A 72,089-nucleotide genomic window follows, 5' to 3' on the forward strand; every position below is an offset into this window, starting at 1 on the left:
GTTAAAGATATCTATTGTAATAATTCATACGTTTTCATAGCTTGGATAGAAAATGATGCTAGAAAGTTCTGAACAGAAGAAGAGCATAACCCATGGGAGTCAGAAAAAGTGAATTAAAGGTTTATTTAATAAGTTAAAGTTTCATTTGTCTGAAAATGTGTATCATGTCAGCCACAGAAGCAATCATTTGTAAAGAACTTGCAAGTAGCTGCATCACTAAATGTACCTGTCACTTCAGTACACAGGGTCAAGGCAGAACTCCCCCTTCACCCTCTCCTTTCCCACCCAATGCAAAGTTCCTTCATTTTTTCCTGGATCTGTTCCCAGTGTGTCTTATTGTCTGTTACTGTCAGCCAACAGATGTGTGCACTCTCAGTGCCATCCTATCTATATCTTTTCAATAAGCCAAACAAACAAAATACTGAAAGTCCTAAATCAAAGTGAAAGAAAGCAGAAGGATGATAGACTTCACCAGTTAGAAGGAAAACCAGAGCAAACTGCATGTGATGCTTCTTTGTTACCATAGCACACCCAAAATTTCACACAGCTACACTGTAAATGAGGGAAACCTACCTGAAGGAAACACCTTTTGTCCAAGCTCTTAACTCACCACCACTGGTAACAGATGCCCTCTTGACAGCAAGGTTACCCCTGAGCTGGGGTAAACCAAGCAGCTAAGCATTCAAACATCACCTCTTGTCAGACTTTCCCCCAGCAAACAAAACCCACCTGGACAAGACCATCTGATGGCACACTTAACTGATGTTATGGTGCCACTATGTCTCAAATAAGAGAAAAAAACCTCATTCTGCAACAGTTAAACTACAACCTTCTTAAAACCTGAGTACTACTTGAGCCTTTACAATCAACAGTGGTTGAGATACTTTAAACAAGCACTGACTGCTCACAGATTAATCCCTAAACACAGTAGGGATGCAAATAGCTTAGCTGGAAAATTTAAGTCATCACTGAGTTATCCAAGTACACAGAGTCTGCAATATCCTTAATTGCCTACATCCCTCTGTCATTGCTCTGTCCTTAAGAATCACACCCAAAAAAAGGAACATAATGAAAAAACCACACATCCCTGGGGCTCTCCTGCCTGTATATATCAAGTAAAACCAATCATTTAAGACTTTACTCTGCTTATACAGCTCTTCACATCACTCTGCTAAAAGCAACATGATGCCAATTACTTACAAACGACTGAAGAAAACACTATCTACTACAGTATCATGGCATATGATGGTAACTAAACCATTCACATTTCCAACCAGCATCACACAGATGATCAACTGTTGAAGTTCAACTGAGGGGTTGCTTGCTTAAGCTGCTGTAACATCTTCACTCTGGATCTTAGGACTAAATGTTAAGAACTTCCCCTGAAAAAAGTCTAGGATGTTGGTGTTTCTAATTGTTCTGGATGTTTTTGATTATCAAGCTTCAGTAAGAACTGCAGTGCACTGTGATGCTCCAAAGAAAAGGTACCATGGATTTTTTTAATGCTTCTACTCATGCTCTTTGACAGCATGTGCTACATCCCATCACTGCACCATGACCATCTCCTAAGAGCCTCTGTGGTATTCAGTATGTGACTTGGATACAAAACACTGAGGCTTGCAGAGGCAAAAGGAAGAGTAACAAACAATTTTACAGAACACTTTCCCTCTCCATATACTAGAGCAGATTGCATGCATACAGCCCAACAGTACAGAGCAGTCAAAAGGTTACGAATATCCCAAATTCCCCCTAAGAACTGATGCTGCAGCGCCAGCCATTCTTCACTGTGACTCTCACTCTGTGGAGCAGGAAGCAGTTTTCATTCCCCATCACTGCAAGTCTTGGCCAGGAGCCCCAAGTGACAGATCAGTGCGGGGCCGACCCTGCTGATGGATCTCGCTCCATGGGAAGCGCCGGAACAGCCACGTCCGGGAGGGACTCCGGGCACGGGAGCTGCGCGGTGGAGCCAGGGCGCCATCAGCCGGAGATGCACTGCCCGCACGGCCCCTTCCCCGCGCCCATCACACGGAGCACAACGTTTTGTCCCTTCAACAGCCCCACAGGCTCTACATTATTGCTCACTTCATGTAATTATGTTTGGAATTTTAAAAAGGAATTTTTCTCGGAATTGTTTTTACCGCTGTTCTTCCCATCTTTCTTGTACCAGTTTCATTAATTTTTCCTTTTCCCTAGATCTCACAGGAAGGGATTTTCAAAAGCACTCTATCTTCAAGTGAGTTCTGGAAAAATCCCTCATTCAGAAAAATCCCTAACCTGCTTTGCTAGTACAGTGAGAAAGATAAGCATAAATCCAGCTATAACTCAAATTCAGTCTTTTTACAACCTAAAAAGTATTGAAAAGTAAAGGCTGCTTTACTGCACATTACCAGTACTATTAATTTAAGGTATTTCTTAAGTTAGAGAGATATTCCTGCTGGTGAAGGTTTATCTCTGCCTCCCTTGCAGTCAAGTAGGATGTGATGATTCCATCTACTTCCTCATTCTCTGAGGCAGCCTATAAACCTGCCAGTGGAGAACAGCAGAACAGAGGTCTCCCCAAAAACAACACTGAAAAAACAGACATTTCTAGCTAGAAGCTGGGAACTCAAATTATAAACCCCCTGCAATCCTGTTGCCCTGAATGACACGAAACAGCTTTCTACTTACAACTCCTACTGCTCGATCTGCCACCCCTGTTCCTCAGCACTCCCTCTCCTCTTCCCCATTCAAGCACACACTGTGGCCATCTGTATCATGAGACAGAGAGACAGCCAGGGAAATCTCTCTTCCTGCACTAACAAAACACAGAGGAACTACTGCAGTCCACTCTCCTGGCCTCAGCTTTAGCACACCATGCATACACACCATGTTCTTTGTATTTTATGCTGGCATCAGAGAGCTCATCCTGACTGGCAGCTCAGTGCAGCGGGCACAGCTCACATAGCTACTGGCAATCAGTCACTCCCCCCCCCCGGGTATCTGAGACATTACAAATCCACTGGGATGCCTCCATACTCTAAATACAGCACATGAACTAAGCTATGTGTCTTCTACACTCACGACTTGTTACTCCCCACTACTCCCCCTAAGAAAAGTTAGGTTAGCCAGCACCTGAGTTTTGCATGTGAAGAGGGGGATACAGAGTCAGCACCATACAGAGATGGAGACAATGTGAGGGGAATTAGTTTTTATGTACAAGACAGGTTAGAAGCAGTCTGGCCTTCCAGTTGCCCAACAGGCCATAAGCAACCGAGAGCTGCTTGCAACAAAACAAACCCAAACCATGCAGCAGGCTTTTGATATCTGGCTAGGACAGATTTGAAATATCAGATCATCCTAGTTCATGTCTGTGTCTAAAGGCCTGATGAGGACACAAAGCTGTTCAAACTTTGCTTGCCTTATTTCACATGAACCCAGACTACTGCAAAGCAAGGGCACAGCACAGGTCAGTGCACCTGCAGAACTGCATCACTGCAGAACTCAGCCCAGGATCCAGCTTGCTGAGTCTTAATCACAGAGCACTGGAACTGATGATGCATAGCTTTGAGTGGCTAATGAAGTTGTAATGGGGCATTTATCAAGTGGTTTTTAAAGTAAACATCATTGATTTCCTTGCAAAATGTAGCATATAAATGATAAATTTGGGAGTGGCTCAACTACCTGGTCCCTGGGGAGCCAGGACATGCCACACACAGTAACCCTGTCAGTCACTGCAGTCTCTGTGTCCATCCAGCTGTTGCCTCCAGCTGGATTTAAGGATGATTATTAGAAGCAAAGCAAGGACTTGAGGAAGTCCATCTTTCATCTTGGATGAGTGTTCTAACAGCCAGGCATTTGAACACTTTACAGGGGTGCATCTCTCTCATGGTCAGAACACTCATACTTAGGAATTCTCCTTGAAAGTTTTAAAAAAGCAAATACATTTCAAGAAAATATTTTTCTCATTTTGAGAAACCAGCATTTTCCAACATAAAAAAAAAAGTCACTGAAAAGTGAAAATAGCTGCAACTATTATCCTAAATTTTTATCTTATTCCTCTGAGCCAGAGCCCAGGAAAGTAATTTCATCATGTTTCTCAAACATGTTAAAACAAACTTTTTCTACCCTTTCCTTGACTTGGCCACTCTGCTTTTTTGCAGTCTCCTTGGTCAGCAGCAGCTCAGCTCTTCCACAGCAAAGGAATGAAAACTGGCTGGATTTGCTGACTGTGGGAGGTAATACACCCTTCCCTGCCTTGTGAGACTGGGCTTCTCTCAGCAACTGGAGACAATTTGCAGTTCCCCAGACAGAGTAAGTCTTTGTGGCCATTAATAATCTCACTCCTTTTTCCCAAAGGAAGTGGGCTACAGAACTGTTTTTCCTTAAACCACCACAGGGTTCACAGTCTCTTTTGAACCCTTGCACAAGCAGGCCACAACAGCTCATCTATCAGCCAGTTTTTCAGTATGAATTTCCATTATTTATTTCTACTCTCACCTGAAATTATGTCAAACTGGTCTTAACTGAATTATGCCAAACAGTCACAAATGGGGCTGGTGGAAACCAGTAACAGCCATATGGAAATCACACCCAAACCAGGCCCAGATCCCAGGCTAAGGTTACAGAAGAGAAATCACTGCCAACCATTAGCTTAAAAACTAGAACTCACAAAATAACAGTTAAACCCCTTGAGAGCAAACCCAGTGAGGAAGAAGACCATCAAAAGCAGTGACAAAACAGCTGCACATGAGGGTATTTTAATAGACCACCACTATATAGTACCTCCAGATTTGTTACTGCTGCTCTAATCAAAGCACAGTTAGTAAGTGAGCACAGTTAGAAATGCAAAATCAGGAGCATGGACACAAGATGACTCTGCTGGCACTGCAGAGCTCATTGTTTTAGGTCACAATTGACATGACTACAGTGAGGCAAATTAAATGCAGCTGCAAGACCCAAAAGGACAAGATGGACAAAGTGCTGGGGAAAGGAAACAGAAGAATGAAATTCAGCACTCAAATGTTCTTCATGAAAGACTGTTTAGTGAACATTTCAACGCTCATCTTTGGTTATTGGAGGAAAACCAGAATGAACATCTAAGATTTAAATAAAAATTAATGAAAAATAAAGATATAATGTAAGCACTAATGGCTACTAAGAGATTGTCTATACCAAGCATTTGTATTCAGTGATAGCCACAGTCTCGATACTTCAACAATAAATGAAGGATCACTGAAAACTTTTAGAGTTCCAATGGTTCTCCTAGACAGATTTTAGAGTCTGCAGGCATTTATGTCAACTCAGTAAAGCAAGTACAACTGTCTTTTGCTATATCAGAAACTGAAAAGCTGCCAGCAATACTTATGCATACTACAGAAAACATTCTGCATAACTTCCATCTGGTATTCATCAATCTAAGTGGATGTAAGGATGGCATATGTTACTGTTCTCCCACAGCCTAGAGAAAGTAATCATCTTTCCCTCCTTGATGCAAACTGCACATATTTTTGCATGAAACAGATATTTTTATTTAGTAGTTTTTAACAACCTGTACACACTTGTATTTAGGAGAAGGTCTTCTGGGCATTCCTACTGGAAGTATCAGACTGGATGGTATTCTGCCTAGTTTTTCCAAAGCAGAATATTATCTACAAAGGGAAACAAAGAATCAGACTACAAAGCACCAGGTGGTTTGCAACACTGAAAGATGTGAGCCTGTTCTTCTGCCCATGGAGTAGAAGTCATCCTCTACATGAACAAAAACCAAAATTCAAACACACTTTGTCTTCCATCATTACAAATGTTAATTTGCTGCAAGTCTTAAAAACTACATGGACAAGTTAAATTTTTCCAAGATTAAGGCAATAAAATCTCAAGGAGATTCTAATTTCTCTACGTTAACCAATATTTTCTATCCTACTGGTAATACAGACCTTCTGGCCAGCTTTGTTACAGAGGAAAGTAGTTGTGTCCATGTGACATTAGCTGCAGAGATGTGTGTATTTGCCAAAATATGGACTGAAGGTTTAAGGAATGAACACAGTTGGATTTCTAAACACAAAGCAAATGGATGAGCTAGCTAGAAGTCTTTAAAAAAAAAAAAATCCCACAAGGGGTTCAAATTTCTGACTGATAAACCACTGCTACAGAGCAAGAGCATGAAGGAAAGTCCAGTGAACTCACGGCAAGACCTCTTTCACATAAATGGGCACAGATCAGATTCCAGCTCAGGGTATGAACACAGAGCCTGCTCAAGTTTCAGCAGGCACATGTGTAGCAGAGCTTGCTCTTCCAAAGAGGCACAAGCTTGGGGATTGGGGTATTTTTTTCTCATTTCTTGTCGATTTTGAAACTATTGATATTAAATAAATTAAACAAGAAACCCTAGACAATGTTAGGGGAACAGACAAAGGAATTCATCAACTATTAAAAAGCAAAACTAGAAAAAAAAATCCCAGTATTTTAGATTCTATTGAATACAGCCTTTTTTCCCCCTGTCATGACTGTTTTCTTTGAATCTAATGTCCCAATCCCGCTCTTTGCATTCCATGGTATTAAACACCCTGAAAATGAGTGAGAAACACACAAACCCAAAGAGAAGCTGGCAGCAAAATTGTACCAACTACAGGGAAATATAATAAAGCTTTCAACATCCTCAGCCAAAAACAATCCAGTAAGGATTATTTCTAGTGCTTTGCATTTCACAAGAATAATTTTTCGCCAGCATGCCCAGAAAGTGTGGTATGGAGGAGACACCAGTGTGGGAAATCTGATTCAGATGGACTTTTCTGGCCTTTCCTGCTTTCCCAGAGGTAGCAATGCATTTATCACTATAGGATACGCTTCAGACATTTAAACACAAATATTTATTTTTGAGAAATATGGACTCTGCTGAGAGACTAGACTGGCAAAGAGAAACCAATTTATCTAAAAGTAAGCTTGCAGAGCTTACATTTCCTCTGTGTGGCAGAGGAAATGCCACACAGCAGACACCTGAGCTAGCTCATTCTGTCTCCTGTTACAGTTCTTCATTCCCCATGGCACTCCTCTAGTCCTTTTCCCCAGTCCCAGTGTGAATTCATCTTTCCCAAATGCCAGCTCATAATTACATTTTAGTTAAGGTCCTACCAAGAAACAGACAATAAGTGTTATCATGGCCAATCTTTGTCCAAGTTCTAAATAATATAGGGGGGAAATGTTAAGCTATCAGAGTCTTTTCAATGAAACATACAATTTTTTAACAGAAAGTGCCCATAACAGAAGAGGAAAGTTGCAGTGACCACACTGCCTTATCTGGAGAGAAGGAGTCTGCTATAGGCAGGTGAAGTTGAAAGGTGTCCAAGGAAAGAAAAGCAGAGAAAATTACCTTGAGGCTTCCACCCTCCAATCCTAAAAAAAAAAAACAAAAACAAACAAACAAACAAAAAAAAACAACCACACACGAGTCAGATTTAAGACCATGAGAGAATTATAAAGTCTTATCCCTTGCAGCATGACATAGCTTCAGCAGTATATTCCTTCAACAGGAGCAACAGGAGGACCACTTTTGGTTCAACATGACTATTTCTTTTAGAAATTAAGTAATTTAAACTTCTCAATGAAGGACCCCCTTGTCTAGAGGGATGTCACTCTAAGGGTTAAATATGTGGAGATAAAATTTCATACCAAATTTATAGTTTCAATACAACAAGTTTCAGACTCCATGTCACTGAAAACACAGGCCAATTATAACAAGGTGACAGCAGAAGCCATTTTAGGAGCCAAACCGTGGCCATATTGGTTACCAGCACCTGTATTTCCCTGGGAGATTTTTGGGATTGTTTTGGTTTGTGATGGTGGTTATTTTTTAAAGTAGAAAAATCTTCAACCATGAAAATGATCTTCCAAAAGCAGTTATCAAACTGGTCCAGCTCACAGCAATGCCTCTGAGGGAAGAGCACAACTACCTGCAAAGATGGGGTTGTGCTGCTCGAGTACCGCAGCTCACTAGAACCTGGGTGATGCAGATCTTGGTTGACCACCTCTCCTGGGTCCCCAGAAAGCCTTCCTGTACGCTCTCCTTTTACACATTCTCAAAGACTTCCATGCATATGTGACACTGGCTGGGGATTACCTGACGGGACACGGTGTCCTTCCTGCAGACATCAGCTGGGCAGCTGCAGCTCACACAGGCTGGCTCCTCTGCTCTAGGAGCAAACCCTGCTCTAGGAGCAAAGAAAAGATGACAGGAGCATCAGCAAAGAAGAGGGAGAGGTTCTTTGTACAGGTTCCACAAGCGAGGTTTATTCCGTGCACAGGTGAAAGGTCCAGGGACAAAGAATCATTTGAGGGTAGGGTGCAGGGTTCTTATACTCAGTAGACTAGGGGTGGAGAGAAGGAAAAAACCAATCAGAAAGCACAAGATGGGAGGAGTTAACAGGGAAGTATCCAATGGGAATAACTTGGAGGAGCCAATAGGACTTTGAGCTGGGAAGAACTTTCTAGACTTAATACATAATCAAACAGGGGAAATACATATGCATAAACATATAGATAAAATTGGGTGAGGAATACATGAACCAATCAGACTCAATGATGTAAATTGTGAACACAAGGGTCTGTGGGAACTCTCCCTAATCTTGGGGAATGTGCTATACCTTGGTGCCCATCCACCAGGACGTAGGGTCATGGTGGCTACAGGCACGTGCACCTCAACACATACGAACCTGAGAGAAAGGGTCAAAAGGTAACACTCTTTCATATATACACATCTTCCACAACCAAGAACTTCTCTCACAACTCTGAGAGAAAATCTATACTGAATATGTTTATTTTTACCATATTAGTGCTTTGGAATAAAAAAAAAATGCTATTGATTTCAGTTACAACTGCCCATTCTTCTGTTTACAGCAGGATAGATTCTAGTAAAATGATTAGAAACAAGAGCAGTGTTTTATAGCAGTAGTATATTAATGATTCAGAGACTTATCCTGTCTTATCAAGCCATGAGCATCAAAAAGCCAAAAACGTAGTAATGGAAGATGTGTCCTCAAACTGCATATTTGGCAATCTCTTTAACTGTACTTTATTTTTACATCATAGCACCATACATGTTCAGCTGTGCATTCTCTAGAACCAATTAAGTCATAATAACTTGACATCTCACCATGATTCTCTTCTGTTTTGCCACCTACATTTTACATCAAGCAAATAATATAAAAGCAAATAAAAATCTGCGAAGGTCCTTTTAACAGGTCCTTTTTGACAGTCTGTCATATTGTGAAAATCAGAGTAGATCAAGAATTTCTCTTATTTTTCCAGTCTAGCCTCTCATTCAAACACATGGGTTTAAACATTTACATGCCTATTCATAATTTATTGGAGCGTTTGCCACTCATGACATAAATACAGGTCTAGCCTGCAGGAAAAACAATGACTAGTAGTTGAAAGACAGCATTCCAATTAGTCGTTAAGTACATCCATGCTCATTGCTTGGTCCTCAGGTGCCAGTAAGCTCCAATAGGGAAGTCTGACATCAAATATGTCATCCAGAAAAATATATTGCTTTCAAATAGCAATAGCAGCTAGATCAGAGACTGATTTTCTCTCCCAGTACATACCAGTAGGAAGACATATCTTTAAAGAAGTTCCCAAAAATATGAACCCCTTAAGAATGCTGGTGAGGAAAGCTGTGCTCAGAGTTCTGTTCCTGCCACTGGGACATGCTTATTCTGCTTCAGAAGACCTGTGCTGGACTGTATTTTGTGTTTCAAATTTCAGTGTTAAGCAGAGAGAAAAATGGTAGAGCCAGGAGATGGCAGGGGAAAGTTGTGCAAGGTGAGAATACCACTCTGGCCACCTTTGCAACTCAAGAGGATCCTGTAATACTCAGCTACTTCCCCATCACAGCAGGGTAGCCTAGCCAAATGCCATTCAGCATTGGCTTGGGTGCCATCTTTGACATCCCTGTCACAGACTGTTGATCCTTAGAGTGACAGACTAGAAAACATAAGTATCTCCTCAATCAGGAAGCATTGCATGTCTCCAAATTGGGCTTACTGAATAAGCCTTTTGTTCCAGGATAGTATTCATCTCCATGATCCTCCTTCCAAGACACTGTGTACCTCCAGCTCAAATCCAGACTTTGGAGGAAAATTAATGCCTAAGTTTGCTTACGCTCTGTAGACTTACAGCAACATAAAGCATTCACAGAATCCCAGAAGGTTTTGGGTTGGAAGCGACCATAAAGATGATCTACCTCCACCCCTCTGTCATGGGTTGGGACACCTTCCACTAGAACAGGTTTCTCCAAGCCTTATCCAGCCTGGCTTTGAGCACTTTCAAGTTGCATTTCAAGGGGCACTTGCTAATAAAAAAAATTCCAAACTAAATCAAAAGGGATATTAGTTACCTGAGGGCTAGGGGAGCCATGGTTTTTCTTCCCACTTCCTCCCCCTTTTTAAATAAGCTGGCATACAGCTGGCACAGCCTGTGCTACATCCCGTGCCACAGCCATGGTCGAGGGCTGTGCAGTCCTGCTGTCAGATGAGTACTGGGCCTGGTCCAGTTTCCAGTTGCATATGGTCATGATTACCAGATTGCTTTGGGAAGCACAGGGACTCCGAAAACAGCACATCTGGAAGGGGTTCCTCATATTAAAACATCTCTGTTACATTGAACGAGTTTCACATTAAGAGTTTTCAGTGTATTCTAGTAGTCTGGATGACATTTTTCTAGGATTTTAGTAAAGAATTTTTTTTACCTTCTTCTGAAGGACCAAGAATTTATGGAATTTGAGATATGGCCTAGCCAGATTTTAAGTCAAGTCCCTTCTGTCTGGACAAGAGGCTAGGAACAAGGGAATAGCAAAAAGATTTGACAAATACCAACAGCCACCTCCATTCAAATAAAAAGCATGTTATCTTCCTGAATACATTATGTTCAATCTTCATGTTAATGAGAAATGTATAAATAGAATTGGGCATTAACTGACAATTAGATTTTTTTTTTAATGGGGAGGAGACGAGGGATGTTGTTATTAAGGGAGTTAAATTCTAACATCTGTTTTTAATTCTACCAGCTTATTTGTCTGTTTATACCTACAGGCTTTCAAGACATCATTCAACACTGCTAATTAAAGCTGACAAATTTTGTTCACTGTGATGCTTCCTTGTATCCCTGTAAGCCACTTACTCATGTCAGTGCTGTCACTGCAGGTGACACTGCTGCTTGATGGAGAGATGACAAGGGGCAGAGTGCCCCGGAAGGGATGAGAACAGGTTCACCTTGTCACCTGTCAGACAGAGGAGGGAAGAAGTGATGGATGGCAATGACCATTGCTCTGGCCACAAGCCTTTGTCTCTTCTCCAGGCTTGGTCAGAATCATCCCATTTTCTACCATGTTTAACTTAAAACAACATCCATGGCAATATTCTCTAGTACATTACTAAAATGCCACAGAACTAGGACTCCCATTTAATAAGATGTAGCAGACATACACAAACACACAGTCTGTTTTCTCTTAGCAGTAAGAGCCCCATCTGCAGCAATGCCCTCAGGAAACTTGCTATTTGTGCTCCAGTCAGAGCAGCACAACACTGATTCAGGAGAGTGGCAGCAGCTCACGTGGGAGTGGGCCATGCCTAGGAAAGCATTTGCAGAAGCAGATGACTTGGCTCAGATAAATGATGCAGCTTATTCAAGAAGCCACAAGGACCAATGACAAGAAGTTTATTCATTGCTTCATGTCCTGGACTGCAGACTTCATAGATCCAAACATAGATATTATTAGCTACTAATATGCCTACGCTTTCCTTTAAAACAAACAAATAAATCCCATGCCACGCAGAGAACACTGGGGAAAGGTGAAGCAAGCAGGCCAGGGACAGCCCATTTTAAAATTCTGGCCTCTGAACTCTGCATCATATGCACATTTCAGTGCCCTGCACACACTGTCACCAATGGAACAGGCTCATGGCTGACTGCTGGGATCCACACTGGGCTGTGCAGGCTGGAAATGTGCCAGAAGGAGCCAACCCAGAGAGGGAACGAGTCAAACAGAAATTTTTCTTATCTTTCCCCACACAGGAGTTTCACAACCAGAATAGACCTTTTTTTTCTTTTTTTCTTTTTTTCCCCCCTTTTTCCTGTTTTTTTCATTTTGGAATGACCAACATGCCTTTCAAGTGTATTTTTGAAGCTGTTAAGAGTCTAGAAGAGGCTTTCTATTACCCAGGCACACAGTGCTCTGTACCTGGGAGCCTGGCTCCCTGGCTGAGGTGTCTAGACATCTCTGCAGTAGAAATAACAGCACAGCACAGCACTGTATTGAATCCACTAGTTTTAGCATCAGAAGTCATTTCATGCCCCAGGTTGCCATAATCAAACACATCTGTTGTATGAAAATTATCCACTGCCAACTTGAGAGCAAAGCAAAATATATCCAAATAATCTGTGTTCTCAAGATCAACTTTACCTCTTAAAAGACTACATTAAACAACACCTCAACATCATCACCACTGCTTTAGTCACTCCAAAACTCACATGACATGCAAACACATCTAAAAATCCACTTTGAGGAGAGATGGACTTAAACTGGTAATGGTAGCTTTGACAGCAATATTCCAACAACTACTACAGTGCATGCTAGGAATATATAAATTATGTATTCCAAATGCTTTCACAGAAATAGATTAAAGCACTTCTCTCAATCCTCTAAGAAGCAAAAACATTCAGAGAGAAAACAACTGTTATTTTAAGGCAGTTTTTAGCTTCATTTGTCTAAAGCTACACTTTCATAGTTCAATACACAAAAACATTATGGCATATATGCAAATCTGATATTTTCATGCAGGAAAGGTGAAATCCCTATATATGAAAGGTTGAAGTCTGATCTTTAAAAGAAGCCTGCAGCTGGTTTCTGTCATCTTTCTTTCTCTCCTTGTTTCAATAAGCAGACCCTCAGCTTAAGGAAAATGATAATTTTATCCACAGGAGAAAAAGAACAACAGACCTCCCCAGACTGAGCCAAGAATTCACCTTTTCTCTGGGGGAAAAAAGACTCTGGCACTTCTCAAAGGAAAAAAAGGAGAAGGGCAGAAATAAAAATCAGACTCTTCAGGTTTTCAGCTACAAATTTTTGCAAGTAAATAATAAAAAAAAAAAAAAGAGGTAATCATATAAAAGTATTTCCCACTAATTCAAACACATTTCATTTCCTGCTTTCTTTCCTCATCTAGTCTAGTATTTTCCATAGTTACTGAATTGAAGTGGAAAATATTTTTACAGCTGCCACTCTTGCTCTGGACAATAGAAGTAAATATTCTTTTTTCTCATTCTTCCTCCTCACACTTGTAAGATGATTGCTGTATGGTTTTCTCCAGCCTCAAGTCTAAGAGATACCTTTTACCTATTAATGCTACATCACTTGAGTCCAGTAGGCTAAACGCACATGAGTCATTTTTAAAAAAAATAAAGATATATATTTTACTCTACTGGTTTGGGATGCTGAGAGCCTCTGAATCATTCTTTGAAAGGTAAAGCTTATGCTGTCACAGGGTGTCACACACTTCATTTGAAGGGTTGTTGATCACTTGAACACTTCTCTTGCTGTGGCTCTGTTTTGTCACATTCCCTTCTCCCAGCCCATGCAGATGCAGGGCTCTAACAAAATAACCCCTTCAGGCAATGCTAGCCAGCAGAGCACCAGCAGCAAGCAGCATCATGGACAAGTCTATCCTCTAGCTAAAATTAAGCTCTCCAGACACCATGGAAACTCAATTATTAAGCTTGAACTGCAACAAACCCAAATGAACAGGGCACAGAGGACAAAGCCCATCACCCAAACCCTCAGGAGAACTGAGAGCTCACACCTGTAAGGGTACACAGGACATTCATACACAAACCTCAGAGCAGGTAGCTTGCTATAAGTGTATCCACTAGAAAGAGTTAAAGGTTGCAGAAAAAGTTTCTTAAAGAGATGTTCTTAAACATTTCAAATGCATCAAAATTAACAGAAGCTAAAATTTTATCAATAAACCCTCACAAACAAAACAGTCTAGAGGAGGAAAGAGCAAACCATCACAGTACTTCTTTATTTTAGCAATGCTTTGGGGATGTGAGGACACTGCATTTTCTTTTAAAATGTTGAGTTGCCTAATTGAAATGCAGCTCATGTTGCACCCAGGCTTACTTCTGGATCACTAAGAAATTGGTCCGATTTGAAAATGTCAGGATCTGGTTAGCAATTCAAATGACCATGGTGGTAATTACAGCTTTTCATGTTCCAGCATGTTGCACTGCATCAAAAGTGACACAAATGCCTAGTTTTATAATATCACAGCATGGAAATAAATGTCCAAAATGATATGAAAATGTACTAGTAAGAGATTAATAACTGTTATTCTACAAAGAAAGATGGCTCTTTTCTACCAGTATATTTTTTAAAAATGTTCTCTGATAGCATCTCTCCTTGAAGAAAACTGCATTATATTATCACTCATAAGCTATAATCGTTTCTGTCAGCACCAGTCAGAATTTTTGACGGAAAAGAGGAGGAGAAACTGAATGGGTTGTGGGGAAAATAGTGCAATCTTATAAATAAGTCCAGAGAGATACTACTTAAAGGTTCCCCTCCAGCATTTTCTTCTCTCTCCCACCAAGCAGACTAGAACATTTCAAGTGTTTTATTTTGATCGTAAAGTGGAGGAACTCTGTGGATTGGGAGCAATGCATCATGAGTGATGTGTGCAGCTCTACAATCTGTGGTATCAATGTGACATTTTGAAATATGGGCCTAAAGCAATATGCATAAGGGAAACTTTTCCTCTTTTTCAGGGAAGAAAGAGGAAGAAAGGTCTTTTGAAGTCTAGTATGCATCCAGAAGTCTGCTTATGAAATAAAATAAATAAAGCAAGCAATGTCTTTAATAGTTCTCTTGTGCAGCAGCCAGCTGAGTCACTGAGCTGTCTTCTAGCTGTGGAATGGTTAAACAGAGATCAACACTTGCTACTGCTGCACACCTATTTTGTTATCTGATGGATCACACAACACACTCTCTAGCCACATACATGACTGAGAGTACAACGAGCACATCTGTGCAATGTCATCTCAGGCTGACCTGAGCCTCAAGAAGATCTGTGCTTTCTCTGCAGTCTTGTATTTTCTTTTCACCTGACTAAGACATTGTCCTGTGTTTATCCATGAAGTTAAGATGGGGAGATGTGTTGGACAACACCCTCCCTCCTGTCCCTAACAGTGCTGCTGTTTCATGTGGTTTGCTGTTTGTTCTGAGCAGCATCTACACCATTCCCTGTAATTCAGCATAGAACAGGGAGTGATGCTAGCCCTGCAGGTCCCTCAGTACATCACCCCACTGTACCCTGGTCCTGATCCCAGAAGGAACAATTCCATGCTATCCATGCTTCTGGTCTCCCTTGGTCATTCCACCCTCTTAGACCAAGATGGAAGTTCTTGAAATCACCCTGGGAAGAGGATCAGAGAGCCGATGGAGAGTTGATCACTTTGATCAGATAAACCAGGAGGGGAGAGAAGGGGAAACTGATGGTTTGACACACTTTGTCCTCTGGCTCACAGGAACATAACACAGAGTGGTCAGAAGTAGAGTGTTTCATCCCATAACCCTTAGACCAGATTAAAATCTAACAGCAGTGAACCAGACAAGCCAACAGTCAGTTGTTAAGGTTAGGAGGTGTCATGGACACTTAGAGAAAAATACATAGGTTTCTGCCTTGAGGAAGAAACACTTTGCAGGACATGAATCTTATCTCTCATCCGATGTTTAACACATGGCTTACACTGATGCCCTCGAAGCCCTGATAAGCACAGAAAAAAACCCCAAAGGTAAGTGAACCTTTCGGTGCCCATTTTATCACATGAGGCCCTTTAAGCTCTGGATTCAACAACAGAGATACATCCTCTTCTCTGCCATTGTCTTTTGCACACCCTGTCTCAATTTCTCCAATTCTGCAACAACTGTATGCCTATTTTTATTCTTTAATTATATACTTCTAGAGAAACAAGTACCATCTTCTCTTACAACAAAAGACTAAAGTATTTTATCTACTGATAATTTGTGAAGTATAGCTACCACTGAGACACAGTAATCAAATTTAGTGAAATTTGCCAAGATACAGAGAAATCACAGCTAAAGAAGCCCCTGTCATGTCACTTCTGCTGGGTAAAGAGTGCCCATGATTTTAAGACACTGCCAAGTAACCAACACATAACTCTAAAGAGTTCATTTCTCTGTCTCAAGTACAAGTGCAAGACTTTAGGGAATGCAAATTCTCCTATGGACTTCAAAATTGTATCATGACCTAATCAAAACTTCCAGTCGATGGTGGTTGGGCTGGACTATGGATTACACTCCAAGGACCTCTACAGAGATGAGGAAATGAAAGGTATTCACCTGCTGGGGGGAGACTGTAGCAAGTCCAGATGCCAAAGACTTCCCTGAACTTCAAATCCTCTGCCACTGGACACTACATAAACACAGCTGACATCTTGTTTCTTCAAATTTATTTACTACTAATGTCACATCTTACAGTATTTTGCATCCAATTTCTATGTTATTGAGAACACAACCGAATTCAAATCTCTTATTTTCATTTAATTAGAATATTACAGGAAACAACACATACTGAAAGCATTCAAGACTAAGTACATACAAAGCATGAATCAATTCAGAGCAGCAGGAGATATTGGCTGCCTACCTTATTTCTTCCCAGCTAAAGAGGTGTCAATACTCACTGTCACCCCGAGAATGTTTTCCAACATTTTCAGCAGGGAGGTAAATTTTTCAGAGAATTTACTGTTAACTTTACAGCTCCTTCCAGACTTTGGAGGAAGAGAACTACAGCCAAGACTGCAAAACAGATCCAGCCTAGCAAGGCACAGCATTATTGCTACACTCAGCCAATCCTTTCATCCCAGCTTAGCAAGAAAATAATGCCTTACTATGGTATGACACAAACCACCACGAGAACCTAAACTTCTCTGTTTCTTAAACAAAACCCTCAAAAATGTACCAACCAGTGACTACATAGGGGAATTAATGAACTACTATTCTACCAAAATCAAACAAACAACAAACAAAACCACAAACAACCAATATTTTTATCTAGGAAAAAAACACACCTTACACACTCAGCAAACATATTTCTTACTCTACAAACAGGCTGCTTCTGTCCAAAAATCAAGGTCTTAGTCTACAGCTGGGATACCATAACATAGTGGTTGAAGACAAACCCAAGGAACTCTGCTGAAGCAAAGGTGCTTTGCATGCTCATGTGTCACAAGATTATACAGAGCATTTCTTTTCTTTAGAGCATGGGAAGTAATAAACAAAAATACTCCAGAGTCATTTCTGCTGGGAATATTTTGGTGAACAAAGAAGCTCATAAATTCACAGTGAGACAGTGAACCAGTGCAGAGACTTACAATAGATTACAAGATTATATTTAATTCTCTAACTCTAACATGTTCTCTAACTCTCTAACATGTTCTCTAACTCTTCTTCTTCAACCTTTATTTTTAGATGTTTAATAGTTACTTGAAAAAATAACTACAGGGTTAGCAATGAATCCTTTCAGCTCTATATGAACCTGAATACACAAAGCATTACATAATACTGCATTACAAATGCAACAACTATGGCATTACACATTTAAGCACGGAAAAAGAAACACATTGCTTTATGTGAGAGATTCCCTTTCTATTGCAAAGAGCCCAAACCTGAGCTTCTTCATTCTAGCAAATTGTCACACAAGACTGGACCTCAAAGCTGACAGCTGTGCACAGCAGGTGACCTTAGTACTCCCATTATAATTTGTGAGAATATACTCGGATGGCTGTCACCATTACAGAAAAATAAAAAGTTTTAAAAATTAATTTGACATAAAAATAAGATACCTCCTTTAGAGAAGTCAGTTTTGTGTAAGACAAAACCAATAAAGAAATTTTGAGGCTTAAACTATAAACTGTTGCAAAAGAGATTTTTTTCCGTATGGACTTCAGTATAAAAAGGGCCCACCTACCACATGCACAGGCTCCCAAGTGGGAGTTACAAACAATAATAGTAGAAGTAATTAAAGAAAAAAAAGGGCAAATAGGCAGATTGGATTCCCAGTAGATGAAGGCTGTCTAACAACTTACAATGAACACATGTTTGAAGTCAACTTCAAGTAATATGCTAACAAGAATTACGTGCATCTGTTTCATGCTCCCTGAGAATAATGCCATCAAAACTGAATTCAAATGTTTCAAATCTACAGAGAGCCTGAGCATGTCTTTGACTAATTAAAATTAACCATGTTACTGAGGTTACAAGCTTACCCCTTTGGACATGAGCAAATTCTTGCTAAGGTCACTTCATCAAGCAAAGTAATGAATGTCTGTGTTCAAAAGGCATGAATGATACATTTTTTAAATTAACATATTACTGAATTGAGGGAGATTTATGGAGTTATTTGAATTTTGGAAGACCCACAATAGCACTCCTCAGTCATAATACTATGGGAACATAACAATGTGCAATAAAATTTAAGAAGTAGGTCAACACTAGAAACTTAGCTGAATTATTAATAAGGCTAAAATAGTGTTTGACATCAAACTACTCTATTTTTACTAAAGAGTATCAATTGCCTTTTATTTTGTTTAAAATAAGATAAATAGAAAAATGTAGATGTAATTCTAGTTTGATACCATTGAGGATGTTGCATCTTCCAAGCTTCTTATGTAAATTAGAGATCTTGTTTTCCTAGGTCAAACGGAAAAGGGAGTAGAGAATCAGAACTGCTGTCTAAGCAGAAAGTTCAAGGTCCTGCAACAAGTTACAAGGCTCTTTTCCAGACTTCATTTTTCTGTAAAATAATATAAAACGGGAAATTAAAGACCGTAGTACAGAAAATAAAGATTAGGTTCCTTAGACTGCACTATGCAGAAAACCAGATTAGCACAGTATTAACGGAGGGAAATCCTGATCCCCCAGTCCCCTGCTGCACCAGGCAGGAGGTGAGCTCAGCCCAGGTGTGCAGTTATCAAACCCTGGCCACCATCTCTGCTTTCCTGTGCAATTGCTTCCCTGTTGGGAGGCGCCTCTGGGTAGCACTGCAATATAAAGAAGTATTTAGGTGAGAAACTGATAGCTTAAAAGACCATTATTTCTGTTGCAAAGCTAGCAATCCATGCTAAAGTGTTCCCTGTGGGATCTCTTCCTGTCTGAACACACATTTACTCACTCTGTTCCAACTGTCCCACCTCACTATAGGCAATTTCATTTTTTTAGCATATTGGCACTATCAAGCTCTGAAACCTACTAAATGAAAATAATCTTACGTCACAAAATAAAATTCCCTTATTTTACCAGATACTGATCTGATTATCGTCTGAATAAAGCTAATCAGTGTAATTACACAGTTTAAAAGTGCATGCTGTGGATCCACAGATCATAACAGACAATACTTCTCTAGGTGTCAGCTGTGTTTCAGATTTGTTAAATAAGAGTTTTATGTAAAGTTCTTTTTCAAAAAACCCATTGGTTTCAAATTGTTCTTTCAAATTCAGTTATAGAAATAGAATTGGAAGAAGTTTCCTACCATTTGCTTTCCAATGAGAACAGTCCATTAAAAGCTAACAATTTTAAAGATGAAGCACAGTCATTCCATGCATTGTGGTGCTCCATCAACAAAGGGCTGGATATGGAACTCCAGAGTCCCACTCTATTGCCCTGACAAAGCTGATCAGCAGTTTACTTGACTATTAAACATGGACCATTATCACCATCATTTAATATCTTATCATTAATATGTGAGGCTGCCAAAGGATTCTAACCACAGCAATGTCATTCAGGTTTAAAAAACTTGAAAGTACCAGCAGCTTTTTCTAATTAACCAAAACCATATCAGAATTTACTACTGTCACTCCTATAGAGACAAGGGTAAGTGCTATAGCCTTCTTCCTTTTATGCCCTGTGACAGACAAAATTTGATCTAAGGCTTTCCAGAAGTTCCTTGTCTATGATCTGGGAATTCCAGCTTTACCCTTACCCAGCTGACCTAGCTCTGAGATGAAGTATCAATGATGTTCTCTTGCATCCAAGTTCAGCAGCTCTGGGTTGAAAACCACTTTGACATTCCTGGCTTGATATCCTGCCCTCAACAAATGCCTTTGATGCTCATGTATTGCCTCCTGGCTGCCTGCTGCCACAGCCATCTGTCTGCATGGCACAGTGCCTGTGGGCTAGGTGATGTGCCAGTTTTACTAGGGCAGAGATGCCAAGAATAGGTGGTCTTAAATGCACAGCGAGCACATTAATTCACTGACACCTTGTCTTGATGCCCTTCGACCACCATCTCAAGGAAGGCAAGAGTAGCCATACCAGAAGAGACAAAAAGTCCATCTATATTTCTCTCTGATTCCAGACACAGGTCATTAACACGTGCCTTAAAGTGAAACAAGAGCATCAAGAGCTGAACGATTACGAAATAACCTGCTCATCAAAAGCCTGGAAACATTTCAGCTGTAAACACGCAGCTGGACTACTCTGTAGAAAGTGCTATAAACCCTGGAGTGAACCCTCTCATCTAGAACTGAAAATGCCTCAATGCTGTTAAACATGTAAAGCAAATTAAAGCCACTCCAGCCTTAACACAGTGCCTGTATAGAGGTTTAACATTTAATACACAGTTGAAATTAATTTGAAACTACTTTTTTCTGTGTTTTCTTATCTCCACAGTGGAGACAAGCTTTAAACTGAACTATTTTATTGGCTGAATATGATTAATAGTGATGTAAATACAACTGGTTCTTTTGTACCTTAATTCCTGTAAAAGTTAAAATCCTGAAGAATGAATGCTGGCACTTAATTTTCATGCCTGTCCCTGTCTGCCAGACTGTTTGCCATGGGTATGCAACCTGTGGCGTATGAATGCAAGACTCACAAGCTGAGAGCAAAATGAATCTGTTTATTGCAGGGTTAAGACAGTACTTGTAATCCTAGTGTGAGGATCTCTGTTCAGTTCTTCGCACACAACCCAGTTGCAGGCTTGTAATAAATCCATTGGCCTGACAGTTTGTTATTTTTCTCAAGGTTTGCAGGCTTCAAAGAAACAGGATGCCTTTCCTGTTTTCAGATCGTGTGTAATCTGCTTTCTTCCATACTTTTCAGGGTTTTTTTGCACCACTTCCTCTAACTTCACAGCAACCAATTTACTGGAGAGGTCACACAGCCTTTGGTGAGGACAGGACACACTCCCACAACTCCCCCAGCCCATGCCAGTTCCTTTCGGTAAGAAGGTAGGCGAACTTCCATGGGATCAGGAAGGATTGTTTACCACTTTCCACACATGTTTAAGGAGTTGGGGAAGGAAAAAGCAATGAAGAAGAGGCTGCAGAGTACAGGGATTGCAGGACTTGCCCTGGTGCCAGGTTTCATGCCACTGCTGAAGCAACAAGTTACCAGGTAGAGTGTGTTACCCAGCCTGTGCCCGCCCAGCTTCCAAGGCAGCTGACAGCCAGGCTCTGTGCTGCTGGCACAGGCAGAGCATGGATTAAAAATTAGCCTCAAGGCTAATGGCAACAACACAGGACAGATCAAATCACACAGCATTAAAAAGCAAAATTGATGGAGTTCCAATACACACACAGGGTTCCTCTGAGGAGGTGAGATCCAGACAGACTGACCTTTTTTGGCAGAGATTTTGTAAATACATTTGATTTCCCCAGTTATATGGCACACAGAGGTGCCAATCTTGAAACACATTTGAACACTGAGCACAACACAACTGCTTTCCAGTCCTGAACTAGGCATTCTACCTATATTTGGACAAAGCCCATTTGAAAAAAAACTAAAACACCACAAAAAACCCCAAACACATCATTCATATTCTGTTCAGACACCAAGTAATGACTTACCCTCTCTCCACTTTTCCTTACGATTTCATCTTTCTCTCCAGATCTCTCCTCTGCTCTTCTCACCCCACACTCCTCTACAGCTTTCAAATAACCAAAGACCAGAATTCCCAAATACAGTCACCTATATTTATCAAGTCAACAAGCTCCCACATGTCTGCGCACCAGAAAAACACTGACCTGAGCCCAGAGTTTAAAACACCAGTGAGCATAAGTTCCCTGAACTCCATGGAACTCCAAGCAGATTTACCACAAGAACAGTTTACCACAAGAACGCTGAATTCCACCAGCTGAGCTAGCCCCCTTCTTCTGACAAGAGGGGACAACACTTCAAATTAGAGGATTTCATGTCAAATCACCATCTATTTGGCATTTGCATTATTAGGTGTATAAGCAGACTACATGCACAAGACAAATATCTTGTTTATACCCCACGGTAGTTGCCATTATTTATGAATGCGTCGTAGCTCTTTGCTACATAGAACTGAGCATCACTAACTGTGGTGTATAGGTAAAACCTTATAAAATGAAGGCCTTGTTGCCTTTGTAAAGTCATGGTTCAGGCCTGTTACTTTGGCTAAGTAGAGAAGGACTGTGGAAAAGAGACATAGCTGAATGAGGGGTAGAAAAACATGCTGCGTGACTGCCACGTGCTCACCTCATGACATGTGGTGGTTGGTTGAATTATGCTTGTTATGCTTTAAAACTATGTAAACAGATAACTGGCTAAGTGCTTAAAAAGGCCAGGTTTTTGTAGTAAAGTGCTGATGCTTGCCACCATCTTCAGTGTCAGTCTTTTGTGCCCACCATCAACTAACTAGCAGTGCTCAAATGTTTCAACAGAAAGAAACTTCCTATGATAATTTATTTGTGACAGCTACAAGAACTGTGAAAAAATGTATTTATAGTTGTAGCCCTAGTCATGAAAAAACATTTCAAGTCTTGCCCCAATAGTTTACAGTTTTGGGCATGAGGCCAAGTATACTAACTTACACCAGGCATGATTCCCACGCTGGCACTTCCACAGCATCCCAGAGGCTCTGCCCTTCACACACTCAGGTGGAGTCCTCTGCAGAATCCTTTGCAACTGGCAGAAAAGGGATGTGCACGTATTCTCACTAAGAAAATTAGTTGTTCTTAAACAGAGCAGGGGAAGGCACTGGCACAACAGTAGCTCTCTTCACCTGCTTTTGACCAATGCATTAGCAGCCAGCAGAGGAAAGACTCTGGGACTTTCCCAGGTAGTTCAATAGCTAACCTGGGTGATGAGCAGGTGGGGTTCACCTAATGTGCAGCCAGTACTAAAATGGACTCTTGAGCCTGAGAATAATGAAAGCAAAGCATGGCTTTTGCCCCACAGCCTTCCTCCACTCTGCTCCAGGTCCTCTGATGGTACAAACAGAGATGACATCACCCCACCTCTGACAAGAAGTCAGTCATGGGAGATTCACTGGCTTTTTTATAAAGAGGTGGCAAAACTCAATGCATTCTTCCCCTGCTGCCTGCTCAGAAAGGTGTCAGCACACTCTCTGGATCAGAATATTTGTTTCATTCAGTGTATATGTTGATCTGTTTGTGTCGATTTTCCGTCAATATCTGTATTTATTTCCCATTGGAAAACTTGTTGCACATTAAGATAAATTCCTTCTGTTCTTGCTATTTCTATACTATAATTACATTACAGTTTTTATAAGCTGAAGTTGTGAAAAGCAACAATCCACTCTATTTGAAAGGGAGCAGATTACACTTGCTCAGAATTCTGTAGAATTTGCTTGTTTGCATGATTCCAAACCATTGTAGGGAAAGAGGGTTACTATCACCCTCATATTTGGTTGGTTTTTAAAGGGCTTGTTCTTCCATCATGTAGAAGATAACACCTGCAGTCATCCTGCCTTGGTACTCTGAGCCTCCAACACAGATAATCATAGCAGAGACAAATGAGATAAGGCTTGTTGGAACATCATTGAGATTAGGTCCGTTGGTCAGAGCATGGCATTAATAATGCCAAGGCTGTGGGTTTGGTCCATGTATGGGCCATTCACTTAGGAACTGGACTCAGTGACCCCTGAGGGCCCCTTCCAACTCAGAGTATTCTGTGATCTCAGCTGACAAATTTCCCTGCAAGCACAAGAGTCTCCAGCACTGCTCTCTATTGGTACTCTGCTCAATCAAGTTTCTCAAGTCCAAAAAAGACAACATCCTACCATTTTCCTCTGAGAGATTTTAAGTTTTCTGAGAAATTCATCTCCCTGCCCCTCACCACACCAAACAAAAAATTCATTCACACCTTCCTTCTTTTATACTATATGAGAAGGAAACATCCCTGCTCTGGGAGTTAATGGTGCAGTCCCAGGGAATGCAGGGACTGAGCTATACGTGCTCCTGAGTGATAATTCCACTTTCCTGCTTGCTGAACAATTCACAGTCTTCCTTCCACAGGAGGGAGATGACTTTCCCCATCACCTGAGGCACACTGATCTTTAGCTGATCGTCTTACTTCTAAATAAAAGCTTCAGAAACCCTGCCAAGCATCCTCCCTTCATGGAGCCATACCCTGACACAGAGCTTGGCAAGGTTCCCTCTGAAAAGGAAATTGTGTGCATGCACATAGGAATGGAAAAACATCTCAAAAACATCTCAATTCACAGTCTCAATTCACAGTAGCACAAACCCTTGAAAAAGCAATTAGTCACATTACCCAAACTAGAAATGTAAATGGACATCAATAAAAAAGCCCACCAAGAACAAATACCAGAATCCTGTGTCATTTCTAGACACCTGTTTTCTTGTATGAAAATCACACTCATTCTGTCAAGTGATGTTCTTCAGAAGGGTTAGTACTGTGCACACAAAAAATCCCAAGCAACTTTGACAAGCAGAGTCACTGGAACAAAGTCACATTGGTGCTGCAAAGTAGGCAGAGGTAAGTTACACAGAGCTGCATGTCACAGCCTGGTATGATAGCAGGCAACTTTACAGAGTGCAGAAGTTGCCACTACACTATCCCAAATCAGACATTAATCCAGGGTACCCATGGACAACAGAAGGATGAGGGGGGAAAAAAGTCACTCAAAAGGATGTATAAAACCTCTCTGTTCAAAAGGTTTGATAAAGCAATTATTGAAGCTTGAACTAAACCCACCATGTAGTAAGAAGGCCAGCAAGCCACCTGTAATTCAACACAGGTGAATAGTTAAAAGCAATAGTTAAAACCTGTGCAAAAGCAGATGCTGTGTGCAAGGAGCTTTTATTGGGTCTACATAGGGCTCCAAACATGACACCCAACTAAAGCAGGACCAGATATGTGTTTCCTCTCTTTCTCAAAAAAAAAAAAAAGAGAAAACTTGTAAGAGTGAGCTGCTTTGTTGCTGATCAGAGCAGTTTGCATCAGTACTGCAAACAGGACTGTCAAAGGGCAGCATGATGTAAGGCATTTGCATCTGTGTTTTAAGAGACCAGAAAGGACCCCAAAGCCTTGCACTGTGGTGGCACATAATAACACAGAAAGCAGCAGCTCCAGTGTTGTCCCTGGAATAGCTGTGGATCCATGACTGCAGCAAACTCATGCTAACAACAGTATCTTTACACTCAGTGATGTGACTTCTGTACTCTATGCTTTTAAACACCTTTGTTCTTTCTCATACTCATCAGAAATTAGAGAATGATTCGCACCTTCCTGGATGTAACTGACAACATGAAAATATAATAAAAAGAAAATCTAAAGTTTCCACCTAATGTTAATGGACACAACCCAAGTGACATTACTTAGCACAGTAACCCGCTATGGCTCCTGCCTTTAATTCTGTCCATGTCCTACTATGATGATTTGCAGCTTTTTCTCCAAGGAAATTCCTAATATGAAGAGCAGAGACCTAGCCAAAATTAAAATTCATGTATAATACACAAGAAATGTTCCTGCAAAGTATTATCTCCAAGGTCTATTTTTACTTATACACCTCATTCTTTCCTGTAGAGAATCTGAAAACTTTGACTAAATACATCCAATCCCACTGGATACATTTAGGCTTGGGAATATAATTTCAGTAACTATAAAACCATTAATATGAGAAAAACTGATATTACTACAGTAATACTGTGCTGACAGAAGTAATTGCACATTTGTTAGCATAATGCCCCTGTAAGAAATGGTCACATTACTATACAAATTGCCTTTTAAAAAATAAAAACTAAGCTTCTATTCCTCATTATAATAAGAACAGTACAGGTCATTTGTGCATTTAAAATGGCTTAAAAACCAAATCCAATTTCCCAGAGTTTTAAATGGGTTCCAGCTTGACCCAACACTTGAGCAAGGAAGTAGAAATTTAGCAACTATAATCACAAGTAACTTTGTTAAAACAAATTCAAGTGGCTGAAAAGCCTAGTGTAGAAATAACATGTCTAGAAAAAGCCACAATGTAGAGGTGAAAAAAAAATTTCAGGTGCTAGCTTTCATTTTTAAACATACCTAATCTAAAACAGGGTGACATTCAAGATAGTAAAAAGCTTCAATTCTCCTATTCTTTCAACTGAAACAAGTCACAGAAATTGGCACAAATTTTACCAGCCAATCTGAAATTATACTATTTTGGAAAGCAAATAATCTTCATTCTGTCACTACTATAGTTTCTTAGTTTCATAAATATTCTTCCTAATGTTACCTCCATTTAAAATACACTCCTCTAACAGGAGTGTATTTGGCAATCATTTGTTGCCAAAATGATGGCCAAAATCTCATTAAGAATTCTGAACTAGTGTGAAAGATTAATGATGAAAATGCATTTGTTTATTCTGTGAGACAGGACACCAATTTATTGCACACATTGACTCCTAAATTCAGTGGAAATTTTCTAATTTACAGAAGTAGAAACACATAGCCAAACAAAAATTACCAGCTGAGTGTCTTAAATAAACAAAATCCCTTACTGTTTCTGCTATGGCCTCTCCCCAGTTCCCCATCCATTTAGTTTCTTGTTTTAACCAGTCCAAAGTTGTTTTTTTGAGTTGGTTATTTTTCAACAACATGTAAACTTAATGTATGCTGCCATTGAACAACAGAAGCCTCTTCCAATGACTGTCTCATTTATCTTTAGAACTAAGGGAACTTTGAATCAATCTAAACAGAAAAATCATAAGCATTTCCTACTCTAAAGCATCTAAATAAAGCTATTCTCAGCTCAGAAAACAGGAGACACCCCTAAGGGATACTGTAGATATTCAGGATATTAGCAGGAATGGCCCCAAAAGTTAGCAGCTCTTTGGCTTCCCAGGGGCCACATCACTGGTTGTCCTGGGGAATCAAAGTCTGTCTCATCCCAGGAAATGCTCAGTGAATTGTCAGACACTGGTCCCACGTAGTCATAACCTCTTCTGCACACACAGCTCTATTCCTTATCTTCCTCAGTTCTGCAACTTAGATCCTCGTCCTTCAAGGATGCAACATTCCTCCAGGAAGAACATGGTTTAGCTCTTTTGAGGCAGAGTGAGTATTTGATACCCACACACCCAGATTCCTTAATTCTGTACAGACGAAGACAAGTTGAACTAGCAGAAGATATTGAGCATTTGTGACAAAAATTCTCATGCTACATTCAGCCTAACCCATACTGGGGTGCCAGCCAGCACATAAATGGCTTTAAAGTCTTTTAGTTATAAATCAAAGACTACAGCAAAGATCTTCTACCAAGTTTTCAGGGCATCTGCTTAGGCTGAAGAAGTTGCAAAGATGTAGATGAAGTAAAACAATACAAGCTTTTAATCCAGCTGAACAACATCAGACTCCACAATCCCTACAGACTCTTCATATCTAGCTGTTCTCATAGAAAAACAGAAATCTTAACATGGATCAAGAGAGCAAAGTCATTCTTCAAGGACTTAAAATCAGACCCTAGCTGTAAGTGATTAAGGAACACTGTAATAAGGGTAGCCATACATGCTTGTGAGAAGGCCCCAGGTATGCTCTAGCCACGCTCCAAGCTAGCTGGAAAGCATGGAACTATTAACCTAGCACTGAGGATCATCTAATAGCCCTTGTCTTTGAGCAAGGATTGTCAGCTCAATTTCAGTGTGAGCATGGCCTGTGCTTAACTGCTTGGAGGCTGCCAGCATCCAGGAATACTGGGCAAATGCATTGTAACAGAGGATACTCCTGGATGGCAAAATTCTCCTCAGCCATTCCACTAAAACCAAACCTAAAACATACAGCTGGTGTAGAAGGCAGCATGAACTGGCCACAGGTTCCAACTCTGTGGCCACTCTTGCTCTCCTTTAAATCTGAGTCCCTCTATCTCAGCTCATGAAGCAAGATCAAATGGTGAGTTTCAGGAAAGCACAGCTCCAGACTATTGGCTGCAGAGCCAGGAAGGGTCATTCCACAGTTCAAAGAAAGAGCTTGGAACATTTTCATAGTCTCCTGCAGGGTGGATAGAAATGAACACTGTTCCATTTTAACAGGGGTTTTGGTTCTATTAGCAAATCTTCTTGGCACCTTTTTTCTTTTCACATGGAGTTTTATTTTCAGAAACAGGTACCTGAAAGACACACAAATGTTGCTAAGTTTAAGATATTCTTTTGTATCTGCATGGCCACTAAGGCAAGTGGTTTCCTGCACCATGAGCTTCACACCCTCAGGAAAGGAATACCAGCAGGGATGTCAGTGCAAGGAAAGGCCAGCTGGTCTCCAAATTGTGGACACATTGCAATGCAGTACCAATTCAATAGTATATCATAGCTGCAGTTTAAAAGCAGGCTCCTGCATTTTGGTTACAAATACTGGGAAGTCAACTGATAGATTTTTAAAAGAACACCAGGATGGAACAACCCAAGAGGCTGAACTCATCTTGTCAGGTGTACTGTAGGGCTTGCATGCAACAGCTGAGGATGGGGGAACCTCTACCACCTCTACAGACAGCAGCAAGAGGGGGGGCAAAGGAAGGAAAAGAAAAGGCAATCCTAAAAAAAAAACAAACCAGTAGGGATTGAAAACTTACTCCATTCATTTTTACTCCAACAGCTGAAAGCATGAGCTCGCTTGATGTATTTCTTTAACAAGCATTATGGAAATAGCAATCAAAACTTCTTTTACCTGACTGGAGTAAGCTGCTATCCATGCTCAGTTATTTTTTCGCTCATTGGAATAAAAGTCCTGTTTCTGAACCCCAGTTTCTAACAGATGCACTCAATGTAAGTGATGGTTCCCATAATCTTGGTATCAGGATCAAAACAGAGGTAGTCTGAGTCCACACACACAAATGCAGGCAGACCATCAATAAGCCACACTTACCACTATCACATGGTGCAGCATGGAAATAACAAATGACACATCAAAGTGCTTCCCAGCTGTAAAAGATTCTCCTTTTTAATTCATCATCTCATTCAACTGCCACTTTACTTTGTTACAGTTCATATTCAATACGAGGTAATCAGAACTGTTTTACTGGACTAAATATGGGCTAATTTGTAGCAATTTGATCCAGAAGACTACAATAAAGGCCTTAATATCACCCTTTTTTTTATTAGAGAGCACTTTTATGATAAAAGAAAAGTTTTTTGACTTTCAGTAATTCACCATTTGGTCCTAATGCACTTAAATGGAAAAATACTTATGGGTTTCAAAAAGCCTAAAATAGAGAAACATCTGCTAAAATTTAGGTGCAGCCGTTTAGTGAAGAGGTCCAACTCTAGAAAAGCCAGTATCAAAAGCTCTGTCTGCAATCAATAAAAAGTCTATTAAAAAAAAGTCATGGAACAGGGTGAAGTATTTGTTCAGGTTCAAAGTGATTTTTTGTTTTGTTTTTAAAGCACTGACATCTTTTGGTCATCAAAACTTGGTGGAATTTTTTAATTTAGTGTCAAACAGGTGTTTCAGCCAAAACTCAACCAGGCCAAATTCCAACCAGGCCATAGCTTGTACTTTTTCAAAGCAGACAGAATTGTTTGTTTTAAGAATAAAGATCCCCAAAATTTTTGGTGCAGGAGGCCTGTTTTATTTCCTGCTTAGCAACTAGAGTCACTTCCATGGTGAGCAAAGTCACTCTATGTTAAGCCTTATTACCAGCTTTAGGCTCTTTTAAACAACTCTACACAGATTTGGGTGCAAAGCATCTTACCTGGTATTACTACATTGTTTTCCAGTTGGGGGGCTAACCTGAATGGCATTTACTTAAAAGCCTAATTCATATGACATTAGTATAATTTTGGCCGAGGGAAGTGTGAATGTAGACTATTACAATCCTTAGCCCCAGTGAGGAAGGCAGTATCCCTCAAAATTGTAGATTTAATTCTTTATTTGAAAATGAAATGAAAGGGACAGATAAATTCCATTTTTTCAGCAATAACATTAATCACTAAACCTGCACCAGGCAGGTAAAATTCCTGCTGAACAGGACATAGACTGTTAAAATGAGTAAGTTCCATTTGTTACTAAACACAAGAGCAATCTGAGCCTAAAAGAAAAAAAAAGTGAAAATATGAGTCTCTAAGCATAAGGCTTATATCTGCCTGCCTAATGCTGTCTAGTGCCTGTGAATACAGTGCATACAATACACTACCTTATAGAAACTGGGGAAGAGAATTAAAGGGTTGAAGATTAAGAGACACACTCTTTTGCTAATTACCCGAATCAATGACTGGAGCAAAGTTAGACTGCTGCATTTCAGACACATAACATCAATATTTCTTGTACTTTTTGCATAGCTCCAAGTACTTCATCAACATCATAACGTAGTAGTACTGTTTTTTAAGAACATGAAAAACTTGTATTTCATTTCTGTTTCTGCTGGAAGAGGGAACAGGAAGGATTCAAAATGTAATGCACAAATAATGTTGGTTAACAGAACCACAAGATACCAAAAAGATTCAGGTGGGTTTTGATTAATGATAATTCTTGGGTTTGATCTATATCCTGGCTGACTGCATCACACATCACTATGTGCTTGCCCACCTATACTATCAGAGAGGTCCCACACTCACCCCAGTTATCCTCACTATCCTGTCCTGAAGCACCAGCTCAAGGGACTTTTCATCACTTCTAGTACAGTCCCATGCTGATGGTTCTCCTCCAGGGAAATCTTTAGCAGAGAGCTAAAGTTTTTAAAGATAAAATATGTATTACTTTGCTGATTTTTTAGACTAACAGCAATGGACTGAGGCAACAACATTATTTTTATATTTTAATTAGTTGGGTCAAAAGAAAATGGCTTGTCACAGTTAACTTTGCTGCTGCACAATGCATCTCTGTGAGCGCAAACACTACTCAGAATATCCAAGTGACTTTTCAAAAGACTTTTACAGGTATTCCACTCTCAAAGGATCCTGGATGAGATCAATGGACGCCAACCGAGATCATTATGTATGACCTACCTTGCCCATTTCCTTCCCTTTCTGCCTTTGAGGCTCTTTTAGTGCACTGAATGTCTTTCTGGGGAATTTCATTTAATATCTTGGCAGTACACTCAATTCCTCCTGTCAGATCCTTAAGGCAGTCCTATAAATAAAGGGCAGAAGGCTTTATTACTAGAGTCAGCAAAAGAATTGTGCACAGTGATGTCCTTACTCATACCACAATGTTATTAAAATGTGCATACTATTTCTATGGTTCAAAGGCAAAGGGAGGCAAGCAATTGCAACTTAACAGCTTGTTCTCTCTGCTCCTAGATGTGTGTGTAATACTTAGTATTTTGAATTCTGCTCCAGATGAGCTGCCACCTCTGCCTCCTTTACTTCTGTTCACACGGCCCCACATCTTGCTGCTCTTGCATGAACACTTGCTCATTTGTGTTTAATACTGATATGTAATTAGTATCAGCTGCAAATCTGGCACTTCAATTGTTAGCAAATGGCAGTCTGGTAGGAGAGACAGCACTGCATTAAGGTTAGACCTCAGGGCTCCTAATCAACTTTTGCATTTCCAGCTGCACATAGCATGCCAGAGACATGGAAGAAGTCACATTGGGTCTCCCATTCCACATCCACTGCAACTTCCACAGCCTGTTGCTGTATAACAGTGGGCTCGAAACTTTGATCTAAATTAAATAGATAGCAGGTCATTGCTAAATGTACTAATTTAAAACTAGCTGTCTTGTTTTGAAAGACAGGTGTTTGCTAAAAAAGGCAGGAGCCTCCTTTGGAATGGAAAATGTAGCCCCCTTCCCTCCAAATTACTATAATTTTGAAATGAAGCGGCTTTCAGGCAAAGATATGAGAAATAGGAATAACAGTTCTTTACTGATATATATATATAACCAGTCAAACAAACAGCAATAACTGTGGCAGTAACAGCAAACAATCCCAAACCCAGTCCCAGCCTTCTCGGCTGTCAGGCCCTTTCCCCTCGGGTGCAGTTCCGCTCGCAGCCGACAGGGGCGCTGGCGGCTCCCGGTGAGCAGGGCAGGTGCGATGGTTCCCCCGCGGCTGCAGGGGGCGCTCCGGAGCGAGCTCGGGGAGCAGCGGCACCGGTGCCCTGGGATCCGGGAAGGGATGGGACAAAGGCTTCACAAACCCCTGGGCAGCCGATCCCGGTGCCTCAGTAGGATCCTCGGGAACAGCAGGCTGGAACAGCAGGGAGGAGCACAAAATCCCGGGTGGTAGACGAGATGTATCAAACTCCGGAGCTGCACCGGGAACCCCAGGATGTCTGGGCAGGCAGGGGGTGTGGAGCTCCAGTGTAGCGAAGACTCAGAGCAGGAGCAAAGAAGTGGGGGGGTGGGGCAGCGGCGGCCCGGCTCCCAGCAGGGCAGGGAAAGGTGGGCTGGGGATCCTGGGGCTTTCCCCTGAGGCACCTCAGCAGATGGTGAAAGAGTCCCTCTTTTAATGAGGTAGGGTGTTAAATAGGGTCCCGATGCAATGGCCGCTCCAGCGAGCAGGGCTCCACTCACGGTAGAAGGAAGGCAGCAGAAGGCAGAACCCTGCGTGGTTCTGCTGCAGCGACCGCAGCCTCTCTCCCCTCCGAACCCCAAGAGAACAAGAGAGCTATGGGCTCCACCCAATCCCTTTTTCCCAGTCCAAATCTCGAGGCATCTCTGTCCTAAAGGAGAAAACCCCAGGTAAAAGAGAGTAGCCAGCTGGACCCCTCCGCCGAGCTGTGGCCAGGTCTTTTGTCTCTCTTAAGTGTCCAGTTGTTATTGTCTCCTAGCAACACGTAGGGGGGAAAATTCCTTAAGAGAAAAGAAAACAGAAGGAGAACTCCTAAAACCCCAACACTAGCCTACTGCAAAAAGACTTCGAAGTCCTTGATAGTATTACAGAAAAATCCAGTCAGGGATGACTTACAAAAGCACAGTGCAACCAGACTCATGATTTTATCATAATGCTCATCTGATTTCTGAGTGCTCTTCCCATGGCCTTACACGGTAAGGAAGAATTTTATTCTTTTAAAAAAGAAGATATTTCTAACATGAGGAAAGCACTAAAATAGGACCCAAACCTACCATTTCTTTACTCAGTAATTGTAGTCCAATAAACAGTAACATTCAAAGCTTAACCAGTTTTGAAGTGGGCAAGGTTGCTTCATGAATTTGCAGTGTGACTCTCCATGAGCATTAGAAGTACTTTTTCATTTTCCTATTTTAAAATATTATATCATTTAATAAAAACTTAAAACTTGATATTGTGTAGTAACAAAGTCCAAAAATCATTAACAGCATCTTAGGTGCAGCAGCTTTAAGGCAAACACATCTACTCTACAATTTCCCTTTCTGAGTAGCCAGTAGGTGTTCACCTTCCCAGGGGGAGAAAAGCTAGAACAAAGAGTATCCAAGGGGGCGGGGGGGGGGGGGGGGATTATATTTAGAAATTAATTTCAAAATAGTTTATATTTAAAGCTTATAAAACTTCAGGAAAACATTATGGCTTGACAGTTAACTGCAGAACTGCATATTATTCATTAGCAGCCTCTTCTGGGAGAGAGAGAAGGAAAGGAGACATGCCCCACTTGAATGAGATTGTGAAGTTAATCCCCGCTACAGGGGAATGTGCCAATTGTCAGTTTTCATTCATTTTATGACACAGTACATATATTTCCCCTGAAGTGCAGCCTTCTAGAATGGGCAGAAATTCCATTAGGCTACCTCCTTATGGGAACAACCGACAAAGGAATGAGCTATCCATACATACACAAAGATAGCCTGCACACACCATTCCCTCCCTAACGCTACAGTTTCTGTTGCAAATAAAGTGCACAGGCCGAGTTACTCTTACCCCTATTCCCATCCTCTTGACCTCACATCCTTGTACTAGTTTGAAAGCAAACCAGTGAGAGACTAGAAGTCAGACCTACAATTTAATAGGAAAATTAAAATAAATGTAATAGTACAGAAACACTGACAGAGTCAGGATACAACCTGACACCCTGCCGGGCAGGGTGGTGGTATCAGTCTGATTAAGGGGTGGCTGCAGTCCTCTTTGAAGTGATAGATACGGTTCTGTTGAAGCAGTGATCCTGTAGAAGGGTCTGGTCTCCTCTGAAGGTCCAGGGGTGGTTATGTAGCTCTTGTCCTCTTGGAATCCAGTAGGTCAGGGCTGACTGTGGTGTTCCAAACCTCAGATTATATCCAGGATGGAATGCTTGGTTCCACCCTCTGGGTGGAGCATCTCACAATGAGATGGTGTAATTTTATGAGTCATGCAGTGAGGCTGGATGGCTCAGTAACAGAAGATATCGCTCCGGAGGGAGTTATCAGGGATGTGTCATGGAAGAGATAAAGAACACTGCCCTGCCTGGTTTTAACAGCTTACGAAGATGGTGATAGAATACACACTTATGGTTACACCTTACACTGTAACCTAAGACAATCCTCAACAAAATTGTTGATTGCCCTACAACTGATGCCCTACAACAGAACTTTATGGATGAAACACAAGATTCAATAGATAGTGAAGTCCCACATCACTAACTAGACCTTGCAAGGACTTGTAGAAGGCCTAGTTCATTAACTCCCCGGCTCATTTCTTGGCACGTGAGGGAGCTGAACATCAATGTTTGCAACTGGCTGTTCCGCAATCACTGCCTGTTCAGCCACTGTTCACAGTGGCTCTCAGGCATGGAGCAGTAAGATGTTATATGCTATTGCTACAATGCCTGATGGGTGGGGTGAGGGTTGGGAGGGAGATAAATTTTTTTTAAAAAGAATGACCTTCCAAAAGTCTTACAAAACTTCCCTTTTAGAGCTGCCCTGCATTACCAGAGCAGTACTTCTACTTAAAAGCAAAAGGAATGATCTTTCTTCTATTCACACTTGGTGCTTTTCTGGATTTTAGTACTGTTGCACCTCATAGGCTGAAATGACTCCGTCCCACACACCTTTCACACAACAAGGCCACGAAAGACAGAATATCAGTGTGATTTACACTATGGTCCACCTCGGGCAACTAAACTACCAGTCAGCTCTTACTGTAAATCTAACAAATAAAACTTACTTCTCAAATCCAATATTAAAAGACACTTCCTTTTTTATTAAAATGCTTACATAAGGAAGAAAAAAGGTGTCTAATAGCAAAAATATTGCTGGTGTAGGGCTCCAGCAGATACAGAACAGTGTGACTTCGGTGATCATTATTCAGTGTTTACTCAATAAAACTCATTCTGTTCAGCTCAGTCATTGATTGTCTCAATATATATTATAATATTCAAATGCTCAGTTTTTAAAAGTAGGTTTCCATGAGGATTTCAGTTGTAGCAGAGCTTCAGCAAAATACAGTAATACAGTTCAAGTAGACTTTACTTATGCACATGGGCAATTTTTTTCACACAGACCCAAAAGAAAGATATTTTCACTGGTCATCTCTTGATGGTACATGAAAACTTTCATTTATCTTGACAACAGCTAAAAAAAAAGTTTCTAAGTTCTCAAGAAAAAAAAAGTCCGTAAAATGATTTCTTTAGATTTTTCTGAAAAGCCAACAAAATAATATAGATACATCAAAATAGCATATGCATCCAAAAAAAGTTCTAAGGTAAGTTTTGCAACACACAAATACAGATATTAAATATAAAAAAGTATATACTTTTTTCTTACATGTACACACAATTCTCTTATACATATATATATATATATATATATATATATATGTTTATCTGGTTTCGTAGTCAGGAATTAAACCAGCAGGGTGGGGTGGGGTGACTTGCATACATACTAAGTAAAAGAGAAAACACTTAAAAATCATATAGATGTGGTTTTAAACACAAGCATGTGATAACATTCCTCGCTGCCTTTGTAACAGGTATCAATGTCAAACTCAGGACTGGAATGTCACCACTGCTGGCAGGGCACTACTGCGAGGACACTCATGTATGCAGTGGTCCCACTGACACCATCAGGTGTTGTTTATGCATGATTCAAGTCTAGATGTCAAGGCAAAACAGAAGGAGCCAGCAGGAAATATACCATGGAAAAGTGTAAGAGAAGGATTAGCTACACAGATACCAATAAAAACAATTTTTTCCTTGCTCTTTCAAGAGGGAAGTTAAACATAAAATTGCACTGTAAGCAGGAATGATCCTGATTACAAAACAGCCGACATTTAGGCTTTAAACACACTTAAGAGAAACTTAAAATTAGACACAACTTCCTATAATATTCATATTTAGAAACCTCCCTCAAATTTTTTTTTAAATCCTAATTATTGAGTTTAAAACAAATTTTGCTCTACTTGTTAAAACATGGGCCTTTTTTGCAAGAGAAAGTCAACAAAAAAATACATTTAAATACTTCTCATTTTTTAACATGAGTTCACCTGCACATTACTTTTACTTTCCAAATCTGCACCTGCTTAGGGTTTGAACTACAGAACAGCATTAAGGAAACAAGTAACTTGTTAAAAAATACTAGATAGCGCTAAAACTGTTGCCAGAAAGCATTTAGAGCACTTTCCCAGAGGCTTATTCTTTCACTGCACAAAGCAGTTAAACCCACAGTGCTGAAACCTTCTGGATTTTGGACTAGATGCATCAATGTGCAAAGCAGTTCTGCTGCTGGGGATCAGACCACATTTAGGAAATCTGAATTGCAACCTCTTATTTTCCCTAGACTTGCTTTCCCAAGGGAGCTACAGTAAATTACTTGATTTCCCCTGGACTTAGCCTCCCATACCTAACTAACAAATCTATTTCTTTTCTTCTCCTTTGTACCTGCTGATTTGGATTTCTATGTGTGTAGATCTTAAAAGGACATTTGTGCAGCACTCCAGGATCCTGATCCTGTTTGATTCCCATTTATACATGCTAATAACAATATGTTTAAAAGCCCTACCAGTTAAAAGAAAGCTGTTTGACACACAACTGGGTTTACACCACCACTGGTTAGATCAGGATGCAAAACCAGAGACCTTGGGGTGGTGAGAAATAGCATACCATAGCTACACCAGATCATACTGCAGAGACAGCCTTCCTGTCCTCTAAGTCTGTAGGATATGGAACAGGGAAGTAAAGTGCTAACCTTTTACAGAAAGACTACAAAATGTTTAATCATTAGCGTTACTATCCCAGACAATAAATATATATTCACTATCTAGTGGAGTACATCACATCAAATTTCCATGAAGACTCAAGTCACTAGATTTCTGTAAACATTCTTCACTCTGCAATACATTAACTTGAGTGATTTCTCCTTACCAGAATGACATTAACCTTCCATAATTATGAGATATACGTTGACAAACCTGAGAGACGAAACTGGCCTCAGTTCAGGGCACACACAGTTTGAAAACCAACTAGATGAAGGACTGTCAGCTGTTAAATCTGACCAGAGAACAACTTGTTGAATACTTTGTGCAAAATCAGTGCCATCTTGGGACACTTTCAGCTTCCCCTTTGTTAAAATTCACGAGAGTGAATTAAAGACATGAAGGTGCATTAAATGAGCACTGACATTAGACCTAATTTTAAATATGCACTGGTTTAACAAAACCTTGTAATCTGCTCAGGTGCATTACACTTGTGATTTCCTTAATGTTTCTTTAATGATTTTAGAAGGTAATTCTCTGTTGCAGTGCAAACTGGTTTTGTTCACATGTTTAAGTTTTCCCACAGTGGAGTAAGCAAGTTATCAAGAGAACTAATTAGCTTGACCTTCTGTTTGCCCAGTACTGAGAAATGCACCAAACAGGTCTATTTTCATGCCTGAGTCTGTCAATTGAAGCTCAGGCTTTCTATTCATTGCATTGTCCTCAAGAATATTTACCACAAGCACAGACTGTATATGGAATGCACTATCCACCTGCCTCTTCACACTACCAGGTAATAGCTTTGATTTTTCTTCAAAGAGGAAAACAACAGCCATAAAAGAAACTTCCTTTGCAGAAAGCAGATAAAATCCTTCTGAATTCACAGTTCCTTAGGCAAAATCAAAAGCTAAGAACTTGTTGGAGGTTAGGATTTTTTCCTTTTTTTTTTTCTCTCTCAGGGAATTTTCTCCCATTTGTTGCCTAAGAGATGATAACGACGATACTTAAGAGACAAAAGATGTGGTTGGGAGGAGGAGGAGGAGGAAGGGCGCAGTTTGCCACTGCCTCTGAGCTGGGGGGGCTTTCTCTTGGGAAGCGTAGAGCTACCTCGAGACTTCAGCTGGGGCATCCGGGGCTCGGCCTGGCCCTCGCTCGCTTTCGTGCTCAGGATGTTGCTGCCCAGAGGATTTGCTGCCACTGCGGAGTTTTTGTCCTGCACTTCTCCTTACCGTGGGTGAGCTTCTGCTCCAAGAGCAGCAGTTGAACTGGGACCTTTTCAACACCCGACCTCACTGGGAAGGGGACCCCAAACCCCTCCCGCCTCCGGAGGGAGCATCTCCCGGCGTCTTGCGGCAGCTGCCTGTGGCGGTCCGTCTGCCAACGCCCAGCCCTGTTTTCTGCTGCTGTTTCAGGGCTTTTTTGTTATACTTTGACACAACACCCCATGTCCGCCCGAAGCCCCGCGGCTCCTGGCACAGCTTTGGAGTTTTTGCTATATTTTGTTTGCCACTCCGGGTGTGCCCGCATCTGCTGTTCCAGCCTGCTGCTCCAAGGTTCCTGCTACAGTCCATTTTGCCACCCGGAGTGGCACTGAGACCGGCTGCCCCCATGAGTTTGGAAGGGAAAGCCGCTTCTGTCCCTCGGCCTCCGCCTGAGCCGCCATTACCAGAGAGGAAGCCGAGCTCGCGCCACAGCGCCCCCTGCAGGCGCGGGGGAACCATCGCACCTGCCCTGCTCACCGGGAGCCGCCAGCGCCCCTGCCGGCTGCGAGCGGAACTGCACCCGAGGGGAAAGGGCCTGACAGCCGAGAAGGCTGGGACTGGGTTTGGGATTGTTTGCTGTTCCTGCCACAGTTATTGCTGTTTGTTTCACTGGTTATATATATACATACTATTAAAGAACTGTTATTCCCTTTCCCATATCTTTGCCTGAAACCCCGTAATTTCAGAGTTACAATAATTTGGAGGTAAGAGAGTCGTATTTTCCATTCCAATGGAGGTTCCCACCTTCCTTGGCAAGTACCTGTCTTTCAAACCAACACAGGACTCAGACAATAATGGACCATACGGACACACTCAAAAGACTAATCATATCCCAATTTATTAGGAAATTCAAGAATTGCTGCATTTGAATGAACTTTAAATCCTGATTTCTCTAGCACTCTAATAGCACTTTTTTTTGCAAATATAAGCCCTTAACTCATCCATTCAACTTCCTTTTCAAATAAAGCAAGTCAGAAGATAAGCCATCAAAATGAAAGGCAAAGACCTGCGGACTAAAAGGAGCAGGGATCCTGCTGTAAATTATCCCTCATGTTATGCATAGAAGTGAGACACCGAGCCTAGGGATAGCTCAGAGGGCGGCACAGCGTCTCGCTGGTGACAGCCCTTGGCAGGCGAGTCACAGCAATTTTGAGGGCAAGCCCGTCACTCTGAGGAGCAAGCCCCAGGCTAAGGTGGCAGCAGCATTGGCAAAGAAGCAGGAGGGGCTCGCCATATGAGTTCCACAAGCAAGGATTTACTGCAGGTGAAAAGTCCAGGGATAAAAAGCCGATTTTATGCAAGGGTCCAGGGATTTTATACTCGGGGAAAGAAAGGCAGGGATAAGAGTAACAGCCAATCGGGTAAGGCAGTGGGGGTGGGACTGGCAAGGAGGCAACCAATGGGGGTGACTGATGGGAGGGGTCACAGGGAACAACCAATGGGGCATCGAGTAACATAGAACTTTCCAGAACTGATACATATTCAACCAAGGGGATATATATTTATGCCCTATACATAAAACTAGGAGGGGAGAACAATAACCAATCAACTTGTAATAAACAAATCAGGGAAACAAGGGATTATGGGGACTCACCATCACCACGGAGCTGATTCTAGACGTTGGTGCCTGACCAGCAGGACTCAGATGCTGTTGTTCCCTCTGGGGCCACAGTGGCCACAGCCACTGGCACTGCAACATAGAAGTTTATGATAGTCAAGGTTGCAGGGGAATGAATTGAAGAAGGTTATTTTGGAGAAAGGAACAAGTGTTGTCTGCCTTTTTTCTACTTTAAAATAACCCTTAAATCACAGATGTGAAATTCCACCAAACTGATCACAGAAAATGGATTTTAACATCTAATAAAAAGCTTTAGCTTTCCATTCCACAACTTCAGAGAAATACATTCATCACATCTTCCAGACATACCCTTACAAATAAATCTAACAACAGATCTTGACATTTATGCTGCTTAGAGAAACTTATAGGTCTGCTGGATTCAAAATTCTCTACCCATTTCATCCTGGGTATGCAGAACACTTCAGTTTAACAGCCCTGATTACTCTTCATAAATGTGAAATTGAACTGCAGAGAAGACAAGGATCAGCTCCCCAAAGAGACTGTTTCTTGCACTGAAGAGCACCACAGATCCCTAAGACATTCTCACCAGTGCCATCCATCACAGTGAATGAGGATTTTAAACTCACCAAGTGCCCAATGGAGAAAGTCAGGCTATACCAATGGTGTTCACACAATGCTCATGCTAAGCTAAATGTCATCTAAATTACCTTTTCCAGGAGGTGCATCTTACTTTTGCTGCAGTGCATTTTCCTCTTTCAGAGTTCATGCACCTGACATCTCTGTGAGTTGACCGCTTGAAGATCTTTCCACTGACAACCAGTCAGTTATCATTCTTCTGTCTGAAACATAGCTGACATGAAATGAAGTGACATTCCTCTCTTACCCAATGCCCCAGTGATCACAGATATGTCCAAGATGAAGGAAGTCCAATTTCAGTTTCTTCTTCTGCTTGAAGGAGGTTCAAACTTGCACCTTTTACTACTCTATCAGCCAGGAAACCTCAGAGCCTGGGAACTCACAGTCAGTCCCGGGCAGAGAATGATACAAACTGAAGCAGGAGACAGGCAGGTGGGGGAAATAAATTCTCAGTTTTCCATATGCAGGGGACTGCTGTAAAAGCTTAACCATGCATATAAGAATTTCACCATCATTTCATGTACCAATGAGGAACAAAGATACACAGCCCTCCTTCTTGCTTGTTGCTAGGAAAATCATTTATTGCAGAAAACCAGACCTTTTTATGCTCTTAACTTAAGCAAAACAAGCACGCATTGACTGCCTGCCACTGCGGTGTTGCTGTTCATGCATGCTTTTACCCAAGCACCTTTCTGATCATGTAGTGTCCAGGCGTCTCCCCAACCAATTACTGCCTCATGCACAAGGTAACCACACACTAGCCATACAATTTGTTCTCTGGTTATCTGACCTGTTATCTGAACCTTTCCCAGAGGGCTTCCTGGTGAGCGAGAGTGAACAGAAGTGAACAGGATTTAACACAGGTGAAAAGACCCTTATTCTATAAGGCTTTTCTTATCTCCCACAATTTCACCCCTCTTTTTTTTTTTTTTCAGATCTGAACTGAGAGTTTTGACTGATCTTGTGGTATGCATTGCTATGTTCAAAACATATCCTGCAAGATGTTGCTTGGAAATAGAAAGGCTGTAAGCAGTTTAGTGGAAGACTCATGAGGCAGAGATGAGAAGCACTGTGCTATTCTCAAGACACATGCCCAGGTAGAGCCTCATGGAAACTCCCCAGTGACCACAGATGCCTGCAGACTGACACAGTGGATTTTAAGGACTTGTCATGGGTTAGCAAGCATAATCCCGGAAGGGATGTTCTTGCAAAGGGGTGCTTACAGCTCCCTCTGTGACCTGACAGAACCTATCAGCTGGCCAGTTTGAATATGGACAATTCTTTAAGCCACTTAAAATTGTGACCGCCTCTGTGGCCCACATTTAAGAACAGACAAACCCCGGGCAGAGCTCTGTCTCGTTTCTGGCGCTGGGACAGGTGGCTGCGGGCCCCGTGCGGGGGACAGGCCACGGCCATCCTGGATCCGATGGGCCCTGCTCCACTGTGGAACCCCCACAGCTCCGCTCTGAGCAGCCGGAGCGGCCCCGCTCCCCCTCTCCAGTGCAGCCAAGATTCAGCCAAAAGCTGCCCACCACTGCCTGGCAGAGATCAGGTAACCAACAGCGATAAGCGAAATTCCAGCTGCAAGGCCTGGGTGAGATTAACCCTTTCAGTGCTGTGAAGAGCTGAACATCTGAGGGAGGAGAAAGAGGAGATGCTTAAAGCTGAAATTCTGTTGTAAAGCTATGATATATCAGAGTATCCCGCTGTAATTTCATGAAGGCATGGGGGGTGGAGCATTCAACTTGTACTTGTGAGCAAAAGCACCTGTGCTGAGAGAAGCAGATGCTGACACAGCTGTAATTTCATGAGAAGTTTGAACAGGGAGAGATGGAAGCGATGAGGACTTTTGCTCCAAATGGAAAGGAGAAAACCTCAGTTCCTAGAGATGCTCCCAGAGATAGTCCTAACGATGAAGATGAGGAGGACCCTTTGCTCCTAGGGAAGGAGAAGGGCCTCTATTCTTAGAGATAAAATGCTCCCAGAGATGGGTGAAGAGAACTTTTGTTTCTGAACGGCTCAACCTTAAAATTGTACCCCAAAAACCTTCAAGATTGGACCCTCGAAAGCAATTGTGGGAAAAGCTGCAAGTTGAGGAAGGGACTCGCATGCGAGCAGAGAACCAACCCAGGTGGCTGTCTCGTTGTGATAATGTTTTCATAGCATGGGCAAGAGAGACTCCTCTTCCTAAATGAACTGAACAAGACTTTTACAGAAGTGGCAAACAGACTGAACATCTCAAGGGTTGTCTTTTTACATTGTCAGTGGGAGAAGGGAGAAGGGTGGGGGGAGAAGAGTTCTGAAGGTGTGGTATGATTTTATTTTTTCTTTTTCCCTCTTTTAGGTCTGTTAATAAACTTCTTTATATTCTTTCAAGTTTGGTGCCTGCTTTGCTTTTCTCCTAATTCTTATCTCACAAAAGGTAAATAGTAATGAGTATTTTGGACCAAACCACTACAGGACTGTGCTTCCAGTCTTATATACCTGAATTCTGCCTACATCCCAGTATCAACATCTTCAAGATTTTGGGTACTGCTTCTCAAGCAATTCTTGACAGATCCAAGTAACCAAAACCCATTCTCCCAAGTCCCAACCTCTTTCCTATTCTACTTGGCAAAACTAGCCCAATTCTATAAATCTGCACCCATATTACTTCCTGAGAGAAAAAAAGGTTGATCAGTTTCTAGCAGTTTTTGGCAGCAGTGAGTTTTAGATGACCAGCTATTATTTGCTGTTCAGTTAGAATACAACAAACTGTAGGCAATATATCAGTAACTGTAGGCAATAACATCAAAAACTGTAGGCATAAGATTCAACTGGTGTTCAAACAGCTGAATTAGGAATGACGTCTTATGGGTAAAGCACTGCCTGCAAACTGAGTCTTTCCTATATCTGCCTTAGAACACAGTTTTAAAACTCAGGGAGGCCATCGGTTCCTCTTTCTCAGACCATTTCTCCAGATGGTAAATGGAGATAAATGTAACTCTGTTATAGCATGCTTTGAGAACTACATAATAGTAAGATTACATTAGTACAAAGGGGGAATCAGCACCTCACAGTAGAAGACACTCCATCAAAGCATTGGTAAAGAATCACTGCACTTCGATTTTAAAATAAAACAAAACGAGGCAATTAGCAAAGAGAGTAACCACCAGCTGGGCATCTTGTTTTCTCCGTCACAGCTTTATAACAATCATAAAATCTGTTGGTCCAAAATGTCTGTTTTCTAATTTTCAAAATGAGAACAGACTCCAGCATTTGCTCTGGGACATGCCACCCAAGAACTGATACTGACTGCTCAGGTCCACAGCAGCATATCCTACAAAGTCAGAAGCAACCCTGAGCCCTTAAACACATTTTTTCCATTGTGAAAATATGAAAACCAAATGTTCTTTACCTTACAGAAGAAAGAAGTGGGAAAAACACAACCCAGAAGAATGTTCTTGTTTCATAATTAGAAGGTAATATCTTAAAGAAACGTGTTACAAGGGTACCTGTCAACATGATGCAGCCTTCTGCCTCATGTACATTATCCACATCATCTAACAAGAACAGACAGCCAAGATGGGAGGTCAGTATGCTGGCAGCTGACGTGTTTGATAGGCAACTGCATTCACATGACACTGTGCAAGTTGACAGGAGAAAGACTGAAGGGAAGTTTTACTCTCACAGTACCCACCCATTTTAAACTAAAAATATTTTGCAGTATTTATATGATCCAACAGGAAGGAAACAAAATATAAACTAGAAACAACTTTGAGATTATAGTACTCATAACACTAGCTGCATAATCGAATGGCAAAACTAATTTGTTTATTACATCAGTATTTCTTTCTTTGTGCCATAAATTAAGCATATTTTTTGGCAGTTCTCCCTTGCCAGGAACAATTCTGTTATTGATGAACCTTCTAATTTTAAGGGCTAAGCCTTTAGAGCCCATTAGAAAAACATCATCATCACATTTTGGTTTTTAAGGCAAGGAAAGAAACATTAAGCAAGCTGCCATTCCCATTTTTCAAAATGAATTTTTCTCTCTCTCCCCCAGTTATATACCAGTACATAAAACTGATTTCAGCAGTTACTTCTGATTTACATGGCTGTGGAAGCAGTCACAAACCCATAGCATACATAAAGACAGTTCTGTAGCATCTCCTCACGCTGCTGAGTCAGCATGCATCTAACCTAGGACAGCAGAGGAATTTCAAGTGCCATTATGCTGCAAAGGGAAAACGTGCCTTGCTTCCCAGGCTACAGATTATTATTCATATTGCCCAAGTGCCCTGAGAGCAAGACTGTAGGTGCAGGTTGGTGTATATATCTGTAGACAGAACATTTCTTGAATATTTACCACATAAACAGATATCATCAAAACTAGATCTAAGAAGCTGAGAGAAACCTCCACCAGGGCTTCCTTAAGGTGTCCCAGTGCACCTCTGACAAGTATAAGTGCTGCTCAGGACCACAGTTCTGTATTTCCTCTCCACTTGGACTCCCTCTGTAAAGGATAGTATTTTTTGATACAAGTTGGTATCCTTCTGAAATATAACACAATTTTAATTTTTTCATATATTTGTGGGGAAATGGCTTTAATGAAAAAAAAATCTTTACCTTTGGAAGCGCATATCAATACATATCAATACCTGCATGTATTTTAACGACCTCCTTTTAATAACAAATGGGGAGGGGTAGTGGAAATCAAAGAGACATCATGTCATTTGAAGGTCTAGGTCAAAATTAAAGAGGGGGTTTCTCCGTGGTGATTTCACATTCTTTGTGTATGTAGGCAGCTTTCCTGGAAACAGGAAGTATTTCTCTGCAAGTCCTTGGGTCAAAAAGGTTCTATGAGGCATTGAAATGTATCAGGTAGTTTTAAAAAGCAATTTCCTAGGTATTTATGGAGCTCCTGCCTAAAAACACACACACACCTGTTAGTCTGGCACATTATAAAAATGTCTAGCTCCAGTACTTCAGTTAGTTATTGACTTTACACCAATCAAAATTTATTATCACTATTTGTTCATGACTCACATGTCTTTACAAAAAAACCCCAGGAACACAAATAATACAGTTTCATGCTAACAATATAATAATTTATTCACCAATTAGTCACAGATGAAAAACAGAAGAAAAATATTCATTAGCACTTCCAGTGCTAGATTTCAGCCTGAAATAAAACAGTTCTCAGACATCTCAGAAGCTATGTATTTTAACAGATGCCATCATTTTTACCAGCAGCTCTAGAAGAGGTGGCACTTCCATTCATACTATCCTCCAATGTACCAGCCCAAACCAAAATCCATATTTTCACCTCCAATAATACAATAGAGATTCCTTCCACCTCCTCACATTTCCCTCTTTATTGGGCAGGCAAGAGTCTGGTCTGTCTTGCATAAAGTTTGGAGCAAAGCGAGCATTGAAATGCCAGCTGGCTTTGTACTTGCACCCAGAACACAGGTCTGTTTACACCAGGCCTGCCCTTCATGTCAAGCAAATATACAGCATCAGGGCACTGGCAAGCTATCTTCTATTGCACTCTTTTGGTATGACAGATTTTTCATGGATCACTGGCTGTGCACCACTACTTCAGTTAGAAGGTAACACGATCCACTCCATGAGATGTTGGACTATAGCATCTGTGTCCAGCTGGACATCTGACCAGCTATAGACTCCAGTCCTCTGCTTATCTTGGACATCAGAGTGCAGCTCTTTAGTGGCAGAGAGGTTGCTCTGGGCCTATGCTGTGCAGTGCCCACAGCAATGAATGTCCCAGTTCCACTGGAGTCTCAAGTTACTAGTTTCATACAAACAACAAATTAGAGTTTAATCTGGGGAGAGTTTACCAAACCACAGATTTCACATAGCAGTTAGTAGCTCAGAGACTGCCTTTTCTTAAAACAGTTAGCTGACACATAAAACAATTTAGCTCTTTTCTTTTTTTTTTTTTTTTTAGAATAAGAGTCAAACATGAAGAGGTTGCAGCTGATTCACTGATATCCCCCACCCCTAAGCAGGTATGTCATATGAATTCAGTTAAACCGAGCTGACACATAGTTCAAAATGCTAGATGTCTGTAACCTCTCCTTCCACACATGCAGCAGTAACAGCTGATACCTGCCACTGCCTTTTTCCAACAGGGGAAAGGTAAGCAAAGGACCTGATCAGCACTAGCTGAAGAGACACGTGAGAGAGGAAAGACTACTTCCCACCTCTGTCTACCTCCTTATGTAGACATCCAGGTCACAGGAGACAAGTCTGACTTTTTCCACATCTGCTGTAAGAAGCTCAACAGACTAATGAGCTAGAGATCCCAAGGAGAAGACACGCTGCAAAGTTAGTGTGAAAGTTCAGCAAAGTCATTAATGCCTAGATCTTTCTCCTGTTTTGCAGAATGACTTGGACAAAGAATATTTTTTCATTCTCTCTTGCCCATTTGATGTTTACAAATATGTACAACATAAACCTGTGTTACCCTTTTGTAATTAGACACTGCAGCCACCTGCCAGACTGTGTTTCAACAACTCAGCATGTGCTTGTACAACCATGGTACTGCAATGATGCACAGGTGACAAAATGCTATAAATATCTTACAGGGAAGTAGTCTGTTTATTTACATCTAGGATATAAAATTCTACATGCAACTCGAAAAACAATACCTAGTGGCAGAGGAGATGAACAGATAGACAATGGCCTTGGCATTTTCTAGACTTGTTTTCAGTCTATGGGCACTGTGAATGTATTGTCTGTAAGGGTGCCTACATCCATATTTCATAAATAATAAATGGTGAAACCAAATACAGTTTTCCATATTGGTGCATAATATCGAAGTGCTCAGTCTGAGGAGCATTAAAGAAGTCATATTTTCAGCATACATGGGGAAGGGTAGGAGAGAAATCAGGCCCTCTCATCAGCATGGTCAAAAAGCCCCATAAATTGCTGTCTGTCCTGAAAGTAAGCTTGCATAGAGTGCTCATCAAGGCATTACTGAAACATTAGTGAGACCACTTGTGTGCCTAACGAGGCATTTTCTCATCTAGAGCAAGAGTCAGAACTTCTAAAACCACCTTACTTCCTCTGAAATCAACAAATTCCTAAGAAATCAAGAGGATTTGAGCACCTGAACACCAGGTGAGCTCTGGCTTCAATTCCACAGTTTTGCAAAGAGCTAAGGTGGCAACCTGAGCAAGTGTTTCATAATAAGATGAATCTTAAAACCTTTTGGGTTTTTTTAAGTATATTGGATATTTTTATCATGCAATCATTCATTTTCTGCTTGGGGACAGAAAAGAGAGAAAGCAGGAGCTGAACTCAGTTTCCCAGTCCCCAACACAACACATATTTTCCCAGCATGTTGTGTATTTATTCCTACTGGCTCCCTAGGCCAAATGCACAGCGATTTCACCAGAAATTGTCTCAGACCCTTAATACCAAAAGTGACCTTCATTGAAAGGGCCACATCCCTACAGTTTAACAACATCAGGTCCTAACCCATACCACTTACAAAAATCTGAGAGCCATTCTGCAAGAAAGAGTATTTTCTTTCCTTCTGCATCAGAGAAAATTTAAAAACACAAGAAAAAGCAGAGGAAAAGCCTCTCTCTAAGTGCTCCTGGGTAAGATACGAACCTGGAAGATGGGATATCCAACTTCACTTGCTACTTTCACCAACCTGAAGCAGGCTCTTGAACCAGCTTTCCCAAGCATTTGAGCAAGACTGCTGGCCTAGCAGCTCTTGCCCTAGGTTGGACACTCTTTTTTTCTCAATAGGGAAAAACCACCAACAGTTAAACCCAGAACCAAACCCACTTGTCTCTAAAGATTTCCTCCCCCAATCTCTCATGATCCTAGAGACTGCTTAGCTTTAAGATCAGCATCACATTCAAGTAACAGTTACACTCCACATACAACAGATATCCACGATATTTCTCCAACTATGGCACTGTCACGTGAGTATCTGATCAGCCCTGTAGCAGTGTATTGTCCTTTGTCACATCCATTCTCACTATGCTTCTATCGATCCATTCAAAGACTGTGTTCCTTCTATAGATGAAAATAGCCTTTTTTTCTGGCTATAGAGTAGCCAGCTCATCTAGGACATTAACAGGAAAAACTTCAAGACATCTATTATATGCAAGTGATTTGTCTTCATAAAATAGTCCTAGTGCAAGGGATTGCCCCAACATTCATTTTCTCTACACTTCTTCTAATCAGTCAAGTCAGAGGGTACAAAGCATATCCAAGTATGGCAAGTAGAAACAAATAAAGCCCACTGAGCAGAGGAGGCTAAGATAGATTGCATATTTACAAGAAAAATAAAGAACAAACAGCTATTTACAATACTTCTTGTTCAATAATTGCACCTAAAGTGCATTTGACTGAAAGGGAGCCTGCAACAACTGCCAGTCACATACACATTCCCATAACTGCTGTTTACCAATATAGTTTCAGCAACTTTCAGTCCTTACTCATAATCTCCTAGCATGTCCCTCCCTAGCTAAAGCAAACCTTAACCTAAATAACACTTCAGTTCTTCTATGTGGATCCAGTTATTTCCCCCCATCACCAGTATTTCCACTATCTTTTGTACAAAATATGAAGATAAATATTGAATTGGAAAAGTTGGTTAAAGAAAAGAAATAGGCCAGAATATAATCTTGCTGACAAGTGCTTGGACCACACATCTTTACAGAATATCCAAGATGAAAGGAACCCAGAAGGATCATCCAAGTCTAACTCCTGGCCCTGCACGGGACACCCCAGGAATCCCACCATGTATCTGAGAGCATTGTCCAAATGCTCCTTGAGCTCTGTCAGGCTTGGTGCTGCAACCACTGCCCTGGGGAGCCTGTTCCAGTACCCAACCACCTTCTGGAGGAAGAACCTGTTTCTAATATCCAACCTGAACCTGCCCTGACACAACTTCAGGCCATTCCCTTGGGTCCTGTCCCTGGTCACACAGAGCAGAGATCAGTGTCTGCCCCTCCTCGTCCCCTCACGAGGGAGTTGCAGACTGCAATGAGTCTCCCCTCAGTCTCCTCCAGCTGAACAGACCAAGTGCCCTCAGCAGCTCCTCACATGGCTTCCCCTCAAGGCCCTTCACTGCCCTCATGGCCTCCTTTGGACGCTCTCTTTTTTACACTGTGGTGCCCAAACTGCCCCAGCACTGGAGGTGAGGCCGCCCCAGCCCAGAGCAGAGCAGGACAATCCCCTCCCTGGCCCGACTGGCACTGCTGGGCCTGGTGTCCCCAGGACAGGGATGTCCCTCCTGGCTCCAGGGCTCTGCTAACTCAGATCCTACTGGCCATCAAGCAGGACCCCAGGTCCCTTTCTGTGGTGCTGCTTTCCAGCATCTCCTTCCCCAGTCTGTATGACATCCAGGGTTGCCCCATCCCAGGTGCAGAATCCAGCACTTTCCATTGTTGAACTTCATACAGTTGGTGGTGGCCCAGCCCCCTAATTAGTCAAGGTCTCTCTGCAGGGCCTCTCTACCTTTAAGAGAGTCAACAGCTTTTCCCAATTTTGTATCATCTGTGAACTTTGTATCACTTCAAGTCCTGCATCCAAATCATTTATGAAGATGCTGAAGATCTCTGGGCCTAAGACAGAGACCTGCAAAACCCTATTAGTGACCAGTCACCAGCCTGATGTCACCCCCTTCATAAATGATTTGTAAATGATACAGTGCTCCGAGACAGTCTTTGTAATAAAATCCATGACAAAAGCAAAAGCTCTCTCCTGTGACAAGGTTAATGAGAGCATGGAAGAAAGTGATCAGCACCTTGTACATCACACTTAAAGAGTCCTTTTCAGTTTGCTTACATAAGACCTAAAGGACTGCAAGTACTTGCAGTGTCACCACAGGCAATGGAAAGTTCACAGTGTTTTCAAAGACTGTCACGCAGGCACATCAGTTACAGGGCACTGGTAAAACTTGAGTAATAACCTCCAGGAAGATGACGTGTTCAAAGGTATTAAGATGGCAGTTTTAGGCTCAGCCATTATTCACATAGGTCTCTGCCACCAAGGGAAATTTATTAGAACTTTCAGTGTGATCGCAACAATATGTAAATTGGACTGCTCAAATGAGGATATATGGTGATGATGTATGGTAGGAGTCACCAACTAAAGATTGGAAGTAGGGATGAAAAAATGATGTGATTACTGTGGTCAGGCATTCTGAAGGTCTTGGTTTAACAGACTGAGCAAGATGTACTACATCAGAGAAACCATCTAGAATACAGTTGCTCAGTAATAATAATAAAGCAACTGTCTTAAGTACTGAACTCTGGAATACAGCATATTGAAACCAGGTTATTATAGAAACAGAGACAGAAAAAGACATGAAAAATAGATAAGTCATATGGTCTTGTTGACCGTATTTTGTTAATATAGATACTGCAAGCAGTAAAATTTATGAAAACTATCAGATTCATGCATTAAATGGTCTCTGTTTCATCTGCATTGCTGTTCAGATGGGAGGAGTTTTTTAAAATGAGCAAGAGATACCTTTGAGAAAAACTGGCATAAAATGTTAACCAGAACTACACTAAGAGATCGTTGGCCTCTGTTCATTTACTCTTTTATAACACTGTTTTCTTTAGTCTTGTATGAGGAAAAAAAGCAGAGTTCTTTTACAAAGCAAGTCCACTATCAGGTTACTAAAAGTACAGATCTACAGTGTGAGAGAGCATGTTTAATGTCCTTCAGATTTTAATGGGGATGAAATACAGGGAGTCACACCCATCCAGGGACAATTAGATCCTACCATGTCAATAGTCAGACACCTTAACAAACCTCTGTCTTTATAAAGTGCCAACTACTCTTCTTCAGAACACCCTAAAATCACCTCTGATACCTCATCCCTGTGCATCTGGCATCACACACAAGAGAAGCCCTGACCACCACCATCATACTTGTACATGAACAGGACTCACACTGAACACAAGGTGCCACAAAGCTACATGCTGAACTGGACAGATACTTAACTGCAGGTGCAATTAAGACACACAATAGCCAGGGAACTGTAATTGCAAGGAAAATGCAAAATGTAAAAATCCAGTCAGAGTTGCAAAACAGATATTGTATAGATTACAAGCACAGTTTGCATCTTGCAGAAACAGTCACTTTACAGACAAGAACAAATCTGTGGAAAGAGGAAGAGGTATGCTGGAGTACTATCAAGTCACCTCAGTCCACCAAAGAACCACCAGATTTTAATTTACAGTGAGAAAATGCAGACATTTTTCATGACTATGGCCATTTCTGCTGAATTCTCCCCTCTATGTCACATTGCAGCTGGCCACTTTCAACCTATATATATGTGTCATCAACACATGGGTCAAACAACAAAAAGTGGAGCTTTACAGCATTCAAATTCCCTGCTGTTCAGATCACTTCATAGCCCTGTACAACAAAGATGTCAACACGGGTTTTCTATCCACCACAGGGCAGATGAGCCATCACCCAGAAACTTTCAGTTTCTCAAAGGATGAAAAGCAGATATACTTAAGGGCATCTAATCTATCCTTGCCAGGGTCCAACAGACATACTGTCAGAATTGTAAAAAGAGAGAAAGGGCCCGGCAACTCCGGCAGGGGGGGAAAAGCAGTCCGAAAGCAATGTGGTTGATAAGAGCAAAACTCCATTTATTAGCAATCCAAAGGCACTTATACAGTATACCAGCTTGTTAACTCCTAAGTGGCTTAAAGCTTATCAAAACACATTTCTACTTCTACCTAATTGGACTTACATTGGCAAGTTTCTATTAGTTATGTCATGATTAAAAGAATTCAATGTTTATCTCCCTTCTCTGGGTCTTATCTGGACAGCTGCAAGTCTTCAAACTCCCTCTTTGTTCCCCAGGCCTGCTTGTTTGCTTTACACAAGAATTTTTTCATGGAGAGTTTTTTCTCACACACAGGCCTTTTGCTTGCAGGCTCTTGCTACAGTTCTTTTATTGATCCAAATAATTCTATTTCCCAACAACATACCATTTTCCTGCCACTGGCAGAAAAATCAAGGCTGCAGGTTAAGAATCAGCATAGACACCTACTCTGTGTCTACAGAAGACAAGGGCTTATGTACCACAAACCTCTCTGGCAAGCTTAGCATCCACCTGGATCCACTACAGTGAGGGAGGTGCTTAAATAGTCTCCCTGTAGTTCTCCTACAGTAATTCAGTGACCAGCAATTCATGATAACTGGAAGTGACAATGACAGTTGAGCAGTAAATAACAGGCATCTTTCCTTAAGATGAAAGGGGTTGGAGGAAAGCTGGCATTGCACTTTAAAATGCTGTGTCTAAACACAGAAAGCTGTTGAGAGTTTTGAATCACCATACCATAAAAAAAAAAAAATCCTATGTAGCAGGAAAGTACTCATTTCAGTCTAACTTTTTAAGCTGGAAAATAGGGGACATAGCATTATATAGTATAGTTATTGCCTTCTTTGAACTACAACTTGCAAATTCCAAAATCTGGGATCTACTTATCTGGTATCTAGTTCCACCCATCAATAAGAGCAGAGGTTTTATTTTGGATATGTACCAGTTTCAGTCTTCAATGGCTTTACACCCATTGCAACATGAAGGAGCAGAAATAACAGTTGAACTTGATGATCTTAGTGGTCTTTTTCAACATTAATAGGTCTAAAATAATAAAATATATTTTATGTATAGTATAATATAATATAACATAATATAATAATATGGAAGGACTCTCAAGAAAGGTGAAACAGATTCTGGTACTGCCCAGAAAGATAAAAGCTGCTACTTTGGGAGAAAAGAAAAATTTAATCAACCACAGTTTCTATTGGTATTCCTACAAGAAGATAAGACCTCCAGATATAAATAACTACAGTTTTGCAAATAATGGCTTGCAACCCTGTTTTCCTGCCTCAATGAGAAGCATCCTTTTAAGGTACCTCACACAAAGCTGACTAAAAGAGAAGAAGCTGTTTGGTATCTACTACTGAAAACTGAAAGTAGAGTATATACCCCAGTGACTGGCATAAGTCAAAATAAATCAATTGTCATCATGAATTACCTTCCAGGTCTTCTTCAGACAGACACAGAGAATTAAATCCAGACTAGGCTACTGTGACATAGTAAATCTATCCCTGGATTTGGTATTTTTTAGTGACAACTAACATCAGTATGATGCAGGTTTAAAAAAGTAACTTGTTCTATGCAGAGGTCGCTCTGAGGGCCATATTCACACAGCCCTAATTACACTCAAGTCCCTGTACTTTTTATTTTCTAAAAGCAGACTGTGGTTTAATAGCATATTTCAGTCCCATGAGTTGTCTTTTCCAGCAGTTGCTCCATCAATGGATCTGTCACCACTGACATAACACAAGGAACTTAGGGGATTTTAAATCCATCTCTTAATAAAGTTAGAGGATGAGATTTCTGGGATCATCTTTTAAACACAATGGGCAATGACTACTACTGCACTACTGCCTACCTGCCTTTCCACAGTCTTCAAGAAATGTCTTTTTTAATGATTTCTTAGAATAACTGTCATCAAAAAGAAAGATGCATAACTGCATATTCCCTTTAGAACACAATCAAGCAGAGCCTGTACTCTCTTGATGCTGAGATCTCAGCAGTGAATCTCCTGTAGTATCACACCAGTTTTATCTGTTGCATCCTAGGGCTGAATGAGGGGGAGAAAAAAATAATAATAATCAGCACCTTCAGCTTCAATCAGCAGCATGTTCCAAGATCACAGGATCTGAAATTCAAATGATCAAGAGGCCATTAGAGACATTAAAGATTTAGCAGATGTATGTTCATCCTAATTTTATTGGGGGGGGGGGGGGGGGAGGGGCAGGGGAAGGAGGAGGAAATAGAGAAACATTAATTCCAAATAAATAGAAAATGAAATATAGTTGACCATATTCATCTTTTCCCAGAATAGTTATGTGTCTCACTAAAAGTATACTTACTGTCCAGTCTTTAATGTTTCATGTGGGCAAAAAAAAATGAACAATAAACATTCCCCATCCAGCTCTAACTTTAATGACTGTTATTTATATCAATAGTTTTGCTTATAGGATGAAAAGCTACTCCAGAGTTGTCTCACTACAGACTAACCTTTACCTGACTTTCCATTCCACTTGAACTGGTCATACACTCTCCTCCAAGGGAAGAAGTCTCCAAGATTCCTTTGCTGCCCACAGTAGCATAGCAGCAGAACTGAAAAGAGTGATCTTGCAATTTGAACTCTCCAAAACAAAAATCTATTCCTCTTCAAAGGGCATTTCTAATACTTATTGCTGCAAAGACATAAAAAGAATCCTTTTCTATAAAGCCATTCAACAAACACCTACATTTACACCTACATTTGCAAACAAACACCTACATTTACACCTACATTTGCAAACAAACACCTATATTTGGAAACAACTAGAAGAAATTTCTAGGGATGCCTTTAATTTCCATATGTAGTCATCTATGATCAGTGTCATAAAGGTTAAAAAACACACTTTTCAACTAAAATTGGACCTAGAAGCTTCAATTTTCAGTCTTCAGGCTTTGGGACTGTATTGTCACAGTCACATCACATTATTTCCATCAAAACAGCTGGAGGTTTCCAGTGTAGGAAGGAATTATTATGAAAAGTGTCAATGTGTCAGTCTCCCCCAGTCACATGATTAACTTCACATTATACCATTTGACAAGTAGCCAGCTCTAAGTCTCCACCAAGAAAAAGGAAAATGGAGAGAGAACACATGTGCAAGTCACAAGAGAAAAGAACAGTTTACCCACTGCTATGTGAGCAGGTTTTGACACAGTTGTGATACCCTTGAAGAGTTTAATTGTTTTGGTGGAAGGGAGGCTTAGGTCTCCATGCATGAACAAACACAGTTTGCCTTGTCCTGACAATACATGTACAAAAGGAGTCTATCTAAAACAACATGCTCAGTAATTATATGTTCAATGAATGGTGCAAGCACTTTAGGAGGCAACAGTCACAATTCATGGGAGGGATGAGAGAGAAATGTCCTGCCTGTCAAATGCACAACAAAGCAACAGTTACTGTGATACCTTTCAGACCTAAAAGGCTCAATTTAATGACAGGGCTAGGTACAGAGGACCACACACATCTGGCACACAGACCCAGTGGCTTCCCAGGGTACATCCTCACAAAGAAACAAAGGTGTGGTGAGAGCCTCAAGCAGGTATATTTCTTAGCATGTGGTTCATCTACTATGTTAACCCACGTAATCTGACCAGTTGCATTAGAAAACAATAAAGCAAAAGACAAGACAATAATAAGCCAGCAACCTGGCTACACATTCCCTAAAGCAATCAGAAGTGCCTTCCTCTACATGCTCCCCCCATTTTCTGGTTAGTAGGCACGTTCTGCTCACTCCAGAGCCCACTGCAGTCAGACTCTCCTTTGAGGGCACAGACATAGGCTGGATGCCTTTGCTCCAGAGAAAGAGAGCCAGCCTGCTCTGCAGTACCAGGGAAGCCTTAGCTCGTGCCAAAGTCAGTACACCCCAATGAAGGGTTCTCTGGTTTGCAGTTCTGAACTGTTGACTCAGACCACCCACACAGGTCCTGGCCCAAAAAAAAAGCTCTGAGGATGGTCTTCCTTTCAGGAACCTGCACAAGTCAGACTGCATACCAAAGAACGCCATGCACAGGTAGCACAAACTACTCCTACAGCTTGGAGTGCCAGTATCTCATTTTTCCATTTCACTTGGCACTAGAAGGACCATGCTTATAATTGAAGCTTATAATTTGTGAAAGTATTTGGAGGAGAAGCAAAAAAGCGACTGGGGGGACTTCATCAAAAAGAACTTCAATACTTTTTAGCTGGAGTCAAGACAAGGAAGTGATACAAAACATATGAGATCCTGAACCCTAATTTCACTTATAGCAGGAATCTGCTGTTCATACAGTCTGTTCTCCAGCTACTCATGGTATATTAAATTAATGGAAACTCTGTGCTTTAGCATATGTTTAATAGTTACAGTGTGCTTTTTTGAGCAATGATATGACTTTCCTACTGTATAGAAAAACACACATGGATGCATTTATGTATGTCAAAAATACCCATGCAGGCTTTGATATTAATCAGCAACACATATCATCCTTGGTCAAACCGTGCTTTAGGCTGTATTAAACAATGTAGAGGTAAGCTGGTAAAAAGCATCCCAATTCCTCAGAACCTAGAAAAATCCTAAAAAAAAAAAAAAATCAAAACCAACTAAAAAAATCAGTTATGAGAAAGATGTCCTTCCACAATCAACAATCAACCAGAGAACAATAAGCCTCTGGTCCTTCCATAGTATGGCTGCAACATCATCCCATAACCCAGATGTCTCTCACACTCATACAGCTGTAAAGATCTGTGGAACACAACAGGACAAGGGGAAATTTTTCATCTGTGTTTCAGTCAAAAAACTGTCACTAACTAGACTAGGCAGGTTTGGCTAACCCTTGGTGATAACACCCAAGACAAGGAACTCAAGTGCTAATCCTCAATATGTGCCACCTAGAAGGCTGAGGGCAACATCATTTGCACATGTGGAAGGTGCTGCATATTGAAATGCATCAGTAATTAGATGTTGTTGCCAGTGCACCAAAACCACTGCAGAAATGTAACTGCTTACTCTATAAGTACAGGGAAATCACAGATGTTTTTTAACCGTGGACTTGCATCGGAAACAGCTATATCCACAATCTGTACTGAATTAGTGTTCCCCAGTGGCAGGAATGTTGGGCACATATGTGTTGCTCACTCAGACATGGGAACACCATCCTGTTTCACTCCCGTAATACATGCAGCCGAGGCAAAACACTGTACCAGAACACAGGACAGCCACAGCAAGGCAGTGTCAGAGCAGCATGCCAGGGAAAAGCAGCTCTGTGGCAGTGAGGGATGCTCTAACACGGCTTCTCCTGTGAGCCAAGAGCGGCACCTGCTGGGATCCAGGCTGGCCTCACCTCAGGGAATTAAGGAGAGCCCAGCCAGGAGAGCCACAGAACTGCACTGGCTGACAGCACTGATGGCTTTAGTCTGCACAGCTCCTCCTGCACACACACACACACACACACCCCACTGCCTACACTTGAGAGGAATCCACACACTCAAGAGGCTTCTAGACGAACTACACCACATCACACAGCACAACAATGGCACACCACAGCAAAACCGTGCAGCAAAAGGGAGCAGTTAACATTTGTGTAAGGGATAAAGGATAACTGTGTCCACTTCAGAGCAGTGAAGGAGACAAAAAGCAGAGATTGAAAGGTCAAAGGCATTCACTGCAATCCTTCCCAACCTCTTCTATATGACTTTCAGGGACAGTGATACCACCCTAGAAGTGGAACAGAGAACACAGCCACAAGGAAAATAAAAACTATTGAAACTTTCATCAGCTGAAAATAAGTGTTTGTGGCCAACATGGTGCCAGTCTTGAGAACAGGTTACATGAATTTCAATATCCACCTCTGTTCTGAAGATTTCTAGAAAGTTCAGCAAAGAAAAAAATCATTTTGTGCAGTAAGTAACAGAGAATTAAATCTATATTGTCGTGTGACTGAGTATTCCTTATCCTTAGGTCTCAGTCTGTACTAGTTCTACAGTGCTACTCCTGGGTAGCTCTGTGGGCCCTGCAGTTAGCACAGGCTTTGCAGTGGTAGTAGGATTAGTGAGCACAATTTAACTAACACTACAAACTCACTTCCTGCCATTTTCCTACAGCACCAACCTCAAATTGATTCAGTTCTCTGTGTTTTTCAGGTAGACCAAAACTCTGGGCAGTAGCATTTCCCATTCTGTTCCACCCCATCCAGTCCCAGACATCAGGGAAAATAGGAGTTGGGGGAAAAGAAGGAGATGATAAAGTAATATCCAAGGAGAAAAACCTCAGCTTTGCATTCTGCAGCTCTAACTTCTTCTGTTCAGCTGCAGGAGGGTGAATGCACAATAATAGAGCATTGCTGCCACCTTGTGCTACACACAGATCTCTGCAGCCAAGGGGTTCCTTTCTGTCTTATTTTTTTAAACCACAAAACCAGAGCCACTGCTTTGATTGGCACATTCAGGACAGGGGGTGAGCAAAGCCCCCACGTCCCCCGCAAAGGGCCGGCAATGCCTTTCACAGGAGTGCCCAGCCCAAAGAGCAGAGCTGGCTCCACTGCCTTCCAAGGCCCCAGATACAGCCAGAGCAGGAGGCCCAGGGCCCTCCCAGCCAAGTACTGCTGCAGACACAGCATCCAAAGGGCCAGGTCTCCCCACTCCCCCTTAAACAAAAGGCACCAATGATTTGGTACCTTTCTTGATCATCACTAGTAAGAGGGACAGACTGTCCATGCCTTTTATTTATGAGAGGAAGTGATGCTTTAGGTTTGAACTTTCATATTTTTCAAATCCTGTACTGCCTAGTATGTCACTCTGAAGTTTCTTGTAGCCTTTCTGCTCTCTCATGCTAGGTTAAACATAACAAAGCCTCTCCAGGCCTGGTCTCCAAAGACACTCAGACCATCCTAGGCCCAAAAAGTATAAACCAAAATCCTCTAAAGGGGGGGGAAAGCTTGGGAAAACTACATCATTAACTGAAGCTTTAATTGGAGAATTAACCCTGATACGCAAATGAACCAAACTTACAAAACTGTGAAGAACTCATGACCTGTCATCCATCTTGGGGTCCATCTTGGCAGTGGCCTCTGGCTCCCCAGGGGTACCTTTGAAGGTGCTTCAAATAAATACCTGCCTTTATTCCCTTATTCTTGTCTAGCCTCTATTCTTAGGTGGCCACTTCAGCCATCAGAAGCTCACCACAAATATTTACAAGGTGGCATGGCTGTCATTGACCTGCTCAACCACAGGCAAGCAGCCCACACAACCACTTTTTATCGACAGTAATCAGAGTTTGATTCTGGCTGAAACTTAACCTACCCATTAAACACCAGGGCTTACATTACAAGAACTGCTGGTCTGGCAAGGCTTGTGTTTGTTTCTGTGCTCCAGCACATTTTGAATACAGTCATATTCTTATGGACAGATTTTTGCTACACTGGTTTCTGAGAAAGATGTTTAAAGGGAGATAAATTTTGACTAAAAACTAATTTTAAAAATGTATGAATGATTGTTCTTCCATAGCAGTGAGTACTAACACAAAAATTATATACCTTTGTCCAAAAATCCAAACATGTTTTTATGTATTTTAAATCTTTAAAAAGTGCTATCCCAGAGATAGAAATGAATACAACTGGTGAACCAGAAAATAAAGGACACTTTCTCAGAGAGACACAGGCCTTCATTTCTTAACCACTCTAAAGGCCTGCAACAAGAGAGTCTCCAGATTTTCTTGACTCCAAACAGTCACTGGAAAGCATAATAAAAACTAGCTTTATGGCTGTCCACTATGGTTCTTGCCTCAAAAAAATCTTCACTATCAGTAAAGAAAACCTGAAGGCTCCTCCACCCATTGTCACAGAAAGCTTCACAGAATTGGCCATCTCCTTATGTACAATTTGGTTTGTCTTATCTGACCAAAAGTTTGGCTATAGTCAGGTATGTTCCTGATCCAGAGCAGATTCTGGGCTGCCCTGCTGCTTTTGCTTTCTTAGTACTATAAATAACACCAAACAACCCTAAACCTAGAAACTGTTACAGAATTGTTTGATGTTTTCCTCCCCTCCACTCCTCTTCCCTGTTCTGTGCTAGACACTGTTATTCAGCAAGAGTTTATGGAGATTAAAAACAAATCTGTACAAACCAGTAATTAGTTTACTTCAGGTTTGTTACTTCTATCTTTTTACCTTTTTACCTTTTTACTTGTTACTTTTACCTTTTTACCATTATTTTTTCTATTCCTATCCATCACCCACCATGCCCCCTCCACTGTCATCAGTGCCATCTAAACAGCATTCAGGCAAGTGAAGTTGGGCAAAATTAATCAGGGGGTACTGACCAGGGCAATTCTCATTTTAGTCCCTACTTCATCATTTGAAATGATGCAGGATGAAAAAACTCTACTCTGAATCAGTGAGAACAGAAAGTACACATGAAGCATCCCACACCCCAGTCTGTCATGCTGTGGCTACACCCTAAGGGACACAAATACACATACTGCTCCACAGTGCAAACCCATTTTCACTTCTCCAAAGCAGCATGAAAAATGTGAAGCTTCCTTTTGCTGCAGCAAGACTGTCTGAAATGACTGAAGTACCTAAGGGCTGTTAAAATGTTTCCAGACATAGAAAACTTTTAATACTTTGTTAACAAATTTAATTGCTTCTTAATTCCTAATTGGGACAAGCAATAAGATAAGGATAGCATTAGGGCAAGCAAGTTGAGCAAGGTAAGTGCGTACCTAGCTGTCTCTCAGTACAACACTGCAGCTCTGCTGTTGAGGCAAGCAGCTACTTTCCACTCACTTCAATTAAAGGCAGTCACCAGCATGACACTTCCACAGCATGCTCACTGACAAAGATCCCACAGTTGTTTCCAACCCAGAAGAAGTAGTTCTGACAGGGCCTACAGACAACCGTTGTGTCTGGAGAAAAACACAGCATTACTGTTCAAGTCCATCCTCTAGTGCACACACAAAGCATATGTGTTCTGACAGCCACTCATGACAGGAGCTTGGCTCTTTCACTGGAGCTGTCGGCACTCATTGTTTTAGTCTGGAGTCCTCCAGTTCAGTCCTGGAGTGGGAGCCAAAACCATGGCTGCAACACAGACATCATGGAAATACCAGCAGACAGTCAGCGGTCTGAAAAGTTAATGCTTAGCTCAGATATATCCAGGGAAGGCACAGTGGTTGGACCGCTCCAATATAGACCACAGTGCAATATTTAAAGGAAGGAATTACAGTTTTATCCTTGCCACCTGCAAAGGAGCAACTCTGACACAGTGGTGATACCTCTGACACAGCAGTGTCCCAGCTGAGACACAATTTTGCTGTGTTACAAGCTCCAGCTTATCTTTTTCATTACAGACTTCAGTTTTATAATGTAACTACATAGGTCTTATTCAGATAGATCATTCTGAGCTTAAATAAAACATTTGTCTCCTACAACAGGATAGGAGTAATGAATATTATTTTAGTTATGGATTAAGTGTGTTAAGACAATACTTCATCTAATCCTGTTTTCTAAGCAGCATGGCTACTTACAATCTCAAAAATGAACTGTGTCATGAGAGTGGTTTCATACACCACCAAGCTCCTCCTGGTTTGATGCAAATGTCACAGATATTGTAGTTAACATCCACCACTGATGATCTGTTTAAGCCTGCACTGAGTGGTACTGGAACATACTATAAATTAATTACCATCAGAGGGGTGAAGGGTTGAAGGTGTTTGAATTTGTCATGTTTATAGAAATAAATAAGAGGTAAATGAATACATCGAAATACCCTAGTGCTTAAAAATTGATTTGCTTCTGTAGGAAAGAAATTAAATTCTGAATACAAACCAGTAAGTTCTAACATACATAATACGGATTTTCATTGCAAGAAAGGCAACTTCTGCTTTCCCATTTCAGTTATTGCCATAAGTTCATAAACGATTACTTGAATACAATCCTTAACTCCTGAGTAGTATCATGGGATACAGGAGCAAACATTTTATCAGTTGGTGTTACTGGGTACAATTGGGGAAAAGTGCTCAAGCCTGCACAGCCATCCCTTGTATGAATTGTCCCCAAATGACGTGGGTCACACTGTGATCCCTGTAACTTTAATGCACCGATCCAATCATGTCCGTCACAGAGAAATGGTGGAAAATTGTTCATCCCAGAGCATGCAGACAGTAAGATGAATAAATTTTAATGACTTAACTGATACCAGTTGACACAGAGATTACAGGGTAGGCACACCAGCTTCTGTGTGTGGATTCCCTTGAGTTTCAGCAATGAGGAGTTAAAGCCACTCTCAGGCCTTCAGGAAGGCCATTTAGTGTGAGGATGGAGCTTAGCCTTAGGCACTGGAAATCCTCCTATCAGAAGAACAGAACCCAGTATTTCTAACAGAAATGCAGTGAACTATACTATGCTTTTATAGCAAATCAACTTTCTCACATCAAACTTGGAACTGAAAATGAAGAGTTTCTGGACCATGGTCTTGCATACTGTAGTTCAGGGAGAGAACCCACAAAGATCCCAGTAATTTATACATGCCAGGCTGTCAGTCTCTACACAGTATAAAACACAGCAATGAAGCTGGTCAGGGCACCTGAGGAGGCTACACTTCTAACATTATTTAATCTGCTGCTATAAAACCCAATAGTTTTCCAGCACACTTCATCTTCAGCAGATGAGGTGTCCTGGTTGCAAAGAAGTGTGGTACAGTTCGGCACCAGGCCAGTGTGGCCAGGTTGTTTATTCTACACCACCCACATCATCGCTGGGGGTGAGGTTTGGGCAGGGAAAACGGGAGGTGCATCATCTTGCCTCGCTCACTCCAGCAGAGGAAGTGCTGCCATCAACCCCTGCAGAGTCAGTCCCTCTGCTGCCCACTGATTCCCTCTGCTCCTGTTCTCTCCAGAGCAGGACTGCAGATGGGCCTGTGGATCTGCAAGGGACAGCAGTGAAAGGCATGATCCACCGTGGTGCCGAATAGACAACTGCAGAGGGGAAGTTGCCAGCAGGGATGGACCAGCGGCAGAGTGACCCCCACTCAGCTGAGCTCCTTGAGCCGAGAGGAAAGAAGCCCTGCCAAACCCAGACAAACCAAGCCAAGGGAAGTGCAGCTGAGTGGTAGGAAGAGGGTAGCAGCAACCTCAGGATCAACCTACAGTGTAATGAAGTGATGGAAACATCAAGACAGGCACCTGTGCAGAAGTGAGACCAGCTGCAAGCCCCCTACTCTGATGACCCAGCTTTCACAGTGTTTGTTTGTCCTTGGGGTTTTTTTTTGTTTTGGGCCAGGGGGGTAGGAAACATTAGCCATGGGAACTCCCCCACCAAATTCCCCTTTTTTCCCAGTGCCCATGTGGTGCAGCAGACAGAAATGGTCCCCACATTGCCTTTGTCCGTGGAAATATATAGGTGTGATCTACAGGAAGCTTCTGTCATCTTGTATTTGTTGCCAGTGGTAAACACCTTTTTGTGGGTAAAACACCTTATCTTTCTGTATACTTTTGCCATTAATGTTGCTGTTGTTACTGTGTTGTCAATGCGTGTCTTATTCCATTGCTTTGAGCTTTTAGTAAATTGTTATCTTAACCCACAGTGTCTCCTTTTTTTCTCTCCTGTGCCGGAAGGAGCAGGGGGAAGGGGAGTGGCTCATATGGGGAATTATAAGATAGAATTGGGTTGTGAGCTGTAAAACCTGCCTGCAGAGGCACATGGCAGCACAAAGGAGCACACGGCAGCACAGAGAGGCTTGTCTCCACCAGACCCTGGGGGGAGGAGGTGTCACACGGCAGACCCCGACAGAGAGGAGCCTGCGAGGTGTTGACCAGACAGGTGAACAGTGAGTGATTATCCCATAAAAGGACATTTGGAAAGTGTGTTGCTGATGCGGCAACATGGGATAGGTCATGCCATATAAGGAAATATTGTACCTTGGAAAAGTGTATAAAACCAGCTCATTCCTTGGAATAAACGATTCAGATTCCCTGCCGGTCTGGGTCTGTGATTCAATTGCCAACAGCTTATTTGGAGTTTAAGTTCCTGCTGGTGTTAAAACTAGCAAGTAAGGGAACTGCTGAACTCTGGAATATAGGATAACCCCAAAAACCTATTCAAATGCAAGTTGTTTTTAAAGCTCTGATTCCAGGCAGTCTGGGACTGGTTTAGCTCAGCTTTGATGTTAGAAGTGTGGGTGTTGGCCTGCACTATGCACTGCAGCACTGCCTGGAAACCCTAGAGCTAGAGTAGGCTCTGGGGTCAGAGCAGGCATATGCAGACAGCAGCTCTGCTCAAGCCATTACAGTGGGATGCAGGACACACACTGACAAGCTCTGCTGCCTGTCCTGGGCCCAGGGCAGGTAACACCAGGAACAGCTCTACACTGGCCAGGCACAGCATGCTTGTTGAGAATAACAGGGCTTTCTAGGCAAAGGTTTTTAAGGTACTTGTATGTTGTGCTGAACCATGGCCAATGCCAGGGTCAGCCAAATCAAGTGGACCGAAAGGTCCATTGGTTTGATGCCTCCACAGCCCAAAAGCCTTGAAGTCACAGGCAGCACCCAAAAGGCTGTGAAAAATATGTAGATCCGTGTCTTACCATTGGCCGCTTCTCCTCTCCCCTTATTTCTCATCTTTGGTTGTCTTTCCAGAGAGTTCTATGTTCTTTGGTAGTTGATTGGCCCTTGCTACTCCTCCCCGCCCACTCCTTCTCCCATTTGCTACAATTCCTTTTCCCCACCTTTGTAGCACCCCCTAACCTGATGTATTATTGGTTACTGTGTGTTTCCCACGCCCACTCTGTAGGGGTATAAAACCCCATGTCAGTCCCATTTTCTTTGGCTTCTCCATGGCTTTCCTGTGTTCTTCAATAAACCCTCTCCCCTATGAAGAAGTTCCTCCGCTTCTTTCCTGCCTCCTTTGCGCACCTTCGCCATCAGTGGGCAAGGTGAACCCAACCAGGGGCTTCACCTGCCCTCCTGCGCTGTGATCGGCCCCCATCCTCCCTTTCGGGGCAGACAGAATATTGCCCAGTGCTCGGGGCAGCGTGCTAGCCGGCAGCGGCACCGCAGCACTTGTAGACCCCACCTTCCATCATCAGAGTAAAGAAAACCATTTGCAGATAGGTAACAATAAGAAATTATTTACTTTCCCCATTTTAGATTTGGCCTAATTTAACAGCAAATACACAAGCACAGCAGGATCGTGCACTTAGGTGCTACCCTTCCATGGGCAACCTCTTCATTTCATTACTGACTTTTGTCCCATTGACCTCATCTAAACACACAGAAGCAGCCAGCAAGAAAGTTACAGTCTCGGTGCAGTCTTCTAGCCCATCACTGAGGCTATCAATCTGCTAGAAGAGGATAGAACCTGCAGAAAAAGAAATTACTTTCCAAAAGGAGAAAAATAAATACAACACAGTCTGAATCCTTGCAGCACCAGCATGATTTTGCTTCAGTCAGAGCTTAAAAGCCTCAACTCAAAAGCCATTTTCACCTTTCAGAAAATGCATTTAAAAAACCCCAACAAACTAATAAAGCCTACATAGCACTGTCCAGCCCTTCATTCCACAACCCCCCACATACATTTAAACCCTCAGGGTACTTGCCAGGCAGCTCTGTCAGTCCTTTCACTGGGGCAATAATCCCAGCAACAGCCAAACTGGATTAAGTTGTTCCTGGACATAAACTGCAAATGGCTACTGGAGTAAAAGGACGCTAAGTCTGCCTTTAACTCCATAAATTCCTCCCAGTTTTGGCTCCTGTAGCAAGCATAGCTGCTTCACATGAAGACCCCATCCCTGACCCAACCTGCATTACTCATGATCACACAGGTGGCATCCACAAACTGAAGCTCAAAAACTTCAACTTCTGATCTATCCTGAAGTCAGACGTATACAATAGCAGAATATCACTTAAGCCTTTCTTCTAGCTGGAGCTATCTGAGGAGCAAAGTACACATTAATCTATTGAGTCCAGACCTGCTTTCAAACACATTTTCCCTCATACTTCAGTCTGTACAGCCATGGCTAATAACACTCATACATCAGCAATTTTCATCCTGCGGTTCACACTCCTCTGGGGGCAGGCAGGGAGACCACAAATTATTTGAGAGATATCCACAAAGAGTGTCTGAGAAAACCAGGTTTCTGCACACCTTATAGCAAACCGCTTATGGGCCCATAAAAATTTCACACAAGTACCTTGTAATTTGTAGGGGAGGCTCGAAGAGCCACTACTGTCTACTGTGGTATTCCAATGATAGAGAAATCTCTGATTTAAGACCTCAAAACCCTACATTATTTTACCAGTTTTGCCCCTTCAGCATAGCAATAGACAGGACTTGTCACTGTTGTGTGCCTCAGTCTCTCTACCTGTAAAATAAGGGGGAAATAATTGCATTTTTTTTTAAGATTTTAGATCTGATTTAAGATTAAATAAATGCTATTTAAAAGGTATGTGTTGCTACTGTTCTGCCTTTAAAGTTCATCTCTGTAAATCTCCTCAGTACATCAGATAGTCACCTTGAATTCCTGAGTCTCCTATAATCAAACCCTGGAATTCAGCACTGGTAGTCACATGTCTATCTGGAACTATCCTGTTTGCCCAGATATAAAGAATTGTTGTGGAGTTGGTTTAGTGTTTACACATTGGGGGCAGAACACTACAATATAGTCTAAATATTAATGTAGTTGGTGAGAGTTATATGTTTTATGTTTGCAAGCAATTGACACACAAATTGCAGAAAACAGGATCACATAAAAACAGAGCAGGAACAAAATGCAAAAAGCATTGGTCAATGTAGCTGGGAAACCATGCCAGCATGTCATGGTTTAGTATAGTTTGGGTTTTTAGTAAAAAGGGCTTCAGCCACGGAAGTGATTCTCTTGCAAAGAGGTGCTTACAGCTTCCTCTGTGACCTAACAGAACCTATCAACTGGCTAGTTTGAATATTGGCAACTTTTTAAGCCACTTAAGAAGCTTGACACACCTCTGTGATCCACATTTAAGAATGAACAGAGCCCAGGAAAGTTTTCTTGTCTTCCAGCTTTCGGACAGGTAACTGGGGGGGCCTGCAGGCAGCCCAGTGGGGCCGGGCCGGGCCTTGCTTGGCCCAGCCGGGTTGGCCATGGTGCAGTCCTGTTCCATCCATGGTCTCCTCCACAGCCCTGCTCCGTGCAGGCAGCCCCTCGTGCGGCCGAAACTCATCTGAGGCTGCTGCCCCGCTGCCCGGCACAGATCGTGTGACCAACAGCAATAAGCAAATTCCAGCTGCAAGCCCCAGGTGAAAGTAACCCAGTGCTGTAAGTTTCCTCCAGGACAGATGAAGCCTGCAGACATCAATCCTCACCCGAGTTGGAGGAAGAGGAAAGGTGGAGGCAAGTGAAGAAAACACCATAGAGACACCACAATCAGTAAAAAAGGAAGAGCTGAAACCCTGAGGGAGGAGAAAGAGGAGATGCTTCAAGCCTAGAAGCTGAAATTCTGTTGTAAAGCTATGGTGATGGACTATGATATATCAGAGTACCCGTTGTAATTTCATGAAAGCATGGGGGGCTGGAGCGTTCAAATTGCAACTGTGAGCAAAAGTACTTGTGCTGAAATATGCAAATGACAGTAGCTGTAATTTGATGAGGATCCTTGCTCCCAGGGAAGAAGAAGACCTGTGTTCCTAGAGATGAAAGTGATGAGGACCCTTGCTCCCAGGGGAGGAGGAGGGCCTCTATTCCTAGAGATGAAAGTGATGAGGACCTTTGCTCTCAGGGGAGGAGGAGGGCCTCTATTCCTAGAGATGAAGATGCTCCCAGAGATAGGTGGAGAGAACCTTTGCTTCTGAACAGCTCAACCTTAAAATGATACCCCGGTAGCTCAAGATTGAACCCTCGGAAACAGTTGTGGGGAAAGCTGTAAGTCAAGGGAAGAGACTTTCACATGCAAGCAGAGAGGAAACCCAGGCAGCTGTCTTGTTGTGATACTGAAGCCATGAGAGAACTTCTTGTGGAGATGTCTCCTTAGCATGAGCAAGAGACTCCTCTCCCTAAGTGAACTGAAAAAGATTACTATAGAAGTGGTAAACTGACTGGTAATCTCAAGGGTTGTCTTCTTACATTGTCAGTGGGAGAAGGGAGAAAGGTGGGGGGAGGAAAAGTGTTCTGAAGGTTTTGTCTGACTTTTTTCTTTCTTTTAGGTCTGTTAATAAACTTCTTTATATTCTTTTAAGTTTTGTGCCTGCTTTGCTTTCTCCTAATTCTTACGTCACAGAAAGAAAATAAGTAAGTAATGGATATTTTGAACCAAACCACTACACAGCATTATGACACCATTAAGGCAAAGCTTCTCAAGCAGAATTGTCCTGTCAACACAGGGAGAGAAAGAGACTGCATATAATCTGTATGTTAGCAGAAATACTTCAGTTGCTCCCAGTTGTTGGGCAGAATTTAGCAATTATATAAACTTTGCATACCTTCAAGGATGCCTTGCTAGTTCAGACCTTGAAGGATGTTGTTTCTTCAAGTAAATTTGCTAATTTATTATTAAGCACACATAAGATCTTGTTGAAGAACCAACAAGTCTTTGTGCTAGCTATTGTCCAGACAGATTTTTTTAACATTACTCCTGTTTCAGCAAGCATACAATCACTGGTTTAATAATTATATATATAGTTGAGATCTCATACACAATTCTTACATGTTATATGAGCTGGCTTTTACATGGCTTTGCTTTAAAAGCTTTACCTGTATTTCTACTGCTTCCTGGAAGAATCCCACAAAAGAGTTTTTATATATGCTTATCACTTTTAAAAATGAATGACTTCATTAGAAGAAGTCTCAATTCTGGTCTGTAGAAACATGACCCAAAACCAGTTAAAAATCAGTGGGAGCTTCCCATTGGGTAGCCTGGGCCTTGAAAAGCCTTTACAAGTCATCTACCTTCATTATGCTACACACTAATTTGTACAACAAATGAATCCTCCCAGCACTCTTTATCTCTTGTAGTGTGTTTCTTCAATTTCTACCTTCCTGGAAGCTTCTTTTGCTTTTAAATATAAAGGTAAAAATCTAATTTGACCTCATTCTCCCTTACTAATATCACAGAAATCAAGGAAACTGGATAGGCTATCAGCACCAGTCATGGCTATGTCCTTCCCCTACACATTGCCTTAGCTGCTGCTTCCCACAGTGCAAGCAGTTCACTCCCAGTCTTGCTCAAACACGTGGTTTCAGTGAAGAAAGCTCTAGCTGAGCTTCTCAGGGGAAACAGGACACAGGTCACAAGTTGCCTCAGCTGTGAAGAGCCCAACTCACGGGTATCACACACTGGGCAGAGCCCATCCGCCCAAGCTTCCGGAATGTATCTGTTCAAACACACAAACCCAGCAGGATTCCTGCAGACAGAAATATGCATCCTGAGCAAAACTTTTAAAAGAGTGAGGCTACAACTCTCATCCTAAACATTTAGGTTAACTTTGGTAGGCTGATCAAGATCTACCGTGGTATAGTGCACTAGCTTTCAAAATAATACAACACAGCTCTGCCACGCCTCCTACAGCTGTGAACAGGGCTACAAAGGTGTTTATGGTGTTCTAACTACTCTCTTAAGGGAAACAAATAGGAAAAAAATTTCTACTGGAAAAACAGCAAGCCTGTTATACTGCTCTCGGGGAATGTTTGCACGTAAGTCTCACCTTTGTTCTTACCCTGCAGCAGAAACAGTACTTAAAGTTTCAAACACTTCGTTCCGTATAGAAACGAAGTCAACTTCTTTCAAATGCATCTGAAGGGCTTCACCTGGCCGTAGCATCGTGAAACCTACTGCGTTATGCAAAACCCATTCTAGCTTTGGGTCAAAGGGGTTAGTGCCCAGGCAGCATGCTGTTAACTCCCAACAGCGTTTCCCCAACAAGTGATGTAGCTACATACAACTGTATACACCTATAGGTTATCAGGGTCAGCACATTTGAAGTACAAGGCATTAATGTCACACCCTGGTGTTCCCTCTGCCTGAGCCTGACCCTTGGAAAGCTATATTGATTAACATCAGGAGCTGACCTGCAAGCCTATCATCCTTCCCTTCAAATTACCGTCTTCTTAGGAATTCTGCATGTACCAACAAGCTAAGATATGGCTGGATCCATCAGTCTTCCTGCCATTAATGCTTTAAGGATGAAATCCTAATGGTAACTTGTGGGTCAAGCAACTGCTAAAGACTGCTTAGAACTATATATAAATCTTAAATTAAAGAAAAAAAAAAAAAGCCTACAGTGTTATCTTTTTGATTCTGGATAAAGGGAAAAGAAGCAATAAAGAAGAAGCCAAAATTGTTTCATACTCATTTTGATAGCTTCCATTTCATGGTAAAACAATTTGTTCTGCTCCCGTGAAGGTTAGTCCTTTCATCTAGCAACCAAACTCTTATCTAATTGTCCTGTACTGCCATCTCCCTCTGAAGCAATGTTCCTTCAGGATGACTTCAGGATTCTTGGGCTGTAAGGATCTAGCACAAGATGTTTGGTTTAGGGTTGTTTGCTGTTTTTTTAATATCTCTTTGAAGGATTAAAGCTGAATGTTTCACACACGGTGCCAATATTAAATCTATCTTTAAAACTCCGAGGAGTTAAACCAGGACAGCTAAACATTCTGATTCAGCAAGCTTTCACCACAGGTTGGTAGGAAGACAGAAACAGGAATGGCTATCTGTGTTAGCAGCAAACCAACATGAGTTCTACACAGCAACACAACACTGCAAGGTACATTTTACAGGATGCCAACAGAAATCTTGAGCAGGATTAAAAAAATACAGAAACTGAAAAACATTTCTAAATATCATATTGTTCTATTCTAAGAGGAAAAAATTGCAATAAAGTGAGACTGCTTCACTTTTGAATTACAGCACAAAGGTCACAAGATAAATATTATGGTAACCTAAGACTAACGAGGCCCATATCCAGCACTCCTGCAACACAGATGATCTCACAAAATACTTCTTTTTTCTATGCATCTGCTGATTTTGCTAGTGGAAGAGGTGGGGTTTTTTCTTAGATGTTTTTCCATTGCTTCCTATTGTCTTGCCATATAGCAGATGCTATTCCTGTTATAGATACAAGAATGTACTGCTTCATTAGTGCAGAAAAACGCTTGATTAGGGAAAAGACTTTTGAAGAAATTAATTTCAACCAGGAGAGCCTAATAGGACACTGGAAATTTGTCAGGCACAGAAACAAAAGTGAGGTGGGCCTTATGAATAATAGGAAAAATGGGTGCTAATGTCTTCATGAAAGACTCAATCTGGAAGAATGGGTGTGGGGGATCTTCACTAATATCTTACAAATACATGTTAACGTCTTAGAAATGGGTCTTTATGTCTTTACCGACATCAAGCTATGCAAGTTTGTTACAGGACCCAAACAGTTTCACCCAGACAGTTTGGACTTCTGAATTTTAGGGAATAAGAGAGATGGGTCTGCACAAGTCTATGGCAGAACCCAGACAGTGTGAATTGATGATGGATCCACAGAACCCAGACAGCCTGAATTGAACTTTAGGGGGAAATGACGATACATGTTCAAGGGGGAAAATGTAGTAGGCAGTTGGGAAAGGCTCTACCTTCCTAATACCTCAGCCAATGCAGAAAGGAAGAGGGCAATACACGGTAGGGAGTTTAGGATGGAAAGAGGCTGCATCCTCCAAAAA

The sequence above is a fragment of the Aphelocoma coerulescens genome, chromosome 19, assembly GCF_041296385.1.
Source record: "Aphelocoma coerulescens isolate FSJ_1873_10779 chromosome 19, UR_Acoe_1.0, whole genome shotgun sequence".
Classification (NCBI taxonomy): Eukaryota; Metazoa; Chordata; class Aves; order Passeriformes; family Corvidae; genus Aphelocoma; species Aphelocoma coerulescens.